The sequence below is a fragment of the Prosopis cineraria genome, unplaced genomic scaffold (assembly GCF_029017545.1).
Source record: "Prosopis cineraria cultivar Desert tree isolate PC_DT_omini unplaced genomic scaffold, ASM2901754v1 PC7, whole genome shotgun sequence".
NCBI classification, from domain to species: Eukaryota; Viridiplantae; Streptophyta; class Magnoliopsida; order Fabales; family Fabaceae; genus Prosopis; species Prosopis cineraria.
Window position 1 is genome coordinate 10,648,161 of NW_026555338.1, and position 72,089 is coordinate 10,720,249.

Genomic DNA, 72,089 nt, shown 5'->3' on the forward strand with positions numbered 1-72,089 from the left:
TAATGTGGGCTGTAATTTAATATTATCTAAGTTTATAGATGTTAAATGGAGTTAATGAAATGTGATAGGAGTGTTGGTTAGGCTAAAGATGAATTTTTGAAAGTGTGGGTACTCTATTTTAGCCAAAAGGGGTGTTTATTAGAGTTGAAAATTGATAATTAATATTTAATCTTATAGATTAATTACTGTTCGGACCTTTTTAAGCTAGTAGAGGCTAAGGGATTAGATAATTACCATGGTAATCCTTTTTATAATAAAAGAGTTGAGATAAATTGATAGTCTAATTTTTTTACTTGTTGTTTGGATGGTTGTGAGTTTGTGAAATTAGACTATTTAAAAAAAAAATTAGCAATGCATTCATATGAATGTTTATTTGAGATTTGAAAGTCTATGTGAAGTGGAATATATTTGAAGAAATGTTTTTATGCTGAAAACCTTCTCTCTCTCTCTCTCTCTCTCTCTCTCTCTCTCTCACACACACACACACAAAATCAGTTATAAATTAGAAATGCTAGTGATTCTTTTGAAACTAATTATGATATGATGTAACTATGATTGCAGTGATACATTGTATGAGCATGATTATTGTGAGATGATGGGAGTTCACCCTAGAAGGCTAGTATTGTATGAAATCTATATGGTACTAACTAGCATCTTGAAGGCCTTGGTGGTCAATCTTTTTTCTTTGAAAGTCATAGTACTATCATTGTGATAGATTAAGCATATGACACCCTGGATATTTGGAAAAGAGGGAATCTATGGTATGAGAATGGGCAAAGGCACCTTCAGCCTACTGCCTCCCATTATTAGTGAGCTGAAGCCAGTTTAGTCACATAAACTTGGTCTTGATAAAGTGTTAGCCCACAAATTTAGTCAAAGAAAATAAAGATAAAATAAGGCTGATTGTTCAATCATGCATTGTTTAATTGTGAAATATGTTTCATATGATTTTTGACAACTTGTTTTACTTGCCACTTCACATGCTCATGTACTTTCCTAACATACTTGTAAATAGCTTAGATTATTTAGTTACTGAGACATTATTTTTACCCTTGTGGTTATGATATTATAGGTGATGACTTTGCTAAGGGCAGAGGGAAGGATGATGCCAAAGAATAGAAGTGCTATTAGTAGTATAACCTCTCCTTTAGTTGTACTTGATGAATATATATATATATATATTATATTGCCAACCTTAGGACATGCATTCTTTTGGTTACACTTGTATGAAGTTTATGTTGTTATTTTATTATATTTCAACCTAGATTAATGTAAATATATGAAAATTTATGTGAGGCTAAAATATTAATGTAAGCATGCATATTAATGTGAATGTAATTATTATTAGCCATAGAGATATTAAGACAAATTTACATTTACAGCCCTTGATTAATGTTGATTCATGGCTTAATGGCCATATTGCATTTGAGTTATATGTATATTTATTTATTTGTTATATTAGGTGCATTGTGGTTCATATAAGATGATTTAAGTGGCCCTTATGCCAATGTTTTAAGACCCGGACCGACCCGAACAGTCGGACCGATCAAACCGTTGCCCGCTAAAGAAAACGGGCTGGTTCAACCAATTAACCCGGATTAGCAGTTGGCCCGGGTTGGCTCGCCTAGAACCGGATGGTTTTTAAAAACCCAGGAAAAACTCGGAACCCGGAGCGGGTTTTACAGGTCAATAGCGGGTCAAAAAAAAAGACAAAATTGGTATTTTTAAAAATAAAAAACCCTTCTCCTCACCCTGTCTCACACGATGTACGCACTCATTCTCACCACCTTCTCAAATCTCAGCCATCTGGGCTTTATTCTGGGCTCTGTCTTCACCGTTCAGCCATCTTGGACTCGCCTTCTCAACCATTTGGGTTCTATGTTCACCCTTCATTGTCTTCACCATTCAGCTTTAGCCATCTCAAACTTCATATGCTTCTTTATTCTTCATCTTCACTTCACTTTCTTCATTTTGGTTTGTGACTTCGTGTTCTTGGTTAACTCTAGTATAGGCATCCAGTTGTTGAAGACAGTCAGATGGTGTCGAGCTCGAACCCTTTCTTGATTCTTCATCTTCTTCATCGATTGCTCTCTCTCTCTCTCTCTCAGTCCTGGTGAGATTTTCTTTCTCCCTCATTTATATCTCTACCCAATTTAATGTAATCTCCATGGTTCTAAGTGGAGTAGAATAAATGCTAATAGATGAGCTTGCTTTTTATTATCTGAGTTGTTTATTGCAAAATGAAGGATTGCTAAATGGATGAAGATGAATCTATTTTTTATATTGTCTAAGAGTTGTTTATTGCAAATAGAAGTTTTATTTTTTTCAAGTGATTATGCCTAAATCCTGATGCATTTAAGAATCTAGTGTTGTATTTTTATTAGCTTGTTTCTTTTATATATATATATATAAAATTTTTTATTTAATTATTTGGTCACCGGTCCAACCACCGGTCTGACCGGTTGAACCATAAGACCCGTGACCCATTGACATTTCCGGTTCACTGTCTGGTCCGGGTTTTAAAACAGCCTTATGCTATTGGTACTTGATTTGTGGTTTTTGATACCTTTGTGCATGTTTTGAAGGGAAAATGTGACATTTTACCCCCAGGTATCCAATTTATAAACAATAATATATTTTGCTGTGAAACTGATTTCTATAGTTAAACGGCTTAATTAGCTATCTATAGACAGTTGAATCGCCCAAATTAGATGGAGAGTTATCATCATAACTCAATGTTGTCATGACAGTGCACTTTAGATGTTGGTCTTGGAGAGTTGGCATCATAGCTCGGTGCTATTATGATAGCAGGGGGCACTACAGTGCACACTACAACATGAGGGACTTTCCTCTTATGCCATCTTAGTTGTGGTGGATGACACATGCACTGCGGCAGATGAAGCAATTTGGGCAGAATGCCTAATTTGCCCTAGTTGATATCCTCTTGGTTTATAGCAAGGGACGCTGTAGCACATGGTATAGCTAGCGGATTCTCCTCCTATGCCATCTGCTACGCTAGATGACATTTGTGCTGCGATGGATGGAGCAATTTGGGCAAAATGCCTAATATGCCCTAGCTGATAACCTTTAGTTGTTTTTCCCTTGCCACGCTTCCATATCTTCTTTTATGATAATTTAAACTCTTGTTCGAGCTCAAACACAATTTCTAATGGGCTTTCCATGGATCCCAATTTTTAGCTACTTTTGAATTTAAACCTTTTCTATTATGGTAACTCAATATAAAGATTTACATAATCCTAATTATCATAATAGTGTTGTGTGAAGTGTTTTAATAATGTCAAGGCAGACATTACATGATAAGCTGCCCATTTACAGATGGAGCATCTGTCATCTCTCTTGGATGAAAATTGCTCCCATCCTTGGCCAACTTTAGACCAATTCTAGCCCAAATGACATCATCTTCAAGCTCTTGGCCCTCAATCTCATGCTCTGTCACAACTTCCTTGCCTTTTCTATGCATCTTGGCTTTTTTTTCACAAGCTATAAGGATGAATTTCTAGCCCTTTTATCATCTCTTCAGTCCTCTTTCTCTTCTTAGAAGATTCCTCACCCTTACTTCTACCTGTGTGCTTTGTTCTTGCCATTTCTAGTCATAGATGAGTTCTTAGATAATCTGGTTAGGTCTAGGACTTTTGGAGGTTTAGAGTGAATCTTAGTAGAAGATAATGGTTTAGAAGTAATAGGTAATGATTTTTTAGAGTCAAAAAGTAATTGAAATGCTCAGATAGCAAGTGGGAGTTTAGAGAGAGTATAACGGACAGATATAAGACCATTGAAAAACAAGCAAATTTTAGAGAATGTGAAGTGGGATAGATATATAAGAAGATACGCTTGAACTAGTTCCAAACCACTCTAAATGTCAATTCATGCTTAATCCCAAAATTATTCATGTCTAAAACAACACATGCATTGTTCATACAAATTAATTAAGCATTTAAAACCATACCTAAATCATGCTTGATTTGTTTTGGAGTCATGCTTGAAATGGCAATTTGATATTTGAGTTGATTTTGCCATCCATTTCATGCTTAATTCTCCTTTGTGTAACATCCCAAAATATCAACACATTTTTTCAAAATATTTTAATGAAATTTGCACAACTTAAAACAATGGGATTCCCTAAAACGCAAATGATTCGATCTAGAGCATATGGCCTAAAATTCCCTAATAGAAAGAAGCCAACAACATTCATATCGATCCAATAATTCAAACAATAAAGTTAGAGTTGAGTCCAATTCCACATGACTAAATACATAGCCCAAACAAAAATCAACAATTTAAAATGTTAGGTTCCCAGATTCTAAATAAATTTATAATATCCTAGGTCATGGCAACTAACTAAAAAAACAAAACATATGCTAAACCAAAAGACTATTGAGCACACAAGCTCAATTTTCCAATATCTTCCTTTGTACTCTACCAGAACTCTCACTTGAAAAAATTGTAAGAAGTAACAAGTGAGTTTTAACGTCTTAATAACATTTGAGAATTTTATACTAGCAAACTAATTAAAAATGTCACATCCCAAAATATGGGAGTGACCAGCACGGTATGCATCTAAACACACATCCCATAAGCCTAATTCAATAAATTTCTATTTTAAAAATAACTTTTCATTTAAATAAAGCCTTAATATTTTTGTAAAAATTTTGACATAATCTCGCTTGAGAATAGGATTTCCCTAAAGTTCTATAATACAATTTTTTTAAAGAAATATTATAACATTTAGGAGCTTAACTCCTTTCAGCAGTAGATAAAATAAAATAAAAACCTTTACATAGCCTATGTACAGCACCTATAACATTATTTATAAAAGTACAATATATAGATTAAAATTGTACATAAAAAAATAGAGATTAACCAAAATGGCATCATATCTTCAATTCAGGAGCAAAATCCCTTGAATGATTTGATAAAGATACAAGCTATCTGAGACCAAAAATATTTTCTAGTGAATAACATCCCAATCTAATGTAACAAAATAAATAAAATATGACCATTACATAAATTAAATGAAAAAAACAATTTAATGTAACAAAGTTGTAAACTCGAAATAGAAATTTTAAAGAACTTCATAACAATAACATTTAAATCTATAATAAAAAAATAGCTTTAACATTTGATATTGACAAATTAAAATAATTAATTAAATATATACATGAAAATAACAACGTTTGCTAATTGAAAACCATTAGAATGTGAAATCATCAATTAAATAAAAATTTAAATTTCTGGGGATTTATCAGAACAGTTCACAAATGTGGACATACAGTCCACGAAGGCAAATAACCAAACGCGGCTTATGCCACGAAAATAAACGTGGACACACAGTCCACGAGAGTAAGTAACCAAATGCAGTCGAAGCCACAAAACAAACGTGAGTACCATGCTCACGAATAACCATCCCTTCGTTCCACGTGCGTTGGCCATCGCACGGGACTAGCACCTCCTATAAACACCCTGCTAGCTAGGTATATCATGGTGCTCCAAGGGCTAACGAAACTACCGTTAGTAACTAGTGTTCTGTATAAAGCCCCCTTGAAATTTATTTTCAAACCAATTTCAAACATGCGAGAATATGATCACTATTACATAAAATTTTCATTTCTAATATCAAACTCATATGAATTGTTTTTCGTAGCAATTCAATAATTTCTAGAATGAAAATTTCATAATTAAAATCCAAACTTGTATTTACTAATAAACTAAAATTATCAAATCTAGTAAAGATAACTTCACAAAACTAAAGTACTTTAATTAACAATATCCAATAATCACATTTGTTGCTGTAAAAAAGATTTGTATAAAAATGTAATATTTCAATAAAAAATTTTATTAAAATATCAGTTGGGACGCTATCCACTTACCCGATAAGCTCCAAAAATAATGGATTTTCCTGCTAAGCACCTTTCAAAAGCCTTTAGCTACTCTACTGTCTAAGGAAAAAAACAAAACAACAACACTCTTTAACAATGACCCTATTTTATATATCGCCTGTTAACTCCAATCACATTTCTACTTTTCCAAATACCCTAAAAATCATTTTAAGACTTGAAATAACTATCAATAAATTCAATAATTTCCTTCCAACATTGCTGATATCACAATTTAGGCATAATAGAGTTGAAATTTTTTAATATCAAGACCTTACACATAAAAATCCTTCCAAAGCCATAGCTCCAAAGACTTGAACTAATAACATATCACTTTCATAATCAAAATTTGTACACAATACTAAGATCAATTCTCAAGATAATAGCATCCAAACTAATTATGTTTTTCAAGGAATTTAATGAAATTTTAGGAAATACACAATCAATCACTTCCTCTAACAAACATTTTAACAAACATCTTATAAGCATCAATCTTTAAGTTCCATATCTAAGCTCTCTTCTTCCAATTTCATCCTAACCAATTATTCAATAGCAACCAATTTAAACAAAAATTAATTTAACTCATAAATTCTAACCCATTTGTGTCATCATCATGCTCCAATTTAGATTTAAAAAAAGTAGAGGAAGACAATATTTATAAAGAAATTATAAATTTCACAATAATAATCATTATCATAATAAAAGTAAAACAAGTTGCATTGTTCAAATATTCTTATAAACATATGTAAATCAAATAAAAACCAATTTGACTAAGGGAAAAAAAACATCAAGTCCAACTTCCAAATTATGACTTTTGCCTTAAACAACTGAATTATATAATTCATTTTACAAAAAGAGAAATCTATGCACAGTCAAGCAAATAGCTTGTTTAGCATGACCAATTTAAAAGACAATAAGTTTCAAGTTTTCATACTTTGTAGGACTTAATTAAAACGATTAACAAGAGTGGATACAAAGTCCACAAGAGTAAATAACTAATGAACGTAAACACACAGTTCACAAAAATAAGTAACTAACAATCATGACTTAAAAACCACGAGACAAGCATTGCAGGAGGCCACAAATAACAAGCATGACAAGAGTCACGAAACAAACATGAGCATGATGCTTAAAAATATTCATCCCTCTATTCCATGTGCGTTGACCTGCGCATGAGACTAGCACCTTCTATAAGCACTTTATTAGCTAAGTGTACCATAGCGCACTAAAAACTAATAGGACTATCGTTATCAATCAGTGTTCTGATTCAATTCAATCCCACATTTTAAAATAAAACATGCATGGATCGATAAAATCAATATATCTTTCATTTTCAACATTTCTAATAGAGGAGACACTTTTAGATATTCAATTGAAAAATGAATTCAACTATTTCTATAAAATAAAATATAATGAAAATATTTTCATGTATGAGAATTGATAATAAAATTAACATTATGAACCATAAAAATAAATGAATAAATAAATGACTAAATGATTAAAGTAAAATACTTTATCATTATTCTTGCAGAATAAAAATAATTATATAAATAAAATAGAGGACACAATAATATGGCGAATCAATATGTTTATGAAAATAAATTTGCTAACGAGCTATTGGAACGCTATTCACTTACCTGATAAACTCCAAGACAACAATATATCCCCTCTATACAACTCTGAATTGCCCTTTAACTACTCTATCACCTAGACAAGAAGAACAAATAACTTTCTTTAATGGTAACTCTACCTCATATATTGTCAAGAGATATTCAACAACCCAAACTTCTTAAATTATTAATAGCCCGTTTGGTTCAAAGAATCAAAGGAAATGTAATGTAATGTTAAGGAATGAAATGTAATGTAATAAGGATTACATATGTTTGTTTAGTATGTTATATGAGGAAGGATATTTTGATATAAAATGTGGTTGTAATGGGGATTCCATAGGGTTATTGATGTAATCCTCTTTACAGTGTATAATGTAATGCCTTTTACATTATCTGGTGCCAGCCAAACAGCTGAAATCATGTAATGCATCACGATTACAGGTAATCTTCTTACACTGCATCAAACCAAACAAGCTATAAAGGTTATATTTAAATAGCTCACTAGATCCTCCCCACTACAAATGCATGACAAACTTTAAAAGAAAGATAGCTTAACCCACTTTTTTCATGTAGAAAGCAACATTGACATTAATCACTAATATACATCACCATAGCTAATCATTGAACTTAATATTATAAAATCGAAAGGAAAAACTATCATTCTTCCATTTTAGGCACTAGTAAAGGATCATTTCGGTGACCTAAGCTTCCGCGTGTGGAGATACACACACCGTGTGTCTATCTATTCAAACAATCTTAATGTTTTCAAAGTTTTCAACGCAGAACTTGAACTATTTAAACCCAAATTTCAGTCATTCATATAACAGATATATTTAATTACTCTATTCCCATCAAATTCCTCTGTCGCACATGTTAGCAAACGCTTTGTGTCACTATATTCACTTATAATACAAAGCTCCTTCATACAATAAAATATGCTTGATCTCTCCATCTGGGCTCTTCTACACATTTTGACAAATACCTCGTGGATATCAATATTCAAACTATAGCACCACACTTCTACTCTTCCAATCTCTTGTTCAACAATTCTAAAACATTTAGAAATTTATTATGCTTTCCAAAAAGGTGTACTTATCAAAAATCCATTCAGATCTCAATTTAATCTTGTTAGAAAATCAATATTTCCCTTACAAACATATAACAATTGATACATAAAAATAAACAAACTTTCAGCAACTTCCAAGATCACAAAATACACATAGACTGACATAAGAGGGGGAATGAAGGTTGAACTCACCAAGAAACAAAGAAGAAATGAAGGGGAAGAAGAGACTCTGGCGATGCAGAACAGTGAACAACAAAGAAGAGGATTGACAGCAACAACCCACAACAACTCATAAACAGAGGAGAAATGGAATCACAGTGGCGACGGTGAAACATGGAGGGATGAGGAGAAGGCCCGACTCACCCACGACGGCACACAAACACAGAATAGAGGCAAATTTGAATGCCTCTACAGCACAAAGAGAAGAGGAAAGAGTAAGGATCAATGATGAACCATAGAGGACGAATAGAAGAACGAACGAGCTAGACCTCGAACGATAGCAATGAACGCACCCACGATCATCGGCAAACGAACGAAATGGATAGGGAAGAGTAGAGGTTTGATGGAGGTCTCTCTCACATTAGTTCTAGAAAAACTGAAAATGGGAAGAAGGGAAGGAATGATGCGTGCGTTTTTGGCTGCCAGATTTCAATTTAATATAGGTGTTTTAGGGCCTTTTGGTAATGAGTATATCATATAAGAAAAAATGGTATAAGCCATGGATTGCAAAGGTTCTCTAATGGCTCCTCTCTTTATTTAATGTTCACAGAGCCGTATTTACTGTTTATAGAGCCCCAGCTTAATAAACAGTGCCAACTTCTGTCTTGGCCTGCGCGAAGGGCTTGAGAAAAACTGCCGCCTGCTCCTTCTTTGAATTTTAAAACTCCCTCCATTTTTTTTTAGGTTGTGAATAATTTCAAGTTGGTGTATATGCTTGTGATATGATGGAAAAAATAAGTCAAAGGTATGAGAGAGAGTGAAAAGAAGAGGTTATATAAAAAAAAAAAAAGAAGTTATTGCTCTATCTATTCTGTCCACTCGAAGAAGGAACCTCGGCGTCTCTCCTCTCACTGATCAAATATCTTGATTCTCTTCCTTGCTGCCTCTTCCCTGCTGCCCTTTATTCAAAAGACTCGCCTGTTGCCTCTGCAACTTGAGCTACTCCCCTCCTCATCATTGTTTTCGTTCCTTGCTCGGTTCTCTCAAAGATAGTTGATGAATCTCAGCCACCGTTGATGATTTTCCATGATCCTCACTCTTGCTTTGGCCTATCCATTTGATTGGTTTCAATTTTGATTACCTGCTCATCCTCCTCAAGAATCTGTCAAACAAATTTCATCATCAATTTAAAAGTAAGTCCCCTTTCGCTCTCTTTTCTCAGACATATGCTCATTTCAATTTTGCTTCATCTTCTGCTTTTGCTTATTGTGATTTTAGTTTGCATTTCTACTGCCTAATGAAATGTGCTCAATAGCCGTGCAAAATAGGAAATGCACGTGCTTTATTTCTTTCTTTATACGATCTAACCTACGATGCTCCAAATTGTAAAACCTCTTTGATGAAAGTGTTTTCAATAGCCATGCTTGTGTTTGTGGTGGAAAAGATGACATTGCTCTACTTTTGGTGAATCTTCCCCTTCCTTCTGCTGCATCATTAAGGAAGTGGTATGTCCAAGTTTGGTGATTTTCTTTTTTTTTTTCCTTTTTTCTTTACTTTGTCTCTTTTGTTATGATCTTGACTCTTTTTTCTGATCCTTTGTTAATTGCATTTTGGCTTCAGAAAATTTGGGTTTGGAAACTAAGAACACAGGTAAAGGTAAAAAACAAAAACAAAAAAATCTATTGGTATCAATATTTTAGAGGTTTCCTTGCAATTTATATCATTTAGTATCTCAATGCACTTATGGGCAACAACGACTGAAAATCTAAATTATGAAATAATAATATTCAATGCACTTTCTCATGAAGATGTTACTATTATGAACTGATTAAAAGAATACTGCATCTATCTTTCCTTATTCAGTTTCCATATGTGATGTAGAGGCCTTACATGAGCTCTTTAGGAAAGCAAGTAACTCAGTTATTCCAAATGGACTTATTCACAAGGTTAGTTAAGTGCTCATCAGTTTTCATTCTGCTTTCAGTAAAATAACGTGAACTTGATTTTTAATATATGTTAAATAGCTAACTTATACATATTATTTTTACCTCCAGGAAGAATTCTAGCTTGCACTCTTCAAGGATAGAAACAGAAGGAATTTGTTTGTTGATAGGGTATATCAATTTGATCCTTGCTCTAGAGTTCACGAATGATTTCCCCTGACCTTAATAAGGTTCTTGAGGACTTCAGTTTATTATTTGAAGTGGTTTATAATGTTTACTTTTATGTAGTGTTTATAAGCTAACATCTACAAGACAATGATAGCCATAATAGCTTATGTAAAAGTTAATAACTTGTCAAGATTGGCACTTGTACTGTCCCATTCTAACAGTCTAACCCATGTCTCCATGCTTGTGACTTTTTAATAGATTTTTTATATGTTCGATCTCAAGCGCAATGGGGTTATTGAGTTTGGGGAATTCGTTCGATCATTAGTGTTTTTCACCTAAGTACACTTATAGAATACAAAATAAGATGTAAGTTAATTTATTATTCTCTAATGGCTCCTCTCTTATTTACTGTTCACAAAGCTGTATTTAGTGTTCATATAGCCCTAGATTAATAAATAGTGCCGGCTTCTTGTAATGGATTTCATGCCAATGCTTATGCACTTTCCTTTATTAGTCTATTTTCAAGTTATATTTCTTATTTGATTTCATGAGTTAAGCAATTAAATTTCTGCATCAGGGTGCAATAGAAATATCAGCTTGTAACAGGTAAGATAATTTAGAAGGCTAACAATTTCTCTAGACACTAATTAATGTTAGCTCGGCTTTTGGTTTATTATTGTTAGTGCCTCTGGGGGGATATGGAGTGTGCTATGCACAGAACCTCTAACTCCATTGATAAGTCTTAAGATATTTTACCACAGTTGTGCATACGTTCATGTGACAACTATTTCTAGCTTGCAATGGAGTCTAAAATTAAATTATTTCCTCTTTCTTTTTGTTTTTAGGTGCTGGGTGTCGATGAGCTCTTTTTTGCTTCTTTCTTTGATTATATGTTCTAGACATTCAGATTGTGTCCTCATCCAAGGGGATGAGCACCAGATACGCATCTTTAAAATGGCGCTTCTTTGTGTATGAAGACACAATCATGGCTGTTTAATGCAGAGCCAGAGTGATGATGACTATTCAACACCTCCTCTACTTGCTGTCTTCCTAGCCTTATCACGACTTTTCCATCAAAACCAATGTTCCATTAGATTCTTCCTGTACTAATTATACCATTTATCCAAGCTTCATTCTCTTCTTCCAAGAATAGTCAGGAAACTTCAAGTAGGGAAAATGATTTCGTTCCATTGAAATGCAACCATCAAGCGAGAAACAAAAGTGCTCCATCATCTGTTGTAAATTATGTAAATGGTTTTGCAGTCTTACTTGTATTATGTATTATTATTGCACCTATTTGTTTGTATATGTTCCACAAGTTAATAAAATCTTGATCTTTGAGTTTATTGGCTTTGTGTTGGATATTAGTAATGTATATAGTTCGTTCAAGTTATTGTTGTCCAAACAAAGATGCTTGAGTTAACGAAATTTTGATTAATTAATCTAAAGCAATACTCGATCGAGGACAAGTTTTATACATAATTTATAGATACTATTTGGATTTCTTTCTTTCTTTCTTTTTATTTCCATTACAACTCCGCCTATATTTATAACTAGTCCCAAGACTGGGTAAAGGAGGAGAGTTGTGTTAGGCCATTAATAGTTAACGTAAAACTTTGTTGAATCTATCATAAACAAAGACAATAAACATTATAATGCTAATGCTAGGTTATTGCTCATAAGTAACACGCTGCATGGCTCAAGTATAGTGATGAGTTAGAGCCATTGCATTGATTATCGGATGTGGTGTTAAATGAGCAAGGGCTAACGCGTCATTTGGACGTGTGTGGTTAAAGAGGTTAGTCCATGAGAGCAAAATTAGATTTGGTACTTGGAATGTTAGAACATTGAATTGTAAATCTGTAAAGGTTGTAGGGGTTATGATTTAAAGGAAAATCAATATCCTATGCTTGCAAGAAACAAAATGGCGTGGAGAAGAAGCTAAGGATATTCAAGGTTTCAAACTTTAGTATACAGAAAAAGTAAGCACACACAATAGAGTAGGCATTATTATTGATAAGGAGTGGAAGAAGAATATTATAGAAGTTAGTAGAATTAGAGACATAATTATTTCCTTAAAAATGATAGTTGGATGTGAGACTGTTAATATTGTTAGCGCTTATGCTAGTGTTAAGGAATTATTTTGGAGGACTTGGAAGGGTTGATTCAACATCTATTATAGAGTGAAAAGATTTTCATTGGAAGAGACTTTAATGGGCATGTCAAGAGAGAGGTTGATTAGTATGCATGGGTGCATGGTAGTTTTGGTTTTGGAGAGCTAAATGATGAAAAACAAACTCTTCTTGATTTTTTGTTGGCGTATGATTTTAAAATTGCCAACACTTGTTTTAAGAAGAGAGATAAACATATCATCACTTACAAAAGTAGAGCCTCAAGGTTAAAGATTGATTTTCTTTTGGTTAAGAACACAGATAGAAGACTCTGTAAAAATTGCAAGGTGATTTTGGGGAATGCTGTACCGACACAACATAGGGTCCTTGTCCTTGATGTGTATATTATGAGTAAAATTCAAAAACGTTAACAAGTAATAGCACTAAAGATTAGGTGGTGACAATTAAAAGGTGAGAGGCAAGATATTTTCAAGCGAAATCTTTTGAATAAAGAAATTTAAAAATCTCAAGGAAGTGCTAACATCATGTGGGAGGATATGGCTAAAAAGATAAGAAAGGTTGCAAAAGTAGTTTTGGAAGAATCAAAAGGTTCTAGTCCAAGAGATAAGGAGTCTTGATGGTGGAATAATAGTGTACAAGACAAAATCAAATATAAGAAGAGTTGCTTTAAAGCCATATTTTTGTATAACAATGAAGAAAGTTGGAAGAGGTACTGTACGACTAAGAAGAAAATTTAAAAAAATGTGAGTAAAGTTCGTTTTAAAGCTTTTAAAGAATTTTATAAGAGCCTTAAAACGAAGGAAGGAGAATGAAATATTTATAAGATTGCTAAGAGTAAGGAAAGAAAATCTAAAGATCTAGAACATATAAGGTGTATAAAGGATGAAGAGGGAAGAATTTTAGTTACAGATGATGAAATTAAAAATAAATGGGAGACTTACTTTTTCAAACTTTTCAATGATAGAGAGGATTCGTCTAGTAACTTAGAGGATTTAGTAACTTATGAAGGAAAACAAAATTTGTTATTCTATCGAATAACACATGATAAGGAAGTCAAGGAAGTTCTTAGAAAATAACAAATGATAAAGCCAACAAACTTGATTGTATATCTATTGAAATGTAGAAATGTTTAGATGAGTGGAGGAGAAGTACATTAATTCCTATTTATAAAAATAAAGGGAATATTCAGAATTATACGAACTATAGAGAGATTAAACTCATGGGCCATACAGTGAAATTGTGGGAGAAAGTAATTCAGCATAGGTTAAGATTGGAGACAAGTATTTTTAAGAATCAGTTTGGTTTATGTCAGGTAGATTGACTACAGAGGCGATTTATCTATTAAAGGGATTAATAGAAAAGTATCGTTGTAAAGATAAAGATTTACACATGGCTTTTATTGATTTGGAAAAAGCTTATGACTGTATACCAAGAAAAGTGCTTTGAAAAGCCTTGAAAAAGAAGGGAGTATGGATTGCTTATATTAAAGTCATACAAGATATGTATGAGGGGGTAAAAACTAGTATAAGAACAACTAGTGGTCAAATAAAGGACTTTTCTATAAAGATTGGATTACATCAGGGATTATCTTTGAGTCATTATTTGTTTAACTAGATCTTAAATGTTTTGATGGAACATATTCAAGGAAAAATTCCTAAACGTATGCTCTTCGCAAATGATATAGTTTTTATAGTAGAGACTAGACAAGAGATTAATTGTAAACTTGAGTTATGGAGGAGGACATTAGAGTTGAAAGATTTTCATCTGAGTAGGAGTAAGACAGAATATTTATATTGTAAATTTGGTAAGAGACTAGTCGACAGTAATTTGGAAGTGAAATTAGAAGATCAAATTATACCTCAAGTGAAAAAGTTTTGATATTTGGAAGCCATTATTCAAAATGATGGCGAAATCAGTGGGGATATCTCACATAGGATTTAAACTAGATGGTTTAATTGGAGAAAAGCTAAAGGAGTTATTTACAACTGTATGGTGCCTAATAAACTTAAAGGAAAGTTTTATCGTACTGCTATCAGACCAACTATATTATATAGTAGTAAATGTTAGGCTTTAATAGGACAACAAGAGCATAAAATTGGAGTAGCAGAGATGAGAATGTTATGATGGATTTGCGGACATACACGTAAAGATAAAATTCGAAATGAGTATGTATGCGAAAAAGTGAGGGTAGCACCTATTAAGGAAGAAATGATAGCAAATCATTTGAGATGATTTAGGCATATACAAAGAAGACAACAGGAGGTACCAGTGAGGAGCATAATATATAACTTTAGGCCCTGTTAAAAGGGGTAGAGGAAGGCCTAAGAGAACACTCTTGGAAGTTGTTGAACACAATCTCTTAATTAATAATATTCCTAAAAGTTTGATAAATGATAGAGTATAATGGCGTGTTGCAATCCATGTAGGCGACCCCACCTAGTGAGATAAAAGCTTGTTGTTGTTGTTGTTTTTATTTCCATTACACATGATGTTGACATGATAAAAAGTTCATAGTTGTTTAGACATCTTTGAATGCCTTTTTAATTGTGTAAGATACAGTGGTTCTTACATTTATATTGTGGGAGAGTATAGCCTATTTGATTTATTGTTTTCTATTCTACACTTTCTGAGTTACTTTATGCGTGCTGGTTATGAAAATCAAGGTGCTGATCTGTGAAACTTTTCTTTTTGTCAGGATATGCATTATGCAGGGTTTTATAGAGTATGAACCATTGGTTTTTTCTTTTATCTTTTTACTTTTTCCACCTTTCTCGGTTGTATGATTTTTAGTGTATTGGTTTTTGCATTTTTTTAATCTTCAATGTGCTGTTCGGATTTCAAGCATCTCTTCACTTTATGTATCACATTGCTTTTGGGACTACTACAAGTGAGCTTAACCTTTTTCCAGCATTCTTTTTTTCTTGTCTGTCACAGAACATACATTCAATATTTTTTCAGTTGCAGTAAACTCATCACATCTTCCATATACTATCTTTTTAAATCATGGGAGTAGGATGGTACCATATCTTTATCAACATTTCTTGTGGGATATGTGACAGCTGTACACATGTTTCATTCACTTCTTGGATATCTTATGCATTTTTTAAGTTTAGCTTTTCTGTTACAACAATCATTATATGTTGACGTGTTGGTGTTTAATAGTAGGGATTTTCTGTTACAGCACTCATTCCCTTTCATTTTAAATGTAAGTCAAGTCTCATTAGGAGTTGGATCAAAGTCAACTTTCCTTAAGAGAATCATGTATATATCAATTTTGTAGTTGGTATGATATGTACATGCACTTTTTATTTTTTTTAATGGTTTAGGTAAGATAGGCAAACTAACCACGTGGCTTCGGAAATTCATGCGCCTTTTGGTTGTCACTTTTGTCTTTTATTAACTTTTTGTTTTATGCTATTAATCGAATCTAAGTTGTAAAATTTTTATTGTTTTGTCAGGAGATCTTTCCTTCTTTTTCTATTTACTGTTTCTTTATCAGTTTTGCACCACCTTTTCACATTTTGCTGCTGTTACCATACTTTAGCAGCAACTATGGAATTGTATGGTTTATGATGATTTTTGATCTGTCGTATAGTATATCTTTATTTTTCATTTTCCATCTCTTTATTAGATTTGCACCAGCTTTGCATTTTTTTCTGTTGTTGCCCTACTTTAATAGCAATTATGGTCTTGTAGAAGTTATGAAAATTTTTTGTTCTGTCATTTAGTAAAGCTGAAGTCATGGTGTTGTAGTTCTTAAGGTGTATCATTTGTTAAGTTTTCACTGCATAACAGGTATAGGTCATCAGACATCAGTTCCTTTTTCTTTCGCTGCACTGATTGATTTTTTGTTTTAGCAAAATAGTTTAGGTGCTTTTAATAGTGCCTTTTGTCTTAGATCATGTCAAGTACATTGATGTCGTCCTACAAGTTCCTTAAATGAATTATCTAATTACTTAGTCTAATGACTGCTCATATTACTTATATGCTATGCAATTAATGTCAAATAGTGGAAAAAATCAGGTGAAAGAGGAATAACTATACCAGAGATATCATAGAGCTGTTCAATTCATTTTATGAGTATTAGTTAAACTTTTTAGTGCTGCTGCTCAAATTTATTCATTTAATCTTAGGGATGATTGTTGAACTCTCAATTTAATATTATTATCTGAACTAATTAAAATTATAGGTTTTTTTTTGCAGGAAAATGTTATATATTCATTTTATCGAGGATTATATACACCATCATCGCATGTTGTAGGTATTGGAGTTGTACTATTTTTACCTTTTGATTTATGTTTTATTTCGTTGAGTAATTGTGCTTATCAATAAATTTTTATTTGTTTCTTAGCCATGTCTATATTTTGGACACCAATAAATGATGTTATGCTATTATTTTTTTGTAGGATAGCTTCTACTTTTTTATAAGAAGACTCATAGTATCATCATGATATGTTTTAGGTATCAAAGGTTGAGTGATATCTTATAAAGTCATCTCGCTGAGTTTTATGCGTTAGTTTGCTTTTCAAGAAATATATCATGACTTCTTGCTGAAAGATTTTGCACCATGGTGTTGGTATTGAAGCTCTTCTGTATTTTTGTTAAATTTTACCTCGAGTTTTCAAATTTAGTAAGCTTCTCGAGAAATATTTCACTGTTTTTCAGCCATGTCTATATTTTGCTGATATGCTTCTGATGCGATGCCATTGATTTTTCGGAGGATATCTTCTGATATTGTTTGCAAGTAAAGTCATAGTATCGTCATACGGTATGTTTTAGATTTAAGAGGGAAGGTGTTATCCGATGGTGTGATCTTGCTGAGTTGTATGCCTTGGTTAGCTTCTCGAAAAATATATCATGCTATTAATGCTTAACGATTTTGCTGGATGGTTGTGATATTGTAGCTGACTCTACCCTCTTCCTTCATCTCTGGGATGCATGGATCTCATGTTTACAATGGCATACTAATATTAAAAAAATAGGTGAAAAATGAATTAGGGTAACTTTATTATTTACCATGGTGAAATGGAAGAAAATTTAGATGAAAATGGTTTGAAAATTAAATTAAATAAAGCTAAAGGTAACGGGAAATTAAGAGAGAGAGAGTGAGTAGATTCAAAGTGTGATACAATGTGTGTAAGACCATATAAGATTGTACTTTTACCCCAAAACTCAAGTGCTTTGTCAAACAAATGTGAGACACAAGATTAAAGTTCAAAGCATATGGATAATAGTTTACATTTTCAAATAAAATTAACTTCTAAATATGTGGCACAACGCAAATTAAATAATAAAAACCAATTTTGACATCATAAAAGAGGTTAGGGGTATACTATATAGCCTAAAAATTGTAAGTCCACACATGCACAAAAATAACCTAGTCCAAGTGTAAGAAAATAAGTTTACCCAAAGTTTTAACTTTCCAAAACAGTCAACTTATGAAGTTAATTACTTTCAATCTAAAAAGAGTTTGAGAAATATAATTAGACCATTGTGCATCTGAACTAAAAATGTAGCTTGAATAATTTTCTAAAACATTTTCTCAAAAGTCCAATTTTATGACCAAAATACCTCTAATGCACAGAATCATATATTTAGGAGATTTTTCACAATTAATGCAATAAGTGTGCAATTTGGGTAAATATAACATGATTTTTGGTCAATAATAATAAGGAAAAGTGTATAATAAATGTGACTTATTAGCATTCCAGTTACCTAACTTCCTTTCCTTAATCCCTATAAACTTTGTCAGAGGAAACTCTTTCACCTATGGAATCAAATCTTTAATTCACATAGACTGTCCCCAAACAAAAAAGATAATCTAGACTTCTGGTTTAGATGAGTGTGGTATTCTTACCACAACTACTAAACCCTACATCACTCTTGAAATAGCCCAACCCTTGATTGGTAGTTGAATCAACCAAGGTTATACTCACGTCCATGTTGGAGTTGTTCTCCTTATCCTAACATTTCATGGGAGAAAAGCTATAGTAGCCATAGTTGAGGTTGCTTTGTTAGCTACCACTTTTAAGTCATATGGCAATGCCTTAATTGGTACCATTTTGACTATGCTAAACTAAGAAAGTGTGGTTCTTAATATAGCACCTGACTTTACACCTGACTTTAATGTCAAGCTTACTGATCCCATACACTGTACAAGATTCAAGGTTTAGGCCATGTTTGGTATGCAAGAATCATTCAAAAAGAATCAGAAATGGAAATGGAATCCTGAGGAAGACAAGTTTGGTACATTTGAATTGTGATTCTTGGGAATCCAGATTCAAGGAAATTTTCCTGAATTGGATTCCATCATAATGAAGATGGAATCGGTCAGATTCCATGGAATTAATCTTTTTCAAACCACCATGCCCTCTAGCTTATCTCTGCCCTTTTTTTCTTGTTTTGTTCGCTCTAAAATCTTCCTCTACTAACATCGATGTCGTCTACCCCAGAAACGATGGAGTTTCTTCAAACAGTAATAAGTATTCTAGTTCTGACATTGAGAAATTGAGCAGCCGCTCCCAATCTAGCGTATCGAATCCAAAGTAATCCTCGTTTGGCATGTCGAACCTAAAGTAATCCTCCTTCTCTCGATTCGCCTTCACGCTCCTAAAATACATCTTCCACTTTAGCCGCCTTTACCTTGCTTTCTTTCTCTAATTCTCATGCCCTCTGCAGCTTGGTCTCTTCACTGCAATTGCTTTTAAATTGCAGAACTGACATGGGAGATGGTAGATGGTGTGATTTGTTATCAGAATCATAGTCGGATTCGGACACTTCTGACTTCACCACCACATTTATTTTCATCTTCACCGCCACCTCTACTTCATCGGGCTTTTCTCTTGGCGAAGGGGTCATGAAGTTTGTTAACGCGTTTGGTCTACGTATCTTAATCACTGCATTATCATAAACCATAACCTTGAAGCACCCAACTCTAGTGATAAAGGCGAAGGTAACTTGCAGGGACTTACAGTCGTGGACAAGGCCCAAGTAGTTGAGGCAGGTGTCATCGTCTATCATGGCAACGTTCACCCAAGTCTGGGCATCTCTCGTCTACATGCGGGATGTGGAATTGTAAAGGTACTTGAGCTCATGGAGGCTCTTGGGCACCGGCTACCGCCCACGACGTCTCTCCCCCCCTCTCTCTCCATGGCATCTCTCTCCATACAGCTGAACTGTCAAGGTCGTGGGTAGTGGGAGGAGAGGTGTGGTGGGACTTTTTTCTAGCAAGGGGTATTTTGGTATTTTTATTATTTTAAATACATATAATTATTAAAATTATATCAGATTCCATACTTATACCAAACAAACTTTTATAACCCAATTCAATTCCAATTCTGACTCCGATTCCAATTCTAATTTCATTAAAAACTCTTCCATCATATCAAACGAGGCCTTAGATCCAAATCTATAGAGTTGAACAACAATCTAATGCTATTATGGCTACCTTACATCACCAAATGATCTTTATACTTCAAAATCATTCATTTAACCTTAACTTTCCTAATACAATTGGAGATACTTTATGTATGGTTGCAAATAATCCAGGAGATGCATCAATCCTCTAAATCCCAAGGTAGTTACCTACTAAGCAGTTAGCTTATATGATGCTACTAGAATGGATCAACAATTATGAAAAATAGGTCAACAGTGTCCAAAAGGATATTCATACTACAGAACCTCTTACGCTTTATAAGCTACAGGATGGTACTATAAAATCTATTTTTAGGAAACCTAAAACTCAGAATTTAAATCAAATATCGAAAAGAACATTATCTATCTCCCCAACCTTTGTTGGAGACAAAAACGATCCTCTTATTGAGTAGTTTACTGTAGATTCCAAACCTGTCTATATCTCACACATCAATAGTCACTTTATCTGTGATTGTGCCCCAGAAATCTATGATCCCAATAGTTGTGACTGTTATCTTTAAAATGATTCCGATGAAGATGATCATAGTTCCAAAAGAAGGACTAGAAAGCTAAAGTATCCTAAATCCCCATGTAGAAATAAATACCATCCAAAGGATGATGATGATGAACATGGCCTTAAACAAGCCACAATGAGAAACTGGGTAGGATTTTCAAATCCTCCCACAAAAAGAAGCACTCTCTTTGAACCCCTTAAAGAACTCGACCATGAACATCTTCTTTCACTAGAGAAACCAAAATCAATCCTTTCACAACATCCAGAATTGATTATCCTAATAATCCCACTTGCATAAGTACAAGCTTTACCTTATATAGCTATGATGAGACCTTATAAGGAAGAATTTAATCCTCTTGAAAGAAAGAAAAATGAAAGGATAAAGGTAATTAGCAAACTTTTATCCCACAAATAGAAGTAACTCCTTAGGGCACCCTTAAGCTTGTCACACTAGCAGAAGAAGTTCTCAACTGGCAGTCATAAAATGCTGTCAGCCAAAACTAAATCCTCTACAAGATAGATTCAGAGCTTGATCATCTAGCTATAATAAGAAGAAACTTGTCTTTATAGGTTAATCAAATTAATGACTAAATAAAGAATCTATATCAAAGGCTTTATAAACAAGAACAAAAGTTGGATGCAGAACTTTGCAGGTTTATTGAACAAGGCTATACTGGACCAGAGTACTTCAAGAAAGAAAGATTTTTGAAGTGAAAAACAATTACAATAGATAGAAGCAGATTTAGCCCAAGATCAATCCAAGACTACCTATGAGTCCTATCCAACCTACCCCACCTTGACTAGACAATTCCTAACTTATACGTCCATACACTTGATTTATCCTAGTGAGACTAATTACAATCAAGTATTCAAAATGAATTATCCTATCCTCAGAAAAGCCCAGAAACAACTAGTCCAAAAACCAAAAGTACTTGTACCATACTCTGAAAATTCACTAGTTTATCAAAAGCCTTAAGATTATCAAGCCGTCCTATTTTTCACTAACATCCCAAAAAAACCTTTGACCATTAGAACACCTCTTTCTTTAACACTGAAATCCAAGCCACCATCAACAACTGAAAAACTCAAAGGGATTGAAGATCCCTCAAATCTTCTAGGCACTATTACTTCCATTAGAAATGTCGTATTTGATCAGGTCTTCTCTAAACAAGAAGATATAGATTATGAGACTTTAATTGAAATCTCTATAAAAAACACAGACTCTAAAGAAGATCAGCATGGTTGACTTGTCAAAGATTACAATGGTACAGCCTCCTCCTCAGAGACCTCCTCCATAATTACAAACTCAAAATAAAGCTCATACTAAAACTATTGTTAAAGATCCTCCTGATGATGAGTTAGGATCATGGAAGGAATACCAGCAGAACCAGTCATTCATGCTTTTAGCTCCAAACATACTTCTGGTCCCTGGTTTACTTTTGATGACTTACCTTTACATAGGTAGAGAGAAAGACTTCAAGAATTTAATGCTTGGATTGACTTGCAAATAATTAGGCCAGATGAGATGATGAGAGAAGTGCTCTTAGAGTTTCTTTCAAGGATAACTAGACATTTGAGAGAATAGTTCCAAAATTTAAGTGAATATGACAAAATTTGAGCATCTCGAGTTGATGCTTTTACATTCCTTAGTACAATTCGCAAATAATTTATTGGAGACTTTAACCTTATGGATAGAAGAAGCAAACAAAGTTTTTTGAAATGAATTGTTGTTCACTTGACCAAAAAGATCTCCAAAAAAATTTCAAGTGGATGTTTGAGAAATATTATATGTTGAATGGTGCCAATGATGTCAATCTCAAATGTACATTCATTGCTTCTCTACCAGCGAAACTCTAGCTAGAATTACATAGAGTAATCAATGCATTAAGGAGAGATATGTCACATATCTCTCTTAGAGAAATCTACTAGTTAGCTCTGTCCACTTTAGATAAACTTTATGAATAGTAACAATTTTTAAAGTCCGTGTTGAATGAAAAGCCAAAATTACAGCCTTCCTATAAGAAGCCTAATTTAAAGTTTAAATGCAAAGAATCTAATCTTCACTCTTGTAAAAAAAAAAACTCGTTTTCACAAGTACAAGCATAAAGCTTTCAAACCAAAAAGGCACTCCCTGAGATTTTTCAAAAGAAGGACCTCCAGATTAAAGAAATCATGCCATTGTTTCATATGTGAACAGAAAGGGCATTTTGCAAAATAAAATGTCCCAACAAATCTAAGAAAGACATGAAGCTATTACAATCTCTTAAGGTTCTCCATCACACAAGGATGGAGATACTCATTATCTCATTCCTATTTCTAGTCATAGCTCAAATGATGGGCAATATCCTCACCCATATCCACCTCTCTCTACTATTAGGCCCAGCCCAATCTAAAGCCTTACTCCATCCCCTTTAAACCCAGTACCAACAAGCCTTATAAACCTTAATCAGCCATCTTATTCATCACAAGTCCCACAACCTAATGTAAACATCTAGATCCTCTCCTCCAAATATGATGTCCTTGTCTTTATCATTGCTTTCATAGACAACATATCCTGTAGAACTATCATAAAATCCTATATTCTCCCACGAGAAGAATAGGTCTCCCATAATGAGTATTTTGTTATAGCTGATGATAAACTCTTCAAAATAGATCTTATTACTAAAAGAAAAATTGGTATAATATTTTTTCCTAGTTTTGCATACTAGACAAAAGTTCTTGGAAGCCATCTCCCTGCCAAAGATATTTTTGTTGGCTTTGATGTGTACCGAGAAACTAAAGATCTGAAGATACTATCTAGGGGTATTCAGTTCAAACAATTTTTAAAGAATACATTGGTATCCTAAGTATTATGGAGATTTAAAAGGCTCCCTCAAGTTATGAACTTATTAGAGATCAACTCCTTGAATTTTACTGTGAAAGTCAAGATCAATTTTAACATCCATTTCCTTTATGAAAAAACAAAAGGTTCTTTATTAAACTCCCCTTCAAAAAGAATGAAGATGTCAATTCAACAAAAGCATCCCATCTTGGGATGAATTTAGAAGACCTTGCTTTTGCTAGAAAAGAATGTACAACTTTACTTAAACAAGGCCTTATTAAGCCTATAAAGTCATATTGGGCTTGTCAAGTTTTTTATATGGAGAAAATATTTGAAAAACAAAGAGGAAAAAAAAGTTGGTAATTGATTATAAACCTCTTAATGTTTTTCTTCAAGATGATAAGTTCCCTTCGCCTAAGATCACCACCCAATTAGTACATCTAAAGCGGGCAAAGATATTTTTAAAATTTGATCTTAAAGTATGATTTTAGCAGCTTGGAATAGATCCTATAGATATACACAAGATGGCCTTTTTGCATTCCAAATACCCAGCATCAATGGACACTTATGCCCTTTAGGCTTAAAAATGCCTTATCAGGTCATGATCAAGATCTTCAAGCCTATCATCAATAGTGCACTAATCTATATTGATGATATCCTTTTGTTTTCAAAAATAGAACAAGAGCATAAAGACCTTCTTACCTAGTTTTATAAAATTATTCAATAATATGGGATTATGCCCTCAACTCGAAAAGGTTGTATCAACACAACCTAAATAAAGTTTGTAGGAATGCTCATATAAGATAGACAATACCAACCCAGTTCTCACATTGCTAAGGAATTACTAAATTTTCTTGATGAAAACTTATTCAAGACTCAAGTTCAATAGTTTTTGGGTATAGTTAATAATATCAAAGATTTTATTCCTCATGTATCTCATTACACTAGCCAGTTATCCAAACTCTTGAGGAAAAATCCACCATTATAGGGTCTTAGTCAGATAAAAGCTATCCAACACCTAAAGCAAATTTGCTAGCATCCTCCTCTATTAAGGATTACTAATAAAGGACAATGTATTCTACAGATTGATGCAAGTGATGATTATTAGGGAGTTTTACTTATTGAAGAAGTAGATGGAAAAAGATACTATTATGGTCATGCTAGTGGAGAATTCAAATTAAACCTTCTAAAAAGCATTATTAGATAGCCTATAAAGAAGTCCTGGTTGTGAAACATGACATTGAAAAATTTAGTTTTCATCTCAGCCCCTACCACTTTGTGATAGAAATGGACAACATGTCATTTCTAAGGATCTTGGATCAAAACGAGAAGATCCTCCCAAAAGCTTAACTCCTTCAATAAAAAGATTAGTTTGCCCATCATAAATTCATATTTTAATACTAAGGGAGACCATAATACCATTGCAGATTACATCACCAGACCTTAAAAGAAAATCAATCTCATCATCCCTTCACAAATCAACCTTTCTTCATTTTAAACATCATGCCTAGCAACTTAGTTTTCCCACCTAGCCATAATCTAATCTATGTCTCTGAAGTCTAAAAATTAGCTAGAAGAAGTTTGTTCTACTGGCTTCACATCCTCCTTGTTATTCCTTTTATTAGAAGACATATTCTAGATGAACTTATATGGTACATTTGGTCTTTATCCTTTCTTTATATTTGTGTCATAGCCCTTCCTCCATTAGAGATGTTTCATTAGCTCATGAAGACTCAAACCTTTTTGAGACTCCTTGAATAGTTCGCACCTATTTTTAGATGACGTAAGGAACTTTCTCGAGTAGTAGGAAAAAAAATGCTATGGAAAGTCCCACTACAGGAACAAAGAGCTTATTCCTTCTTTGTTGTTTATCATCCTTATCACCTTGACAATAAAGGAAAGCTCTATATAGCCAACCAAGCATGCCTATGGAAGACCGCCACCAACTAGATATCACATGAGAATTCCATTTTCATTGAATTAAAAGAATTTTTATGTGAAATGAATAATTATCTAGTTTCAACTCCTAATCTTAAGTGTACGTCTCTCGTTCCGATCCCTCACCGGTCCATCCTTCCAAGTGACCCAGCTCCAATTGTCCAATATGTTGGATAGGGAGGCACAGCAGAAGATTAACAATTTTAAAGTCCCTATCCTGATATGGACCGAACAAATTCATTTAAGTTAAGGTAGGTAGAAGAGTTACTTTTTAATTCTTCAAACTTAACACGTGTTCTCTTCAAGAGTTTGGATCTTAGGAGTTGACAACATAGATCTGCTCCCTCTACCGGTATCTACATGAACAGCTCTCTAACTCGAACAGCTTGCTAGCACTCCCAACTTTTGTTCTTCTTTAAATGTTAGTTTTTCTTTCTATAGGGTATTTTGTGGCTCTCAGAGTGTTTTTGCCATCAAAACTTTTCTAATGCTCACCTTCTTCATAAAGGACATCCCTATCTATATATAGTATATAGATCAGTGTTTTTGTCTTCCACTTAAAAAGCCCACAAAAATTTAATTAAATTTATCTCATAAATTTAACCCATGATATCATATCTAATTCAAATTTATCTTATAAATTTAAATTATAAAACTGTCATGATATTCTCTCATATCATGTTAGTTATTAAATTTAATCTATCATATAAAATTAAATTTAAAGCTAACACAATATAATATAATATCATATCATATCATATAATATATATCACATATACATATTATATTATATTATATATACACAGACGAATATATATATATATATATACATATATATATATATATAATATTTAATTTTATATATCAAATACACACACATATGAATATATATATTTTTTGAAATATATATATAATTATATTTTGAATTTTATATTTCATATAAATATATAAATTTTTATCAAATAAATATTTATATATATATATAATTCATTCACCCTATATTATATTTATTGAATCTAGACATATTTCAGATTCAATGAACTTGAACATTATAGCTCGAGTTAAGCTATTCTTGTGTACAACCCTGTAGGCCCATATGAAGTTAGCAATAGGCTAATTACTCTATTAGCCTATAAGTCACAAGTGGATTCTAGCAAGACATTACAACTACCTAATTCATATGGAGATCGATGATCTGATGTAACCTATCATGCAACTGTATCATATTTCTTTGTCATGTAATATTTCGGTCAAGTGTGAGACATGGAATTGTCATTCTCCTTTACCTAACCATTACTTTCTCGATCTCTGAGTGGAATGATTGTAGTAATAAAAAAACCTTTTTCATTATAATATAGCCATACATTTTCTCAGTCTTGCTCATCAAGGGGCCTAATAATATCTCTTACTTAATTTGAGGGACGAATTTTATCTTGACCACTCATATTCCTCTACATGAATATCACTAAACTCAATCATATTCCTTTTTCATAGTTAAACTATTCTAAGGTGTCCAAAATCGATGCTAAATGTGTTGTTGGATAGGGAGGCGCAGTGGAAGATTAAAATTTTAAAATCCTTATCCTAATATAGACTAAACGAACTCATTTAAGTCAAGGTGAATAGAAGAGTTACCTTTTGATTCTTCAAACTTGATGCATGTTCTCTTCAAGAGTTTTGAATCTTAAGAGCTGATAATGTAGATCTGCTTCCTCTATCGGTATCCACACGAATAGCTCTCTAATTCGAACAACGTGCTAGCGCTCCCAGCGTCCGTTCTTCTTTAAACATTAGTTTTTTTTTCTTTAGGGTGTTTCGTGGCTCTCAAAGCGTTTAGCCATCAAAACTTTTATATATATATATATATATCTCTCTCTCTCTTGCATATCCTCTTATATATATTATATATAGATTAGGGTTTTTGCCTTCTTCTTGAAGAGCCAACCAAAATTTAAATTAAATTTATCTCATAGATAAAATCTATAATATCATATCTAATTTAAACTTAGCTTATAAATTCAAACTATAAAACTGATATGATATTCTTTCATATCATGTTAGTTATTAAATTTAATCTATCATATCAAATTAAATTTAAAACTAACACAATACAATACAATATATAATATATAATATATAATATATATATATATATATCACATATACATATTATATTATATATACACAAATATGTATACATATATTATATATATTTAATTTTATATATCATATACATATACAAACATATATATATATATATATCAGACATATATATATATATATATATCAGATACACACACACATATGAATATATATATAATTACATTTTGAATTTTATATTTCATATAAAGATATATATAAATATTTATCAAATAAATATTCAAATATATATATATAATATTTATTTACCCTATATTACATTTATTGAATCTAGACATATTCCAGATTCAATGAACTTGGACATTATATCTCAAGTTGAGCTGTTCTTGTGTGTGACCCTGTAGGTCCATAGAAAGTTGGCAGTAGGCTAATTATGCTATTAGCCCACAAGTCACAAGTGGCTTCTAGCAAGACATTACAACTACCCAATTCACATGAAAATTAATGATCTTATGTAACCTATCATGCAACCGTATCACATGCCTTTTGTCACGCAATATTTCGGTCAAGTGTGAGACATGGAATTGTCATTCTCCTTTACCTGACCATTACTTTTTTTATCTCTAAGTGTACTGACTGTAGCAATGGAAAAACCTTTTCCATTATAATATAGCCATATATTTTCTCCATCTTACTCATCGAGGCACCCAGTAATCTCTCACTTAATGTGAGAGATAAATTTCATCTTGACCACTTATATTCTTTTGAATGAATATCACTAAATTCAATCATAGCTTTTATGATCACCCAGTCAAAGGTGACTTTTGACTAGGTCAAAGTTTAGTGGTCATCATGTAGGAATCCATGATGATCTCAAGTCAAAGGGCTTAGTGATATAGTTATATATGAGATAAGCTTATGATTTATACTATGTAACTTTCTCATAGTGGGTCGGTCCAGCACCTTATACTCTTTTAAGTGTCTATGATTTTGATTTGTATCTTTATAATTAATCAAAGTCATACTTGTCTTGTTTCATCTATGATCCCTTATGGATGACCGATCAGGAACTTTTAGGATAATCACTATAGTTTGTCCAAGGATATAGTTATCATAGTGAACAAGCAATTAATATGATGACAAAAGAAAAATTCATTAAATAATAATGTGCATAGTATAATGATTGGTCCTAGGGCATAATTTTCAACACAATATTATTTCCTGAATGGCTTATAAGTTTTACTGTATAAATAAGATATTCCACCTGAATGAAATCCTATAACGACGCATCTTCATCCACTCCTCTTGTTTTCCCACCAAACAACTAAGACCCACATTAGATAGAATCACAGACCTACCAACTATTTCTAGAACTAAAGGACAATTCAACCCCTGAACCCACTCAAGATATGGATCATGACATTGATGAAGATAAGATTCTCTTTGATATCTTTGCCACTAAATGGCGCCAAAAAGAAGAAAAAAGTTAGATCAACATATCATATGACCAAGAGTGTATTCAAAAGAGTATGAAATAATCTACTTTAAGTTAAATCACATCTTATTTTATTAATTTCATCTTATTGTAAACTTTGTCAAAAGCTACTTTTGACTTTTGAACAAAGTAGTTAGCTTTTAGTCATGTCATCCATCTTCACTTTTAGTTTAAGTAAAGTATGTTTAAAGTAAGTGCCCATGTGATAATCATCCATCTTTTTGTAACCATGGAAGTCTTGTCCTAATCCTCCTCATTGTGTCTATATAAGGAAGTTTCAGTCATGTAGTAAGGCTAAACTCATTTGAGAAACAAAAACCTGTATGTTATCCAATTATATCTCTCCAAAACTCTTTCTCTATCCTAAAAGCTTGATTCTTTAATATCTTATCTCTATCATACTAAGATTAAAATATGCTTTGCACTTGCCTCTTTGAGGAACTTGTGCATTAGAAAGAATTCGACTGACAATCTCTGTGTGTGAGTTCATGTCACTATGCTTAAAGATTTATAGGTTGAAGATCCTAAAATGACCCAGGTTTGCCTAGAAGAAGCATTGAGAGGCCTTACTTGGATCAATACATCCTATATCACTAAGACACAATGATCTTTGAGACTACGCACATATGAGTATTGCACTCGTGGTGCCTTTTTGGTCTAGAAGCTTTACACTTGTATTAGTGAAAATGAGTCATAAAGCAGTAGTTAGCGCAACTTGTTTCGATCTAATTTGTTCAATTAAGATATTGATTGTAGTTTTTTTTTTTCTATTTTTGAAAAAAAAATTCTTATTTTAGTTATTTTTTCTATAATAATTTTAAAAATAAATTTCTTTAATTTAAAATATTTTAAAAAGTAATCAATATTTATCTCGAGGAAAAAAATTTCTTCTACTATCTAATTTTTCTGGGTCATCTGTAACTCATAGAAAATAAATATTTTTTTTTAATAAGAAAAATATTAGGTGGGTTAAACTACAATAATTCAGGGACCTAACATTCTTCTATGGTGTGATCCTCACTAACAAAATCCTGACACTGACTCAACCAATTTTTGTTGACAAAAGTTAAAAATTATTCCATATTATATTTATTTAAAAAATATAAATATTCCAGTTAATTCACTGTAAAAAATGGAAAGAGTGACCTTTTCTAAATTTTAATATTTTATTAACGATCTTTTGCTTATTTACAACTCGAGGATTTTCAGTAGCAGCCCTATGATGAGCATGACGAGCGTGTGGAGCACAAGGCCATCATTTGGAACAACTATTCATTCCCATCTGTCCCTTATTCTCTTGGTTCTTGTTCTGCTCTCTCTGCAAGCCTTCGTGCTCCTTTGAGACCTTGATAGTTAAGCTCTTGCTTATTGGAAATCTCGTTCAGTTTTTAATGAATTGTAAACAAGAATTGTAATGGCTCATATTATAATAATAAAGCTAGACCAAATAATAAGATTAATTTATTATATTTTTATTAATTGTTGAGAAAAGAATAATCACATGCATTGGTGGTTCAATGAAATTTCTATTAGTGCTTATTATAAGGTCTTGTGTTCGAGCCCTCATTATGTACTAAGGAAGAATTTTTTTAATTTTTGCCACTGTGTTACGAAATTACCACTCTGTCCCTAAAAAAATAATAATAAAATAAAATTAAAATTCAGAAATTTAAAGAAAAGAGTGATCAGAAATGCCACACATGTTCTGCAGATTTTTCTCACCTTTCTCGGTCATTTTGAGCTCCAGATTGAGTTAGAGAGAGAGCACCGCCTAAAACTCTCACCCTCTATCCATTAATCTCTGCCTTCATCCTCCTTAGCGTCGCTAGTGACTCTGAGAATTTACTGTCGTTGTCTTCCTTATCTCCATCTTCTCCAACTTCTCCAGAATTTGTCAAGACAGAGAGGTTTAACTGATTCTTCAATCTACCTCCGTTTTCCCCTGTCTTGTCGCCATTTTCTTCTCCGTTCACAGAGATCACCAGCGCTAGTATCTGTAGTTATTTCGTCCACCACTACTCTGTCAAGTTGGTGCCTTCTTCGTCTTCCCTTCATGCTTGCCGAGGACTTGCTGCTGTTAGGTTCCAAATCGTGAGTTTGTTTTCAATTTTTGCTGTTGATTCTTTCCCGATTTGGCTTCAGATTAATTATGTTTATTTTCCATTCTCTGTTTGTGTTACAGCGTTGGTGTTAGACATTTCCTTCTCCTTCTCTGCCCCTGTCGTTGCTGTTTGAGGTGTGAAGCTTTAAGCTCTTCTTCTTGATAATCCTTTGCGCATGAGTGTGTGATTTATAAGTTTAAGTTGTAAGTTTTTCTCTTCTACTACTGCTGTCTGTAGCTGTGTAGGCAAGGAGAAGTTGAATTAAAGCCGAAAATTTGTATTGAAAACAGAATGATGTGAATGGGACAGAGTTTTTGACTTAAATTGTCTTCTTCTAAATTGGTTGATGTTAGAGAGAACAGCTGGAATGTTTGTTTTGTTTGTTTCTTTTTTATCACGAGAGAGAGAGAGAGAGAGAGAGAGAGAGAGAGAGAGAGAGAGAGAGAGAGAATGGCTGGAATGAGATTTGGATAAAAGAGACTAGACCTATGATTTAAAAATTTGTGCCTATATAACATGTTTGAGGAAATGTTTGCAGAGGGAGTTGCTTGATTTTGAATTTTCATAAATTCAATAAATGTCTTGGGAGACATAATTGACTTTGATGCTGTTATTTTGTGAATTGAACTTGTCATTGTGTTGAAATTGGCTTGTGAAACTTGTTGTGAACTATTTAAATTCTTGAAAATTGTATGAGTATTGATAAATTGTTAGATAGAGATGGAGGTTAGAAAATTCACATCGAATGGTTGGAAATAATGCACTTTAGTGTTCGACTCGAAGCCCCAGAGGAAATTATATCTCAAGTGAATAGATTGGCATGTCTAAAGAAATATGGAGGAAATTAGTGATATAAATTGTAACACTTGCCCCGAGTGTTATCCAAAAATCACACAATTCAAATAAAATAAGTGTGTTAAGGAATTAATCCTAAAACCAACTTAGGAAACAAACCATTTAAATCATTAAGCAAATACACAATTGCAAATGAAACATTTAAAGCCTTTAAAAAATTTTATAGGTTCTACCTATAGCGCACGGAAGCAAGTTAGACGAAAAGAAGGGTAAAAATATGCTGTCATGACAGCATTAAATTGCTGTCATGACAGCTCTCCTGAGTCAACTTCAGGGCAGCACCGTTCTGTCTTCTGATCTTTGATCGAAGAAATTTAAAGCTCACACGTCACATTCAATGGTACTATAAGTGTACCAAATTTCAAAAAGATCCAACGGTCGGATTAAAAATTGAACATGTTATAAATTGGCACTTCCGGACCAACTTCTGGAGTGTACCATTTCATCATCCGACCTTCGATCGGAGTGATTCCAAAGCCCACATGTCAATTTTTAAGAATACTATTAGCATACCAAATTTTGAAAAGATCCAATAGACGGATTGAATTTTATGCAGGTTACAATATAACTACTGTAGCTGTCATGACAGCAATGAAATGCTGTCATGATAGCACCTCCAGACCAAATTCTGGAGTGCGCCGTTTCTCCATCCGATATTCGATCGACATGATTCAAAATCCCACACGAAGCTTATAAAAGATTTACTTGTGACCCAAATTTTAGGGAAATCCAACGGTCGGATTAAGATTTGGACACCCGGATGCAAAAGTGCAGCTTTTTGGTAAAAACCATTTTCAAAATTGTCCAAATCTCACCTAATGGTCACAAACCTGTGGGAATACTTTGGACACGTCAAATAAGACTAAAAACACCTAATAGAACATTCAAATGATGGAAAACCCCCATACATCAAAATTTGACCACTCGGGTGCCATTTCCCAAAATGGACCATAAACCCCCAAAATGCACAAATCATATAAGAGTGGTCACAAATCAATCTAAATACCATGTATTTATATAAATACATATGATAAATATTTTCACTTGGCTCAGAGCTCCTTGTGGGGCCCACGCACCCACTCTCTTTATCCAAGGTGTATGTTTTGCCCATAGCACATCATTTGCAATGCAACCACTTTGCATTTGCTTATAAAATCACATATATCAAAATAAATATCTGCTTGTAATAAAACTTGGTCTACTAAGTAAATTCATCAAAACCACACACCATAACCAAGTTTCCTAGCCACAAGTCTACAAACAGACAAAAATTCATACACAAGCACACAATCCACACATATTCACACACACATACATAATCATATCCTACTGGCACCCTAATCTTAAATATATTATAATATATTTGCTCAAAAGAAAGGGGTTGCAGTTCTTTACAAATCACAAGCAAACCCTTAGCTTTGCTCCTTTTCCCGTCCACCACTGGATCCTTCGCCTGAACCTAGAATATTGAAAAGAAAGGGGTGAGACAACCACAGTCTCAGTAACAACGAAATCTACATTGATTATTACAAAGTAAGCTATAATCAAATAAACGAATAATAAATTCAACATAGTATATAATTTAGCCATTTAAATGCATGAATGCATAACCTAGGCCGGTATGGCCTTTCATGACCAACAGAATGCCCCTGGCACTCTTTAATCACAGGTAAACCTTATACCCACTTGTACCTCCACAGGCACAAAACATAATCTGAGGCATGATCTAATCCACCGAACCGCCTATGTCCCTTCGACGTGAATCCTGAGCAGTCAAAGCTAACTCTCTTCCAGAGCCAGCCCGACTTACTCTCCATGTGAGGGCTACCTTGGCCTAGGCACTCAACCTCACACTTCATATGTCAGATTCCCTCCCCCATGAGAGGTGTCGAACACTCAATACACTAACCACTTTAGTGCACTGAGCCCACAATACGTAAGACAACACTGAGTACTGACAGTGTGCCATAAAATATCAAAAATCCACACCTTCTCATTGGTGAACTCCCACCAAGATCATGCCTTTACTTTTGTCTACCTTCCCGAGTATTGACCACTTCAACACTCTAAGGTAGTATAACATTTATAAATCTCCCTTAACGATCCTTAGCCTGTCTAAGGTACCTTATGATAGAACACATTTGTTACCCACTTTTATTTGTCAATTAGGACCATTTTATTAATGATTTATCACCTTCAAGTGCACACATTGCATTAGATTTGGAACTTTGCCTAAGTTTCTAATATCAGTGCACTAGGGGCATTTTGGTCCAAAAAATGAACTTTTGAGAAAATGTACAAGAAAAATTGACAAAGTGCATTTTATGTCCAGTTGATGAATGGTGAAATTATATTTTTAAAATTATTTTAGTTTGGGAGTAATTAAATAAAAAAGTCAACACTTTCTTAAGTGTCTTAGTTTGTCCTAGTTTTTGGTTTGCCTTTGTGTGAAAATTTTTTATATAATTTTGTGCAGCCTGAAATTGGTTAATTTAATAAATTCTCCCTTCTAATTATGAATTTAATTCTGGACATGAATTAGATTTTATTATATCATATGCTATTTAATTGAATTATGTGATTTATGTGACATAGGTGGCATGTGACTTGTGCATCAATTGGGCAATTGAGGTCAACACTCCTTGAGGACAATGGCTGATGGTTTGCACGTGAATTATGATTATTTTGAGGGATTAGATCAGCTAAAATGATGTGGATGACACATGGGAAATTAGGCACACATTGGAATCATCTACAAACCAATAGGAAGTTGCCACCTTGCAAGTGTGACAAGGCTCCCATTTACATTTTAATTTCTTTTTCCTTATTTTAATTAAGCTTCAGCTGATGGGAGACACCAAGGAGCACGCCATTTTAAGCCCAAATGGGATCCAACACATATCTCATTCATCTTCCACATTCTCTCTCTCTTGTTCATAGTGTTCTTCATTTTCTCTCTTTTGTTCTTCATTTTCCAGCACCCTAACCTCCATTTTCAGCCACCAAACCTCCACAAAACTCATACCATTCTTCTCCTCTCTTCATTTTCGTTCCATCCCTTCCATTTTCACAAGGATTGAAGCTCATTTCCATCATTCAAGAGCTATGGAGTTTGGCCTTCACAAGCAATCACTAGGGTTCTTGAAGATGAAGATTGGCTAAGTTTCTTTGTGGAATCCTAGAGAGATGAAGATGGAGGATGAGTCTTGAGCTTCAAATTGGCTAAGTTCTTTTGTTTCCTATCCTCTTCTCTTTTTACTAGATGGTTAGATTCCTTAATCTAGGGTCTAATCATCTTAGCTTATAAATTCTAATTTGAATTTGATGTTGATGTAAAGAGAGAGGATTGTTTCATTTAATTTCTTCCTTGGACAGCCATGACTGAATTTTGCCACTCTTTGTTTGGCACATAATCTTGTGTTTTTCAATTAGTGAATTTCTTGTGTTAATATTGCATAATCTTGTGGTGTTAATGCTTGTGTTGTTGAGTAGCTTGACATAATCTTGTGGTTGCTCAATTTATGTGTTTGACCATGGCTGTTGAGAGAGGATTTTGAGTGAATCACTTGGCTAATGTCTTCACCAATTGGTTAATTGAACTAGGGACTTTAATCTAAGACCTAGGGAGGTTAGCTAATTAGGTTAATTGGCTTAGGATAATTTTCTTAAGTCATGACAGCTTTAGTCAAGAGGAAAGGGAAGCTAAACTTAGCCTAATCATGAGAAGATAATGAGTCCAAAATCAACTAATCTCTAGGGTTCCATTATTGTAAAAAGGGAAGTTCATTTCACTCACTTTCACTAGCATTTTAATTACTTGCATATTAGGTAATTAGTTTAGATAATTAGCTAGATAACTAAATTCCTACAAACTTTGGTTGATTTATTTCACTAGATAACTTTCAATTAGACTTAAAACCATTCCTTGGGAGATGACCTAGGGTTGGCCCTATATTGCATTAGGGTTAGCTTTAGTGTAATTTTGAGGATAAGCGACTAATTTCCTATCAAAATTTTGGCGCCGTTGCCGGGGAATGGTTTAAGTTTAATTCTAAGGTTGTTTAGTACTTAATTTATTTTTAGTGTTCCTGAAAATTTTTTTGAAAAATTATAAAAATTTGTGTTTTGTTTAGTGTTTTTTGTGTGTTTTTGAGTGTTTTTATTCTGTTTTGAAAAAGAAAAAAAAATTAATGCAATTTTCGTTGGTTTGGTGTAGAGCTGAAAATACTCTGTTTCTAGTGTCTCTGTCTGAAATTGAAAAATTAACTGGGAATGAGTCTGAGGGAATTTGAACTTGAAATTTATTTCATTGAAAGCTCTATATCCTAGCTTCACTTTAAAATTGGTTTGGTCAATTTTGGACGTGGGAAGTGTCCTGTGGAAATTTTACAATCTAACAAGGTCCAGGGAGCCATTACAGAGGATTTCCAAAACCCTGTTTCAATTTTGAGTTAGCATATCTTCCTCTTTGTGCGTTCAAATTGATTGATTCCAGTTTCATTTTTCTTATCGCTGTCTTATCTTTGTTTCTTGTGTTTAGGATTTTCTTCAATTTTTCCATTTTCCTATTTGAAAGTTTGTTAGAAGCTCTGAAGGTCTTCTGGACGAAATCCTGTTTCTCCAGACTTGAGGACCAACTTGTGAAAAATTCTGGGAACGATTGGGCAGGATTTTTAATCTAAAATTTTATATAATTTTCCTGTATATCTCTTGTGTTTCTCATAAAAGTTTCAGGGGAATTTATCATGTGGATTTGCTGATAGAAAATTCACAAGTTCACTGTCTCCAGAGAGCCTACTGTGCGAATTCCAGAATTGCCAAAGCTTCTTGATTGAGCATTTCTAACTCTCTTTCTACTTGTTTGGTGTTATTTTTTTTCATTTTGTTGCTATTGAGTTTAATAAAAAAAATAAAAAAAAATTATTTCTCTTGCTTTTGTGTGTTTTGAATTGTTTCATGTTGATTTGCATTTTAGTTTAGCTTGTTCTTTGTTCTTAATTTTCTTGAGCTTGATTAGTGCATGACCCGAAGAAAACATACCTCTTTTGTTGAATTAGATCCAGAAATTGAAAGGACTATTTCTAGATTGAGAAGATCACAACCTATTCTTGATTCTCATTTGGTTTGTAATTCAACAATGGAAGGTATCTTAGGACATGAGCATGTGCATAATGAGGGCCATGGGAATGGGAATGAGAATTTGCATGATGATGGCCATGTTAATAATGAATTTGAAGGCTTGCATAACCCTAGAGAGGAGAGGAGCATTAGGCAATTAACTCAACCTAATTGGCATGATAATCCTTATGGCTTATATGTTCCTCCTACTAATGTTCAATTTGAAATTAAATCCTCCTTGATTAATGCATTGCCTAAATTTCATGGGTTACCAGGAGAGGATTGTCATAGGTTTTTGCATACTTTCCTATTGGTTTGTGATACTATGAAGCCTATGCATGTAAATGTTGATGATGTTCAAGCTAAGGCTTTTGTATTTTCTCTTGAAGGTTTAGCAAAGGAATGGTATTTCAACTACCCTTCTTATGTGAAAGTGAGCACATGGGCTGAGCTAAGAAGACTCTTCTTAGATAAATTCTTTCCAAATTCCAAGGTCACCAATTTGAGAAAGCAAATCTATGGGGTCCAACAAGGAGAGGATGAGAGTCTCTATGAGTATTGGACTAGATTCCAAGGCCTTTTGGCTAAATGCCCACACCATCAAATTTCTAGTGAGAATTTAGTCCAATATTTCTATGAGGGCTTGATTCCAAGAGACAAAGTTAACATTGATGCCGCTAGTGGTGGATGCTTGATTGACCTCACTTCCTTAAAGGCTTGGGAACTAATTGACAAGATGGCTTCAAGTGGTGCTCAATACTCTACAAGGGAAAAGAGAAATGTGAATATGGTAGGTTCCTCAGTTCTTAATGATTCATATGTGGACTTGCTAGCTGCCAAGATTGGGAGAATGTTGGCTCCACAAATATCTCAAGTGAGCAATGTAAGTACTTCTCAAGCACTTGTCCCTTATTCTTGTACTTTTTGTGACTCACCTATGCATGTAGAAAGCAATTGTCCTATTAAGTTTGAACAAGTAAATGCTATCTACAATGGAAAACAATCCTATGGTGGGAGGCAAGGGCAAGGAGCTTATTCTAATACTTACAACCCTTCATGGAGAGACCATCCTAATTTCTCCTATTCAAATCCAAATGTGGCTTTACAAGACAATCAACAAAGAGGATCCTATCAAAACACCTTTGGCCGTGACCCTCCACCTCATTTGTCTCAAGGTAGCTCTTCTCAAAGCTACAATCCAAGTGGTAATTCTCTTACACCTTCTTCTAATTCTTATAGTGATAGGAGGCTTGTTCCAATTGAGAGTTCTTCTAATTCGAACTCTTCTAATGATGTGAATGTGTTACGTAAGCAGTTGATTGAAATGAACTCTTTGTATAAAAACATGTATGATGGCTTAGGGAACAAGGTAGAGAGTATGGGTAACAAGTGTGAGAACATGAACTCTAAAATTGATGCCCTTACTTCTCAAATGAATATGCTTGCTAACCAATTAAGTGCAGCCAATGCTCAAGCCTCTACATTACCATCCAACACCGTTGCTAATCCTAAAGCTAATCTTAATGCTATCACATTGAGGAGTGGCAAGGAGTTGGGAGAAAGAGTACAAGAAGACAAAAGACAAGGGAAGGCCGAGAAGCCCTCTTTAAATTCTTCAATTGATGTTAATGTTTCTAGTTCTTCTTTTGCTCCTAATGATGCATCTTTTTGTAGAGATGATGAGGATGAAAACATTGAGGAGATCATATGTGAGCAACCACCATCTAAGGTGGAAAAGGGGACTATGGCCGAGTTGTTTAGTAAGGAAAAAGAGGGAGAGGCCGAGCAAAGTGAAACAAGAAAGGAGAGTTCAAGGAAGGAAGAAGGAAAGCAAAGTCAAGAGATTATGAAGAAGCTTCCTTTTCCACAAGCACAAGTGGTCCCTAAGCAAGTAAAGGGACAATTTGATCAAGAGGTATATGATTTCTTCCACAAGATTCATGTTAATGTACCCTTGATGGATGTAGTTAAGAACTTTCCTAAGTATGCCAAATTTTTGAAAGATTGTTGTACAAATAAAAGAAAATTTAGGCCTAATGCAAGGGTACAATTACCCTCATCTGTGAGTGCTATCATGAAGCCTCAACTCCCTATAAAATGTGAGGACCCCGGTTCCTTCACAATTCCATGCAAGATTGGCAACACACATTTTTCTCATGCATTGATAGACTTAGGTGCAGCCATTAATGTTATGCCTCTTTCAATTTATCATGCCTTGAGTCTTGATTGCATGCATAAGACACCTATGATATGCCAATTAGCGGATAGAAGTGTTAGAAGACCACATGGAGTAGTAGAAGACTTGTTGGTTTGTGTTAAAGGTCTATTATTTCCTGTGGATTTCTATGTGCTTGATATGTCAAAAGAAGGGAGTGGGGATGATATTTTGATTTTAGGAAGGCCATTTATGAGGACTGCCCGTACATTGATTGACATGGAAAAAGGTAGTTTGATTTTGAAATGTGGAGAGGATCATGTTATTTTTAATATATATGAAGCAATGAAACATCCTTTTGAGGATTATTCTTTGTTAGGTGTAAGTTCCATTGAGTTATTGCTTCATGATGCTTGTGAGTCTCACATGCTTGATTCTTTCTCACATGTTGATGATGATTTGTCTCTTGTTACTACTACATGTATTGATGGATGTAGTTGTCCTATTTGTTTAGAGATTGATGCATGCTTGAATGATGCAACTACTTCTTCTCATGATTTGTTTAAAATATCTCCTATGCTTGATCTTGAAATGCTTGAGAAGGGTATATCTTCTTGTGTTGTAGGTACTAAAGCCATTAAGGCCGAATCTATGAGTTTTTCTCCACTCGAGCTTGATGTTCTTAGGATTCCCAAGCTATTGGAGGAAAATTCTACACTTTCACATGTCGAGGCCGTGGCTCAAGTCCAAGCACTTGAGGACAAGTTGCAAGAAAAGGGGGAGGCTGTAAAGAAAGAAGAGGAGAAATCAAAAACAAGTGAGAAGCCTAAAAGACAAGATAGTACCATGGAATATTCCACCAAATTAGACTTGAAGAAGCTCATTCCCTCTTGTGTAGAGCCACCTACCTTGGAGTTGAAGCCTTTACCATCCAATCTCAAGTATGCATATCTCATTGAGAATGAGAAGCTTCCGGTAATAATTTCTAACTCTTTATCTCTTGAGGAAGAAAATGCATTACTTGATGTGTTGAGAAAGAACATACATGCTATTGGTTGGACTTTGGCTGACATTCCTGGTATTGACCCTATTGTGTGCACACATAAAATTTTTCTTGAGGACAATGCTAAGCCCATTAGGCAACCACAAAGGAGACTTAACCCATTGATTTTAGATGTGGTAAAGAAAGAGGTTGTTAAGCTACTTAGTGCTGGGATCATCTATCCTATAGCTGACAGTGAGTGGGTGTCTCCAACCCAAGTTGTACCTAAGAAAGGGGGGATTACTGTGGTAAAAAATGAGAAAGGAGAGCTTGTTCCAACTAGAGTTCAAAATGCTTGGAGAGTGTGCATAGACTATAGGAAGCTCAATAATGTGACTAGGAAGGACCATTTTCCTTTGCCTTTTATTGATCAAATGCTTGAGAGATTGGCTTCCAAGTCCCATTATTGCTTCCTAGATGGGTTTAGTGGGTATTTTCAGATTCCTATAGCTCCTAGTGACCAAGATAAGACTACCTTTACATGCCCCTTTGGTACATTTGCCTATAGGAGGATGCCTTTTGGTCTTTGCAATGCACCTGGTACTTTTCAAAGATGCATGATGTCCATATTTTGTGATTTTATTGAACATTGCATGGAAGTCTTTATGGATGATTTTACTGTGTATGGTGAGTCCTTTGATTCATGCTTGCATTCTTTAGATAAAGTGCTTGGTAGGTGCATTGAAAAGAAGCTTGTGCTTAACTTTGAAAAATGCCATTTCATGGTAGATAAAGGAATTGTTTTAGGCCATTTGATTTCTTCCAATGGCATAGAGGTGGATAAGGCCAAAGTAGATGTGATTGCTTCTTTGCCATATCCTGTTTGTTTGAAAGATTTGAGATCATTTTTGGGACATGCAGGCTTTTATAGGAGATTTATAAAGGGGTTTAGTGAAATTGCTTTGCCTATGTCTAAACTCTTACAAAAAGATGTTGATTTTGTTTTTGATGATGCTTGCAAAAGGAGTTTTGACACTTTGAAAAGCATGCTCATTTCCCCTCCCATTCTTAAAGCCCCAAATTGGTCTTTACCTTTTGAGTTGTCATGTGATGCTTCTAATTTTGCTGTGGGAGCTATGCTTGGTCAAAGAGAGGGCAAGTTATCATATGTGATTGCTTATGCATCTAGGACCCTAGATTCAGCTCAGGTTAATTACACCACAACTGAGAAAGAGTTGTTTGCTATTGTTTTTGCACTTGATAAATTTAGATCATATCTTCTTAACTCTAAAGTTGTTGTGTACACTGACCATGCTGCTGTGAGGTACTTGTTTAAGAAGACAGATTCTAAGCCTCGCTTGATTCGATGGGTGATCTTAATGCAAGAATTTGATGTGGAGATAAGGGATAGGAGTGGTTCTACCAATCAAGTAGCGGATCATTTGTCTAGACTACCTCATTTAAAAGCTACTATGGTAAACTCTAACCCTACTATTCCTTGTGATTCATTTCCTGATGAGGCATTGTGTGCCATTTCATCTAAGCCTCCATGGTATGCCTCTTTTGCTAACTATATTGAGTGTAGAGTCTTGCCTCCTTGTGCTTCACGTTTTGCCATTGAAAAATTGAAAAGAGAGTCTAGATTTTACATTTGGGAACCACCTTTGATGTGGAAGATTTGTAGTGATAAAGTGATTAGGAGGTGTGTTGATGATGTTGATGTGCCTTCTGTTCTTGAATTTTGTCACTCTCATGCATGTGGTGGTCATTTTAGCTCAAATAAGACAGCTAGGAAGGTTTTAGATTGTGGATTGTATTGGCCTAGCTTGTTTAAAGACTCTTATGAATTTTGTAAAGCATGCTTGAAATGTCAAAAGGTTAGTAGTTGGGGTAAGAGACATGAAATGCCTCAACAACCCATTTTATTTTGTGAGATTTTTGATGTTTGGGGCATTGACTTCATGGGTCCCTTTCCACCATCCTTTAGTTTTGAGTACATATTACTTGGTGTTGATTATGTTTCAAAGTGGATTGAAGCCATTCCTACTAGAACTTGTGATGCTAAGATTGTTTTGAAGTTTCTCAAATCTAATATTTTTTGTAGGTATGGAGTTCCTAAGGCCTTGGTAAGTGACCAAGGATCCCACTTTTGCAATAAGATGATGAAGGCTCTCTTGGCTAAATATGGGGTGCATCACAAAATCTCTACACCATATCATCCCCAAACTAATGGCCAAGCCGAAGTATCAAATAGAGAAGTCAAGAAAATCCTAACCAAGGTGGTGAACACAAATAGGAAGGATTGGTCTTTACACTTGGAGGATGCTTTGTGGGCTTATCGGACCGCTTATAAGACTCCCATTGGCATGTCTCCTTTTCGATTGGTGTATGGAAAGGCTTGCCACCTCCCTGTGGAGATAGAGCATAGGGCCTATTGGGCCATCAAGAAACTAAACTTGGATTTCCATCTTTCGGCTAAGGAGAGATTTCTTCAAATGCAAGAACTTGAGGAGCTTAGGTTGGATGCCTATGAGTCTTCTAGAATCTATAAGGAGAAAACAAGGATCCTTCATGACAAGCTAATCTTGAGGAAAAAGTTCCAAGAAGGAGATCAAGTCCTCTTGTTCCAAACAAGGTTTATTCATAAGCATGCCAAGTTGAAGTCTAAGTGGGAGGGACCATATTAGTGACCAAGGTGTTTCCCTATGGGGTTTTGCAACTCTTGAATAAAGCCACGGGTTCCACTATGCAAATCAATGGTCACCTATGCAAGCTCTACAAAGATGCCAAATCACTTCAAAAGGAGGAGGACTTCTCTCAACATGTTTTTGAACCACCATGATAAGGTTGTATCTCTCTAACCTTGAGCTTTTACCTTCCTTTAATTGATATATTTAATGATAGGTATAGTTCAAGTGTGGGGGAGATGAACCTAGTAGGAAAATTAGAGTTTATTTGCTTTATTTGACTTCTTTGTTTTGTGTTTTAGTTTGAAAAAAAAAAATATCTGCACCACACTTTTGTTATGCATTCATTATTGATCTCACCTTATTTTATCACTAGTCTATACATACATTGAGGACAATGCATGATTTAAGTGTGGGGGAGAGAAATAAACATTTTGTTTTGTTTGTTTGGTTTTAATTACCTAGCTCTTGAATGGATATTTTGATTCTTGAGATGTGGTAATTTTTAGGATTGAATAGGTGTGAAATGAACATTCTTTTACCTTGAATTAATGGATTAGAGTGGCATATTACCCATTCATGGAAGAGGCTAAACACTCATGTGTGATTAATTCCTTAGTGATGTTACCCTCTAGAATTTGTTTCACTTCTTAATTAAGACCATATATCTTGCACTTGTTTGATAGGAGATGAGAGATGGCATTCATAAAAAATAGCCAAGAGCCAAATAGCCAACCTATTATTATTTATTATCCTTTGTTAGCCACTTTGAGCCTTTGGTTTGATTCTTAAAAAAAAAAATATTCACCCTATTTTTCCCCAAGGAATGCATGTTACACTTTTATATGTCTTTTTAATATTCATTGCATGTCCTAGATCAAATGAGTGGATGCCTATTATCATTTCTCTATCCATTACTTCCATTGTTTTCAAAGAGTTAGGGGCAACCAAAAAAAAACAACAAAGATAGATTTGAAAAAAAAAAATTAGTCAAAAAGAAAAGAAATAAAGTTGCTAGAAAAAGAAAAAAAAAGAAGAAAAAAAAAAGAAAAGAAAGAAAAAAAATAAAAATAAAAATAAAAAGTTGCCTAGCTCATCCATTCCATTTGTTTTATTATTTCTTATCATTTCTTTCCATCCTCATTGTGTTAAGGTGTTCACTCAATTGAGTTAGGTTATGCTTTGCATATTAAGGGGATATATCTTGATTTAGCATTATTTTGATGCTAACCCTATTTTTTTTTATATACATGCATTTCTTAGACATCCTTTCATTACCTATATCACAACCTAATAAAGTCCATTTGATTCTTGATTGCAAGTGCTATTTAGTGATGGAGATGTAGAAGGGTTACAAATTCATAGTAGGGTTTATCCTAAGAAATTTTGAGTGAAATTTAATACCTTATACACTTTGAGTGATGAGAGCAAACACTTAACCTAGAGAGGCTTACTCTTTGACATTGATTCTTGGTAAGGGTTTGTTTGTGATGTGCATAATTCTTTCGTAATTATTGCCACATTGATTGATAATTTGTAGAAGTTCATGAGCTAGTATTTTAGTGACTTGAAACAATGTTTTTCTCTTATTTCTTTGTCTTATAGTTTCTTTTGGGACCTTTTTCACTTGATTTTGCCCGGAGTGCAAAAGCTAAGTGTGGGGGAATTGATAGAACACATTTGTTACCCACTTTTATTTGTCAATTAGGACCATTTTATTAATGATTTATCACCTTCAAGTGCACACATTGCATTAGATTTGGAACTTTGCCTAAGTTTCTAAGATCAGTGCACTAGGGGCATTTTGGTCCAAAAAATGAACTTTTGAGAAAATGTACAAGAAAAATTGACAAAGTGCATTTTATGTCCAGTTGATGAATGGTGAAATTATATTTTTAAAATTCATTTTAGTTTGGGAGTAATTAAATAAAAAAGTCAACACTTTCTTAAGTGTCTTAGTTTGTCCTAGTTTTTGGTTTGCCTTTGTGTGAAAATTTTTATATAATTTTGTGCAGCCTGAAACTTGGTTAATTTAATAAATTCTCCCTTCTAATTATGAATTTAATTCTGGACATGAATTAGATTTTATTATATCATATGCTATTTAATTGAATTATGTGATTTATGTGACATAGGTGGCATGTGACTTGTGCATCAATTGGGCAATTGAGGTCAACACTCCTTGAGGACAATGGCTGATGGTTTGCACGTGAATTATGATTATTTTGAGGGATTAGATCAGCTAAAATGATGTGGATGACACATGGGAAATTAGGCACACATTGGAATCATCTACAAACCAATAGGAAGTTGCCACCTTGCAAGTGTGACAAGGCTCCCATTTACATTTTAATTTCTTTTTCCTTATTTTAATTAAGCTTCAGCTGATGGGAGACACCAAGGAGCACGCCATTTTAAGCCTCAAATGGGATCCAACACATATCTCATTCATCTTCCACATTCTCTCTCTCTTGTTCATAGTGTTCTTCATTTTCTCTCTTTTGTTCTTCATTTTCCAGCACCCTAACCTCCATTTTCAGCCACCAAACCTCCACAAAACTCATACCATTCTTCTCCTCTCTTCATTTTCGTTCCATCCCTTCCATTTTCACAAGGATTGAAGCTCATTTCCATCATTCAAGAGCTATGGAGTTTGGCCTTCACAAGCAATCACTAGGGTTCTTGAAGATGAAGATTGGCTAAGTTTCTTTGTGGAATCCTAGAGAGATGAAGATGGAGGATGAGTCTTGAGCTTCAAATTGGCTAAGTTCTTTTGTTTCCTATCCTCTTCTCTTTTTACTAGATGGTTAGATTCCTTAATCTAGGGTCTAATCATCTTAGCTTATAAATTCTAATTTGAATTTGATGTTGATGTAAAGAGAGAGGATTGTTTCATTTAATTTCTTCCTTGGACAGCCATGACTGAATTTTGCCACTCTTTGTTTGGCACATAATCTTGTGTTTTTCAATTAGTGAATTTCTTGTGTTAATATTGCATAATCTTGTGGTGTTAATGCTTGTGTTGTTGAGTAGCTTGACATAATCTTGTGGTTGCTCAATTTATGTGTTTGACCATGGCTGTTGAGAGAGGATTTTGAGTGAATCACTTGGCTAATGTCTTCACCAATTGGTTAATTGAACTAGGGACTTTAATCTAAGACCTAGGGAGGTTAGCTAATTAGGTTAATTGGCTTAGGATAATTTTCTTAAGTCATGACAGCTTTAGTCAAGAGGAAAGGGAAGCTAAACTTAGCCTAATCATGAGAAGATAATGAGTCCAAAATCAACTAATCTCTAGGGTTCCATTATTGTAAAAAGGGAAGTTCATTTCACTCACTTTCACTAGCATTTTAATTACTTGCATATTAGGTAATTAGTTTAGATAATTAGCTAGATAACTAAATTCCTACAAACTTTGGTTGATTTATTTCACTAGATAACTTTCAATTAGACTTAAAACCATTCCTTGGGAGATGACCTAGGGTTGGCCCTATATTGCATTAGGGTTAGCTTTAGTGTAATTTTGAGGATAAGCGACTAATTTCCTATCACCTTACTTAGTTACATTTCCTTAAGTGCAACTTCTATTCCTTATAATTAAAATGCATGTAAACAAATCTCGTTTCCATAAAAACATTGTTATTAAACAATTAGAAAACATATTTGCACTATAATCAAATTAGTACCCCATAACCCCTTATAAAAACATTTAATCTTTTAAAACATGTAATGCATGATAGCTAGTAATATTTATTCAAAAATAGCTAAAACAGAGTAATAAAAAATATAAATTTCCCCTGTTACCTCAACCCTTTGGTATCAAAAGGGTTCCCCTTGTATAAAATAGGGCTCGGCTTGTTCCTTACTTCTCAATAAGTTCCACCAACAATTTCCTATAACATATAAGTGATCCACATCACTTATCATGACAAATAGCATTAATGAAGAGACTCATACCACACAACTTGGGTCAATGAGTCATAATCCACCTTAATGGTCCATATATTAAACTAAACATTCACATAGTATCACTTAACCACCAAAACCATTTATTAGCCATCATTAGGCTAATTTTCAATTTATATAATTTTTTATCAATTAAAAACCTTCACTTAGTGTCACCAACTTTCACCATTAGCCCTTAGACTGAAAACCAAACCTTAATTTAAATCTTATTGGGCTCAAATAGAAAAATTATAACTAAATCAATAAGCTTAAACCATTGAAGAGTAAAAACCCAATTTCTCAAGGTTTATTTTGTGCCCAAAACACCTCTTTTCATCTAATTATCCACTCAAAATATTAGATCACTATATAGAAACTCAAAACATGCTCCCTAGGATCCAAAGAAATAAAAGCTTACAAGAATAAAGCCTTTGGGATCAAAATCCAAAAATTTTCTCTTCCAAAAATTGAAGAAAATCAAGAGAAAGAGAAGAGAATTAAAGTAGGGAGTTTACCTATCGTGTAGCCGAACTCGTAACGGTCGCAAAGACTCCTAGATCCAAGCCTAACTCCCTCCCTTTCTCCTCTCTTCTTCCTCTCTCTCTCTCTCCGTTTGTGCATTTCTTTCCTTGTTCATTTTCTCTGCATTTCTGGTCTGTTTTGCTCTTTAAAACTGATGCTAAAACATTTTGGGGCAAATTACAAGAAAGGACCCAACATTTTTTATTATTGCACAAAAGCCCGGGTCAACTTTGGTAATTTTTTCCATAGTTAAAAATCAAATAAAACTAAACTTTTGCTTAGTAAAATTCAAACTTTGGACATCTATCAAATTATTCTAAATTTTAATTTAATTATAGATATTTTATTTTATTTTATTTTATAAATCTGAGTGTTAAAATTTCGGGATGTTACATTCTCCCCTCCTTTAAAAAGGATTTTGTCCCCAAAATCCAAGCTAATACATGAACCAAAGAGATAAACATACCTAGGGAAACAACAGTGGATATTCCTTTCTCATTTGATCCTCAGTCGCCCAGGTTGCATCTCCCGGAGCTGTCCCTTTCCAAATCACTTTTACCAACCAGATTATCTTATTTCTGAGCTGCTTATCCTTAGCATCCACAATACAATCTGGTTCAGTTCGGTAGGTTAAATTCTCTTGAATTGCAACCTCCTAAAGTTTTATCACATGCGACGGGTCTGGCTGGTACTTCTTCAGCTGTGACACATGAAACACGTTGTGTAGACCCGCTAATCAAGGCGGCAATGCCAACTGATAAGCCACCGGCCCAACTTTCTTCAAAACCTCAAATGGACCCATATATCGAGGAGATAACTTTTTAGCCTGAATTGAGCGTCCAACGCCCGTCAATGGGGAAACCTTGAGAAAGACATGATCCCCAACCTTAAAAGATAGATCTTTATGACGATTATCTGCATAACTTTTCTGTCTACTTTGCGCCGTAAGAAGCTTTTGTTGGATCAATTTGATTTTCTTTGTGGTCTCATCTACCACATCTGGTCCCATTATTGTCCTCTCACTCAACTCATACCAATAAAGAGGCGATCTGCACCGTCTTCCATACAATGCTTCATAAGGAGCCATTTGAATACTGGCATGATAATTGTTATTATAAGCAAACTCTGCCAGAGGTAAATGCTTATCCCAGCTTCCCTGAAGCTCTAGGGCACACGACCTCAACATATCGTCTAATGTCTGGATCGTCTGCTTAGTTTGTCCATCTGTTTGTGGATGATAAGACGTACTGAACTTCAGATCTGTGCCCATAGCCCTTTGCATAGCTTGCCATAAATTCGATATAAACTGAGGATCACGGTCTGAAACAATATCCCTCGGTACCCCATGTAGTCGCACAATCTCCTTAATGTAGATCTCAACATACCTATCAACCGTATAGGTGGTCTTGATCGGTAAGAAATGTACTGACTTAGTCAAACGATCTACAATTACCCAGATAGAGTCAAAACTAGCTTGGGTCCTCGGCAAACCAGATACAAAATCCATTGAAATACTCTCCCATTTCCATTTAGGAATCTCCCAAGGCTGTAATAACCCCGATGGCTTTTGGTGCTCTATCTTGACCTTCTGACAGGTCAAACACTTACTAACATACTCTGTGACATCCTTTTTCATGCCTGGCCACCACCAATGACGCTGCATGTCATGATACATCTTAGTAGCACCGGGATGAAGGGTGTAGCTACTTCGATGTGCCTCATCCAACAATTTCTTCCGAATAGACTCATTGTTAGGAATACACACCCTATCCTTAAAAACCACATACCCATCATCACTAAACCAATAGTCCATTATCTTACCATTCTCGATGTCTTGACTTATTTTTAACAAAATCGAATCTTGAAGCTGAGCATCTCGTATCTCTTTCCAAAATTCATTAGAAATAACCATAGTATTAAGACCATTCAAAGAGAACTTAGTCATACTCAAAGAAGTTTCAACCAAAGATTCCATCAATCTATGCTCCCGAACCATTAAATAGGCTACATGTAAGGTCTTGCGACTAAGAGCATTTGCTACCACATTTGCTTTCCCCGAATGATACTTAAATTTAAAATTATAATCTTTAAGAAACTCCATCCAACGTCTTTGTCTCATGTTCAGCTCTTTTTGATCCACCAGGTACTTGATACTTTTATGGTCGCTCATGACCCTGAACTCTGTTCCATAAAGATAATGATGCCAGATCTTTAACACAAAGACCATCGCAGCCAACTTGAGATCATGTGTTGGATAATTCTCCTCATGCGGTCTAAGTTGTCTAGATGCATATGCCACTGCTCTCTCATCTTGCATTAGAACACAACCAAGACCCTTATGAGAGGCATCGATATACACATCATAGGGCTTTTGAGGATTCGAAATCACCAACACTGGAGCTGTTGTTAACCTTTCTTTCAACTCAAGAAAAGCTGTCTCGTACTTATCATCCCAGATAAATGGCCTATCCTTCCTTGTGAGTCTAGTCAAAGGCATAGAAATCTGAGAGAAATCTTTGATAAAACGCCGGTAGTAACCTGCTAATCCCAGAAAACTATAGATCTCAGTTATCAATTTTAGTCTCTCCCATTGCATGATTGCTTCAACCTTATATGGATCAACTGCAATACCATTTTTCGATACGATATGTCCCAAGAACCTAACCTCTCTCATCCAAAACTCGCACTTACTGAGCTTGGCATATAGCTTATGATCTCGCAGAAACCTTAGGACAGTCCTCAAGTGTCTGGCATGCTGCTCCTCATCTTTAGAGTAGATCAGTATATTGTCAATAAAAACTACCACAAACTGATCCAAGAAAGGTCGAAAAATGCGGTTCATATAGTCCATGAAAACTGCAGGCACATTAGTCAGCCCGAATGGCATAACCAAAAACTCATAATGACCATATTGAGTCCTGAAAGCAGTCTTTGCCACATCCTTCTCACTAACCCTCAGCTGATGGTACCCTGAACGTAAATCAATCTTAGAGAAAATTGTGGCACCAACCAACTGATCTAAGAGATCATCGATGTGAGGTAGTGGGTACTTGTTCTTCACCGTAACCTTATTCAACTACCTGTAATCGATACACAATCTCAAACTACTATCCTTCTTCTTCACAAATAAGACAGGAGATCCCTAAGGAGAAACACTAGGTCTAATAAATCCCTTATCTAACAGCTCCTCAAGTTGCTTTTTCAACTCAACTAACTCTGAAGGAGCCATTCTATAGGGAGCCTTTGAAATTGGCTGAGTCCCCGGTACCAGGTCAATCTAGAATTCAACCTCACGTTCTGGAGGTAATCCTGATACATTCTCAGAAAACACCTCTGGGAACTCCCTAACAACCTCAATTTCATCCACTATACCTGTCTCAGACCCTTGGGTAGCGAGCACTACCACGTAAGCCACACAACCCTGCTCAATCAACCTTTCAACTTGCAAAGAAGAAAGAAAACAAGAATGACCAGGGTATTCCTCGATCACCTCCGATACTTCTACCAAAGTCACTGTCTTAGCCACACAATCTAAGACAGCACCATAAGCTGTCAACCAATCCATACTAATAATTAAATCAATCCCTTGCATAGGTAATTTGATCATATTCACCCAAGTCGATCGCCCATTAAAAGTCATCTTAGTCCTACACACCACACTGGATCGACCAACCAAACCAGAAGTAGAGGAAACTTCTATATCATGGGGCAACTGGTTAACAGGCATAGCCATTCTATCTAAGCGCTCGGCAGAAATAAAAGAATGTGTCGCACCACAATCAAACAAAGCTTTTAAATCGAGGCCACAAATAGAAACCATACCAGTGATTAGATTCGATGACTTCCTAGCCTCCTCCTGAGATATTGTATACACTTTACCAGGAATCACGTTCCTTCGGTCCAAGCTCTCATGTAAATCAGGGCAGTCACAGATCAAATGGCCTAACTTTCCATACTTGTAGCAAGCAAAGCAGTGACCAAAATGAACCCTACCACATCTATTGCAAGGTGACCTCGCTGTGCTTAGAATTGGGGCTTGACTGGTTTGTGAAGAACGTGCTGGAGCATTCCCAGAGAAACGAGAACCCCCAGATCTCATATTACCACCCCGATTACCTTGAAATCTTGAACCCCTATTTAAATTTCGATTACCAGAAGCAGAAGAAGACCTGATTCTAAAGGAGCCACTAGAAGAAGAACCAGAGCTAAAACCCATTCTCTTAGATACACCACCAGTAGGAGCCAACCCAAAAGAAAATCGACCTCGTGTATCCCTACTCCGGCTACTCTCTGTGTCTCGGCCTCGGCGAGTGGCAATCCTCAGACGATTGCACATCTCATCATATGTCGACTTGCCTAACAAAGATAGCTGCTGGCGGTATTCTGGCCTCATCTTTTCTAATAACCTCTTTGCTTTCCACTTACTATCATTAGAAGCCTTCAGATATGTTGAGAACTTAGACAGCTGATTGAATTTTCTCATAAAAGTCTCCTCGTCTAAGTCCCCTTACTGAAATGCATGAAACTCTGCCTCTTTCTCATCTCTGAAAGCTGGTGGAAAGTGAAAATCATAAAATCTTTCTTTAAATTCAGCCCAAGACATAGATCTTCCATCTATGGCTTAACAGAATCCCACCAATGCTTGGCTTCACCAACAAGCTGCATCGTAGCCAGATAAACCCTCTACTCAGATGTACACCTCACAACAGTAAATAATTGCTCCATCCGATCCAACCACTCCTCAGCTTTCCCATCAAGCATACTACCATCATATGTGGTCGGATTAGAGCGAGAGAATTCCTTCCAAGGTTCGGATATGTCATCCTCTCGATTATTAGCAACTGGTGCATGAGCTCCCATAGTACTAGAAGATCCCTGCCCAGCACTTAGGTCAACATGCTGATCTGGAACAGTATGACTTCTAAGATTTTGCTGTATATCCACCATAACTTCAAGCAGCCTAGCCATGACTGCATCCGTCCCCTGTGTTGTGGTGGTGGAGGTGGAGTAGAGGCGGAGGCGAAGGTGGAGGAGGTAGAGGTGGTGGTCGTTCCTCATTCCTCGATCTACCCCTTCCCCTTCGAGCCATATTAGAACTGAAAGGTTGTACGGCCACAAGCGTACGGACCTTTCTCCCCTCCTAAAGGAACAAGCCAGAGAAAGAAAAACATATTAGTCCAGGTTAGTGGTAGAAGAAAGAGCAAAAAAGTAATTTATTTAAGGTGCCAAGTAGGAAAAAGGAATCATAAACCTAAAAAATACCAAATGTAACACTTGCCCCGAGTGTTATCCAAAAATCACACAATTCAATAAAATAAGTGTGGTTAAGGAATTAATCCTAAAACCAACTTAGGAACAAACCATTTAAATCACTAAGCAAATACAATTGCAAAGAAACATTTAAAACCTTTAAAAATTTTATAGGTTCTACCTATAGCGCACGAAGCAAGTTAGACGAAAGAAAGGGTAAAAATATGCTGTCATGACAGCATTAGCCCTCCTGAGTCAACTTCAGGGAGGCACCGTTCTGTTTTTCGATCTCCGATTGAAGAAATTTTAAAGCTCACACGTCACATTCAAAGGGTAATAAGTGTACCAAATTTCAAAAAGATCCAACGGTCGGATTAAAATTAGACATGTTAAAAATTTGTCAATTTTGCTGTCATGACAGCTAAAAAGCTGTCATGACAGCACTTCCGGACCAACTTCCGGAGTGCACCATTTCATCATCTGACCTCCGATCGGAGTGATTCCAAAGCCCACATGTCACTTTTTAAGAATAATTATTAGCATACTAAATTTTGAAAAGATCCAAGACGGATTGAATTTTGTGCAGGTTACAAATAACTACTGTAGCTGTCATGACAGCAATTAAATGCTGTCATGACAGCACCTCCAGACCAAATTCTGGAGTGCGTGTTTCTCTCCATCCGATATCCGATCGACATGATTCCAAAGCCCACACGAAGCTTATAAAATTTTACTTGTGACCCAAATTTTAGAGAAATCCAACGGTCGGATTAAGATTTGGACACCCGGATGCAAAAGTGCAGCTTTTTGGTAAAAACCATTTTCAAAATTGTCCAAATCTCATCCTAATGGTCACAAACCTGTGGGAACACTTTGGACACGTCAAATAAGACTAAAAACACCTGATAGAACATTCAAATGATGAAAAACCCCCATACATCAAAATTTGACCACCCGGGTGCCATTTCCAAAATGGACCCTAAACCCCCAAAATGCACAAATCATACAAGAGTGGTCACAAATCAATCCAAATACCATGTATTTATATAAATACATATGCTAAACATTTTCACTTGGCTCAGAGCTCCTTGTGGGGCCCACGCCACTCTCTCTATCCAAGGTGTATGTTTGCCCATAGCACACCATTTGCAATGCAACCACTTTGCATTTGCTTATAAAATCACATATATATCAAAATAAAGATCTGCTTGTAATAGAAACTTGGTCTACTAAGTAAATCCATCAAAACCACACACCATAACCAAGTTTCCTAGCCACAAGTCTGCAAACAGACAAAAATTCATACACAAGCACACAATCCACACATATTCACACACACATACATAATCATATCCTACTGGCACCCTAATCTTAAATACATTACAATATATTTGCTCAAAAGAAAGGGGTTGCAGTTCTTTACAAATCACAAGCAAACCCCTAGCTTTGCTCCTTTCCCCGTCCACCACTGGATCCTTCGCCTGGACCTAGAATATTGAAAAGAAAGGGGTGAGACAACCACAGTCTCAGTAACAGCGAAATCTACATTGATTATTACAAAGTAAGCCATAATCAAATAAACGAATAATAAATTCAACATAGTATATAATTTAGCCATTTAAAATGCATGAATGCATGACCTAGGCCGGTATGGCCTTTCATGACCAACAGAATGCCCCCTGGCACTCTTTAACTCGCAGGTAAACCTTATACCTACTTGTACCTCCACAGGCACAAAACATAATCTAAGGCATGATCTAATCCACCGAACCGCCTATGCCCCTTCGACGTGAATCCTGAGCAGTCAAAGCTAACTCCCTCCCAGAGCCAGCCCGACTTACTCTCCATGTGAGGGCTACCTTGGCCTAGGCACTCAACCTCACACTTCATATGTCGATTCCCTCCCCCACTGAGAGGTGTCGAACACTCAATACACTAACCACTTTAGTGCACTGAGCCCACAATACGTAAGACAACACTGAGTACTGACAGTGTGCCATAGAATATCAAAAATCCACACCTTCTCATTGGTGAACTCCCACCGAGATCATGCCTTTTACTCTTGTCTACCTTTCCTGAGTATTGACCATTCACACTCTAAGGTAGTATAACATTTATAAATCTCCCTAAACCTTAAACGATTCCTTAGCCTATCTAAGGTACCTTACTTAGGTACACTTCCTTAAGTGCAACTTCTATTCCTTATGATTAAAATGCATGTAAACAAATCTCGTTTCCATAAAAACATTGTTATTAAACAATTAGAAAACATATTTGCACTATAATCAAATTAGTACCCCATAACCCTTATAAAGCACATTTAATCTTTTAAAACATGTAATGCATGATAGCTAGTAATATTTATTCAAAAATAGCTAAAACAGAGTAATAAAAAAATATAAATTTCCCCTGTTACCTCAACCCTTTGGTACCCAAAGGGTTTCCCTTGTACAAAATAGGGCTCGGCTTGTTCCTTACTTCACAATAAGTTCCACCAACAATTTCCTATAACATATAAGTGATCCACATCACTTATCATGACAAATAGCATTAATGAAGACTATAACTCATACCACACAACTTGGGTCAATGAGTCATAATCCACCCTAATGGTCCATATATTAAACCAAACATTCACATAGTATCACTTAACCACCAAAACCATTTCTTAGCCATCATTAGGCTAATTTTCAATTTATATAATTTTTTATCAATTAAAAACCTTCACTTAGTGTCACCAACTTTTACCATTAGCCCTTATAATGAAAACCAAACCTTAATTTAAATCTTATTGGGCTCAAATAGAAAAATTATAACTAAATCAATAAGCTTAAACCATTGAAGAGCAAAAACCCAATTTCTCAAGGTTTATTTTGTGCCCAAAACACCTCTTTTCATCCAATTATCCACTCAAAACATTAGATCACTATATAGAAACTCAAAACATGCTCCCTAGGATCCAAAGAAACAAAAGCTTACAAGAATAAAGCCTTTGGGATCAAAATCCAAAAATTTCCTCTTCCAAAAATTGAAAGAAAATCAAGAGAAAGAGAAGAGGATTGAAGTAGGGAGTTTACCTATCATGTAGCCGAGCTCGCAACGGTCGCAAAGACTCCTAGATCCAAGCCTAACTCCCTCCCTTTCTCTTCTCTTCTTCCTCTCTCTCTCTCTCTCTCTCTCTCTCCCGTTTGTGCGTTTCTTTCCTTGCTCATTTTCTCTGTGTTTCTGGTCTGTTTTGCTCTTTAAAACTGATGCTAAAACATTTTGGGGCAAATTACAAGAAAGGACCCAACATTTTTTATTATTGCACAAAAGCCCGGGTCAACTTTGGTAATTTTTCCCATAGTTAAAAATCAAAGAAAACTAAACTTTTACTTAGTAAAATTTAAACTCTGAACCTCTATCAAATTATTCTAAATTTTAATTTAATTATAGATATTTTATTTTATTTTATTTTTATAAATCTGAGTCTTAAAATTTCGGGATGTTACAAGGTCAACCCTAGGTCATCTTCCAAGGAATGGTCTTAATCTAATTAAAAGTTATCTAGTAGAATAAATCACCCAAAGTTATAGGAATTTAGTTACCTAATTATCAAAACTAATTACCTAATATGCAAGTAAATAAAATGCTAAATAAAGTGAGTAAAATGAACTTTCCTTTTCACAAGAGTGGAACCCTAGCGATTAGTTAATTTTGGACTCATTATCTTCTCATGATTATACTAAGCTTAGCTTTCCTTTCCTCTTGACTAAAGCTGTCTTGATTTAAGAAAATTATCTTAAGCCAATTAATCTAATTAGCTAATTTCTGTAGGTCTTAGATTAAAGTCCCTAGTTCAATTAACTAATTGGTGTAAAAATTAGCCAATTGATTTGCTCAAAACTCTCCCTCGAATGCCACGGCTAAGACAAGGAATCAAGTAATCACAAGTTTATGTCAAGCTACTCAACAACTAAAACAGTAACATCACAAGATTATGCAACATTAACACATGTAATTTACTAATTGAAAAATACAAGATTATGTATTTAACAAAAAGTGGCCAAATTTAGTCATGGCTGTTCAGGGAAGAAATTAAATGAAACAATCCTCTCTCTTTACATCGACATCAAATTCAAATTAGAATTTACAAGTTAAGATGATTAGACCCTAGATTAAGGAATCTAACCGTGTAGTAAAAAGAGAATAGGATAGGAAACAAAAGAACTTAGCCAATTTGAAGCTCAATACTCATCCTCCATCTTCATCTCTCTAGGATTCCACCAAAGATATTAGCCAATCTTTATCATATTTAAGAACCCTAGTGATTGCTTGTGAAAGCCAAACTCTATAGCTCTTGAATGATGGAAATGAGCTTCAATCCTTGTGAAAAGGGAAGGGTAAGGACGAAATTGAGAAGAGGAGAAGAATGGTGTGAGTTTTGTGGAGGTTTGATGGCTAAAAATAGAGGTTAGGGTGCTGGAAAATGAACAAAAGAGAGAAATGAAGAACACTATGAACAAGTGAGAGAAAATGAAGGAGATGAAGGAATAGGTGAATGAATCTGATTTGAGACTCAAAATGGCGTGCCCAAGGTGTTTCCCATCATCTGATCCTAATTAAAAAAATATGAAAAGAAAATAAAAAGGAAAAATGGGAGCCTTGTCACAATTGCAAGGTGGCAACCTCCTATTAGTTTGTAGATAATTCCAATATGTGTGTAATTTTTCATATCTCATCCACATTTTCAAGCTGATTTAATCCCTAAATAAAGGTTAATTCATATGCAAACCATCATCTTTAACCTCAAAGAGTATTGACTTCAATTGCCCAATTGATGAACAAGTCACATGCCACCTATGTCACATAAATTACATAATTCAATTAAATAGCATGTAATAAAATAAAATTTAATTAATTTCTAGAATTAATTAAAATAAAAAAATTCTAGGCTGCACAAAATTATATAAAAATTTGCACACAAACGCGAATCGAAAACTAGGTCAAACTAAGACATGTTGACTTTTTATTTAATTATTTCCAAACTAAAATGAATTTTAAAAATTTAATTTCACCACTTATCAACTGGACATAAAATAGACTTTTTAAATTTTTCTTGTACATTTTCTCAAAAGTTCATTTTTTGGACCAAAATGCCCTTAGTATACGAAACCTGGAAACTTAGGCAAAATTTTAAATCTAATGCAATGTGTGCACCTATCATTAATAAAAAGGGTCCTAATTGATAAATAAAAGTAGGTAACAAATGTGTTCTATTAGATATCCCGTATTGAACTTCAATTGAGTACCCATAGTATCATTCATCGCCTTCCGAAAGTTTAATTGAGGAAGGGATCAAGACAAATGAAAAGGGATTGAGCGTGTTTTAATATGGGTGTGGGTCCCACATCTTTTCCTTATATCTTTATATATTAATAATAATAATATTACAAACACCCAGGCCCTTTCCTGAAATGAATTTAGTGGCTGCCCTTTTTCTTTATATTTATTTAATGCATACACGCACACCAATGTCCCTTCTCCCTTTTTTTAATTTATATATATATATATATATATATCAAACACACACGCAGAGTAACTGTCCCCTTTTCTTCTTTTTTTATTTTATATAATAATAATGTTGTTATTATTATTATTATTATTATTATTTCTATTTCTAAAAAAATCACAATTCAGGATTTGGATTTTATTCTAAGTTAAATCCAATAATAATCCTCTAATTAAGATTATTTATCTCTAAGTATTCCTCTAAAATTACTTATTTATCCTTGATTAGCTTAATTAATCTTAGGTTAATTTTTGGGATGTTACATGAATGACATCCTGAAGCAGAGCATGTGAGTATAGTGAGGATTTCCCTCACTGTGCTGCATGCCACAACAGAGGATGGATGCACTGCGATATATGGTATAGAAATTTGATAAAGTGAGATGTGCCCTGCTCATGAAAACAGAAGGAGCGACACAGGAAAAAAGGATCAAGCATGGATAAGGAGCTAACATCTACTAGGCTAAGTGATTTTGGGAGAAAGGATGACATTTTTGACTTGTTACTTATCGGGTAAGTCTCAAACTATCTTAACTTCCTATTCTATCCTATTTTCTCTTAGTTTTAACTAGTGAGAAATTGAATTTGGAAGTTTTAAGGAGTTAATTTCTTACCCTATAGTCATAGAAAGGTCATCTAGGATTAAACTAGACCTTTGTAACTGGTTTAAGTTGGAACAATAGAGATTTGAAGCTTTAAGCTCAATTTGACTTAGTTTAGAGAGAGAGTAGTGAGAGAAATCTAGCTAGGTAAAGGTTAAAGCTTGTATTAAGTAGTAATTGGTTATAATACATGTGAACGAGTAAGAATAGAGGAAATGGTAATGATTAGGTGCTAAGTTGCTATAATTGACACTTTTAATCAATAGACAATTGACCTTGGTCTTGCCAATTTGGTGTAGATTCTTATGTACAATGAGTTAAATAGTGAAAGAAACTTGAATAGGGTTATGGAACATGAGTAACCATTTCTATTGGATAGAAGGGTTCAGGTACTCATATAGTTTGTTATGAAGATTAGCTATTATACTTGTGTAGAAGTAAATATGAAATTATGAATTTGTTGTTTATGAGTTTTATGCATGATTTGACATTGTAAACAATTTTAGCATGAAAATTGATTTGTGAAATGAAGCTTGAAGGGTTATTGGTTTCAATATATATATATATATATATATTTGTGTGTTTGTATGTATGTTTGCATTTATATATATATATATATATATATCTCTGTGTGTGTTATAAAACATTGAAAAGTGGTAAAATGTGTGTGAAATGCATGATCATAGGGGGTGAAAGTTCACTCAGGGTATGTATGGTTATGTATGTGTGGAGATGGGAGTGAACAAATTCATATATTCGGGCTAACATCATAGAACATTTAGTTAACATTTTGTGGGCTGGTACTATAGGTAATCCAATATAGCACTATGTTGGGATTGTTACCATAGGACATGTAGGCAGTCTTGCAACTCCCTAATGCCCATTAGGGTGCAGTTAGGAGTTAATGATACCTCTATCACAAGTGTGTGAAAAGAGAAAAACCATAATCTATAAGTGGGATAGATTAGTTTTGGCTGGATGTTTCTACCACCGAAAGTATGCTTAGGTCAATGAGTAATTGATCCAGTAGAACCCATGGTTTTGTGTCAAGAAGCTTTGGAGGATCGGTGAATAGATGATCATGTTAGTATGTGAAAATGTGTGAAAAAGGTTTATATGAGAAAATTTATGGATAAAGTTATGTTATAATAAATATATATTCTATGCTTTAGTTTTACTACTTTAGTATCCATTCGTGCTAATAGATATTCAATGAGCTATATTGGTTACTGAGTTTTTGATTTCACCCATGGTTATTTGTATTTTTCAAGTTCTAGTAGTAGTAGAGAAAAGGGAAAGGAAACAAGCTGAGTATAGACTCCTTTGAAAGGCCCATTGTAAGCTAGTGTAATGAAATTGAGTATTATAGTAGTATTGTATATAAGTTGCCATAAGAACCAACTCTTGTGCATAACTTGTGAATATGTGTGTGTATGTGTGATTTTTAATATCTAACCCATTGTGTATGTGCGTGTGTAGTGAAAATGATATTGTGGGCTAGTGAATATGTTTATACATATGTTAATATGCGTATCATGGAATTTGGCCGTGGATATGAATGAATATAAGAAAAAGGAATTTGGCCTAAATTATGCGTTATGGGAGGTTTACAAGCCAAATGTGTGTATGTGTGTTATTTTGTTTATATAATTGGTTGATTAGGTGTTCATGGTCCTTTTAGATGTCATCAAGGCCCTAAAGTTAGCCAATGACTTGTGGTTTTGATTGATGATGCTCAAGTGGCAAATTTTGGCATTAATTGGTCAAAATGCACTTAGGTGTTCAATTTTTAAATGACATATCATATTTAAATAAAACTAGTGTCATTGGTTAGATTTTGAAACAAGCTTCGTATAGGCTCTTGAACCACCCCAATCGAACATCGGATGCGAAAATGGCACACCACTGAAGTTCATATCAGAATCTGAAATTTGACAGTAGATTCTAATATGTGCATTACGGTGCATGTGTTAATAAAGGACCATATGCTGTGACACATGGCACAGAGCGTGTAGTTGTGGTCTTTGTGCCACATGCCACGGTGCATGTGGCACAAGCTGCAGCGCGTGGTCTTTGTTTTGATTTAATTTGGTTAAATTGTACATGTTTTCTAGTTGACCTTGAGGTGCTACCATAGGATGCTTCTGCTTTGTAATATTTTACAACTTGGATATATTATTAAATGATTTTAAAAATGTTTTATTTGGGATCCCAAGCTTTTAAAATAAATTATATTTATGATTAGTAGAATCAGTAGAGGGTTTTATGGTAATGTCAGTGAGGACATTATAGAAATTGTGTGGAAGTGAAATGGGATCACTAAGAGTGATAGAAGGCGGTAATTGAGTGGTAATGAACCTAGATTTAATAAGTAAGAAAGGTTAGACGGCCAAATATATCTTTACTTGACAATTAAGTATCTTGGTCAATGGGATCAATTGACTAATAGTACTAATTGTGTGTAGATTAGTGTATTTCACATGTGAGTTGAAGAAGGACACTTGAAGAGAACTTTAACGGCAATTGAAAGTTTATAGGTAACCTTTCTTATGACAGAAGGGTTGAGGTAATTAAATAACTTTCTTTCTTTGATTATTTGTTGTAACTATATGAAAGTATGCTATTTAGTGCATGAAACTATTTTAAACTGAGCATATTTTGTGGCATTGCTTGTTTGTTGCATGAAAATGAACTTTTAACCAAACAAACAAGTGAAATTGTACATTTGTGTATGTGTGTGTGTATGTGTTTGGTTATGAATATGTACTTGTGACTGATATTGAGGCATGATCATAGGGTGGGAGTTCACCTGTAGGGAGAAGTGGTGAAAGACCATATGGCATTATTCTCCTTAGTGCCTGATAGGGTGTATGTTGGAGAATTATATCTCCTTAGTACCTATTGTGATGTGGTATTGGAGATTATCTCCTTAGTGCCTACTTAGGTATGGTGTTAGAGATTTAGGGAACCTTAACATCTATAATATAGTGTTGGAGCCAATGACAACCCATTGTGTGTAATGGGAGAAACCATAATCTAGAAATGTGATAGAATACCTTTAGCCGGGTGATTCTACCACTGAAGGTGAGCTCAGGGCTAATGAGTGTGTGAATAGGTCCAAGGCTAGCCTATGATTTCAAGTTAGGGTAATTCAGAGGTTCGGATAGTATTAACCATGCCCAATACTATATTAGTGGTGAATTATGTAATAAGTTGTGAAAGTGGTCAAAGTAGAGAATTATTGTACTAAATATTGTGTTTTAAGATGAAATCTATATTATATGCTATGTTTATTATATATTATGTCATACTTGCTTATGGTTGCATATAATAGTCAGTAGTAGAGAGTTATTATGTTATTGAGATTATCTATATTATCTCATCCATGCTTACATTTTTTAGGTCAAGGTAGTGATTCAGGCAAAGAGAAAGAGTCAGGGCCAGCTTAGTGTTAATAAAGTCATGTATCTCTGAGTTTTATGTAATGAACTCAATGTAGCATGAACATTGTAAATTTAAGTTGCCATAAGAATTGCATGCATGTTTAAAGTTGTGATTTGTTATGTTTTGTTGTGAATTTGTGAATCTTAGCCTATATATGTGAATATATAGTGAAATGCTTAACAAGGCCTAAGATTTAGTTGTGAATGTGTTGTGAGTGTGAAAACATGTGAAAAGTTGTGAATTTGTGGTGAACTTGAGCAAAATATGGTTTTTATGTAAAGTAGTGAGAAATTTATGTTTGTGGAAATGAGCTATTAAATGGCCAAATTGTGATTTATGTGTATATATGCTATATAATGTGCTTGATTAGGTGTATCGGGTCCTTTTGGATATGGTTCAAGGCCTAAGATGATCTAATGAGGCAATAAGAATGATTCGAGCGCTTGGTTGTGGTAAATTTTTAGAAAAAGTAACTTTTTGTGCCTGGGTGTCCAAATTTTGATTGGACCATTGGATCATATCCAAACTTATCTCATTAGTTAATTATGAAATAAGCTTTGTGTGGGTGCTTGAATCACTTCAATCGAACATTATATGTGAAAACGACACACATCGAAAGTTTGCCCTACGAACTAGTCTTTGATAGTAGAATTTTCTATCATGTGTGCCACGGTGCATGGTGTATCACACCACAACACATGGTGCAAAGAAGAGTTGCTCGTGGCATTGTGCCACATGCTGTAATGCATATGGTGTACATGCATTGCATGACTCAGTTTTTAACCTTAATTATTGATTTTGAAAGCATGGATGGATTTTATGAATGCCTATGCTATTTTCCACTGTGCTATGCTCTCTTTTGTATTTAGTCAATTGAGAATTTCTAATGATTTTCAAAAGAGTCTTAGGCCTAAGTTTTTCAAACAAAGTATTTGAATAAAGTTTGATTTGTGAGTGGTGATTATGTTAATTCTCTTCTTATATCCCGTGGAATTAAGGGGATGGTTATAGGTTTTACTTCCAAAACAAGTTACACTAAGAAGTTGGATACCCAAATACATTTTTATCACCTTTCTCAACTTTCACAATAAAAAAGGTGTCCAAAACCCTACACAAGTGCCAAAAGTCATTCCTAATACCCAAATCATATTTACTACACCTAGCACTACTTGTACAACATACCACTAGCACATGTACACTATTATGTCACACTTTTACTCCTCAACCACTTTAATACCAAAAACAGAAGGGGAGGTTTTTCACATTGCATTTCAAAACAATATTCCAAATTATAATTAATTTCACATTTACACACTTGTACTAGTATTTTGACCCTATCAAATTTTTACAATTTAATATAGACAACATCTCAGGGCCCAAAATACAAAACAGACATCATAAACTCATATAGTGCAGTATAAACAAAAAGCCTCCTAAATTGCCAATATTAGTGTATTACATTAAATACATAAAAACATAGAGGCATACTCTAGGAATACCCAAATTCATAAACATCTAGTGTCTTCTCCCTTTCTACGCCAGAGCTAGAGCCTGTTAAATGTTAAAGAAGAGGGGTGAGTTTAGCCACTCAATAACTAAAGTAGACCTACCCTATGTAGTTATATATCAATTGAAATAACCATATGGGTATGAAATAGATTTTTTAAAAAACATGCATCAACACAAAATTCATAACTTACCATCTTCCTTTCAATTAACTCATTTTCATCTTAATGCAAGGTGTATTGTCACAAGACACTTAAACATATGATCATAACCCGATATATTAACACAATTTGCCACAACTTAATAATGTGACACATCATATAATCACATACACATGATCAACTATCCATATAATCTCCTTATTCCTTCCAACTAAAATCATGATCTATAACACCGAACAGGGCTCTGTCCATATGACTAGACTACCTAAGCTCACCAATTATGAGGTGTGACCTAGCCAAAGATCACATGACTCACTCTCAAACTATGGTTTCCCCCACTCTCAAATATTTGGGGTGTCATATACCTTAGGCTATTCTCCTCGATAAATTGGTGGAGAGGTTCTAATCCCTTGATAAACTATAGGACAGTTCCTCAACAAACTATGGAACAAGGCTATACCCTCATACACCGAAAGGCAGCCAAAAATACCATATGGATTTTATCTACTCCTCTCCCTGGGCAAATTCTCGCCTATTGATCATGCCATGTACAATGTTCACTTACTATTTACAATTGCATTATCAAAATCAACACATTAGGCTCACGACTATACGCTACCTAAGTGAGAATCAAATCTCATTTCACATTTATCACATATATTTGTGATTTTCAGCCTCAACACATTCATTCTTTATTACATAATTATCACAATTCTTATTCTAATATACACATATATTCATATTTTTAAAAATCACTTTATATTTCAAATTTACATATCCAGACAAAGCACAATTATGCATGAACATAATTTACTCAATCATCAAGATTTAGGGCATGCTTTCACATTAATAAATTTAATCATACATGAAAACACACACATTTTATATTAAAACACAATTAATAAGCAACTACCCAAAATAGGGTTCCCCCAGTTACCTCAAACCTTTGAGATCAACATTCTAGCTTCCAAGGTCTATTTCCTAAGCCAAAATGGTAACCAATTACTCAATCTACAATTAGTCAAATTCTCAACTCATCAACAATGTCAAACACACATTTTCAACTCTAACTCTTTCCATATCTAGATTATCCAATGCCCATGTTTTTTATGTTTAGGCCTACCCATTATGTAACATCTTGAATTTCTTAATCTCGTGATTAGCTATTATTCAAGGATAAAGTGGTAATTAGTGTGGGATTAGAGATTTGGATGATTATGTGATGATTTGACTTATTGGAATGTTAAATGAGTAGATATGGGTTGAAGAATAGCATTTCAGGTCGAAGCAAGTGCCGTGGTGAGAATTATTCTCATTGTGCAATGCATCGTAGCTAGTCTGCATGTGTTGCAATGCATGGACCAAGAAGTGACTTCTTAAGTCATGAAATTTTAAAAATTTTAGAAGGGAGAAATTGGTAGCACATGAAAGGGAGAAGAGAAAAGTGAAGGGTGTGCTAGGGCAAGAGATTTTAAAGCCATGGAAGGTGCTTATAATCAATAACTTAGCAAGTAAGCTACGTATAACTCTTACCCTCCATTCTACCTAAATTTCTTTGAATATGAGTTATAGAGAAATTGAATTAAGGAAATTTTAAGGGTTTAATTCTTGCCCAATAGTAATAAAAAGATTCTCGGGAGTTAAATTAGAGCTTTACAATTGGTTTAAAGCTAAACAGTGGAGCTTTAAACTTTAGACTCAAATTGGCCATAAATCAAGAGGAAATTAGGGTGGAAATCTTGTTTAACTAAAATGAGACGAGTTAAAGTGATGTAAAATGGTAATTAAGTAATAATGGACTTAGAACAGATAAATGAAAAAGAATATATAGTTAAATATAGTCATAAGTAGTAATTTTATACTTTTGGTCAAATTGAATCAATTAACTAAATCATGCCAATTGTGTTTAGATTGGCATGACGAGCATGTGAATTGAGAAAGAAAGCTTATAATGAGCTGTTGTGGTGGTTGAAATCTATGGGTAACCTTTCTAGTGATAGAAGGGTAGAGGTAACCGAATAACTTCATTTGTTTAACTATTTGTTGTAACTGTGTGTGAGCATGCTATATAGTGCATGAGCTTGTTTTGAACTAAGCATGTTTTATAGCATTCCGTGAATGTTGCATGAAAATAGCTTTTGATTAAATAAATGGGTAAGAACATGTTATTTCATACTTTACATAAATATATACTATGTATTGAGGATATATGTATAAATGAGGAACCTATGAATGGTTTGGAAAGCATGATCATAGGGTAGGAGTTCACTCATGTGAAGTGTGGTGATAAGACCATATAGCATTATTAACCTCTAGAAGTTCATATTATTTTATCACATTTTTCTTAGACTTTAATCCATTTTAGCTCAATTGTATATGTTTTTATTGCCCAAATTAGGAAAATGTGCATTTTGTTTTGGGTTTGTATTCTTGGCAATTTGATATTTTTGGCCTAATTTCATGTTATTTTGATTATAGTTTTGATTAAAAGCATTTCTGGAGCTTTGTGGATGTTTTTGGAAGCTTTTGGATGAAGAAATCAAGCACAAAATGAATGATTTTCATTAGCTGCAAAAATAGTGCAAAACTGCCAAAGTCGTCCCAAAGTCGTGACTTTCGTTCGTGACTTTCGCTGCTATCAGAAAAACGCTACTTTTCATTTATCGAAAATTAGTTGGCTAGGACTTATATATCTTGAGAGCTCAACCTATAATGCATTCTTCAGACTATTAGACACATTCAGAGCTTGGTTGTGCTAGGGTTTGGGCATTCGAAGAGTTAGGATCAAGAGATTGAAGCTTCAAAGACATTTGGAGCTCTTCTTCTTTGGTTTTTCCATTCCTCTTTCCTTTCCTATCTTGTAATCTGAAATAGGTCCACTAATTTTCTATATTTGTAGCTTGTGGATGATTATGAGTAGCTAAACCTTTTGTTCTAGGATTATTTAGAACCTTTATATGGATTAATATAATCCTAAAACTTCAAATCTAGAAAAGTTGATTAATTAAGGAATAAATTAGTTAAAAATATGATTAATTTATTTAATTATATTTTCGGGTTGCTAATTGGATTTTTGGGTCAAATTTAGCTCTAAATTAAGATAGGATGAAAGTCGGATCAAGTTGGGTGGCATTGGGGGTAACAAAATCAATATTTTGCTCGCTACATCATGAGCTGTGGCTTACGTGGTGTGCGCTGCGGTGCACGGCACAACAGACAACTTGAAATTTCGAAAATGATCAGAAAAAATCAGATTTTCTGGTGGGAAACCTAGAGCACAAAGGGGGCAACTTTGGGCACTGCTAGGGCATCATTTTAGGAGCATTTTTAAGACAAATTGAGCCTTCAAACTCTTGAGTAAGTTTCCTACCCTTCTCCTCTACCATTTCATCTCATTTTCCATGGGATTTGGAAGAGTGAGAATTGGGTCTGATTGGATTAGGCCATGAGTCAATGTTTTGATAGTTTCTATTGACTCTAAAGGTTTAATTTAGGTTTATTGATCTTGGATATGTAGTAATAGGAAGGTACTTTCTTGTTTGGTGAATTTTGAATCGAGCCCTAACTTGATCATAGGGTGTTGAAGTGTGATAAGTTGAGATATTAAGTTTTATATTGTGATAGAGTAGAAGGAGGCTTAAAGGGATTGTATGAATAAATTTTAATCTTAACAAGCCTCTTTGTTGAGAATATGAGTGAGAAGTGTGAGAATTAGGAGGTTATTATTAGCTAATAGTGCTTCTGTTAATTAAAAATTAACATATAGTACTTGTTGATGTAGATTGTGGAGTGGGCAGACTTACCTTGATATAAAAAGAGAATTAGTACCATGGGTAACCCTTTTAGTAATAAAAGGATTGAGGTAACTACATAATTTGCATTATTTATTACCTTATATAAGTTATTCTCTAGTTGCTTTTCTATGAATTGTTGAGTATACATGTATAAATTCTTTAAAGGTTAACTATTTTAGAAAATGAGTAGAGTATTGCTTTGTGACATTCTCTATTTTTGAAATAAATGGTAAGATTTTGTTATATTTGTTTGGAAAGTTATTTATGCATGGTCAAGTAGAGATATGTAGTGAAATGTGGCATATTAGAGGGTAGGAGGTCACCCTAGTAGAGATAGTGAAGATTAAGTCCATATGGTATTGCTGGCACCTCGGGATACTAAGTGCAGCATTTACTCTCTTTAGTGCCCGAAAATAGGTGCAATGTTGGAGACTTACTCTTCTTAGTACCCAAAAGGGTGTGGAGTTGGAGACTATGCTCCTTAGCATCCGTAGGATGAAGTGTTGGAGTAACGACACCCCAATTACTCGTAATAGGGGGAACCAATAGTCCAAAAGTGGTTTAGGACACCTTGGTCGGGTAGTCCTACTATGGATGGTGAGCTTGGGAGCTATACATGTAGTTTGCTTCTGTGAAATAGCTTATTGGTTCAGTCGGGAGTATTAGAGGACCAGATGGTTAGGGATTATACATGCAATTTGTGGTGATCTTATATGATGTGATTATGTTACTTATTTTCATGCTTGTTTATAACTTGGCTTGTCAATTAATAATGTAGATTATCTTAGTTACTAGATTTTTATCTCACCCCATGGTTATCATTTTACAGGTTTTACCAGTGAGACTAAGTCAGGGAGGGAATCAGGCAAGGGCTAGCATACTTGCTACATTTTCATAGTAAAGCCTAATTTCATTTTGAGTCATGTACATAAACCTATATGAATGATATTATATGTTGCCAACTAGGAATGCATATCATTGTGATTGGTTGCACTTGCTTTATACTATGTTGTTTTGTATTTTAGCCCAATATTGCATATGATGTGAATATGTGAGAATTTTTGTAGTGATGGGCTAAAATGCTAATACAAGTGCAAGGAATATTTTATCTATACGGTGACAGTGTATTTGTGGTGTATTATGTGGCAATAGAGGCCAAATAGTGTATATTGTGTTGTTTTGGTATTTTGGCCATATTTGGTGAAATAGCCATTGAGTGGCCAAATTTTGTGTTTAATATATTTTTGTATGTTTGGTTGGTCACTCAAGTGTATTTTGGTCCATTGGACTTGGTTCAAGCCTCACAATGAGTTAATGGTATAAGTTATGAGTTTTGGGTACTTGGATGGTTGAAAATTTCTTTAAAAAGCTGACTTTTGCATCTGAGTATCTAAAATTCTCCTACCATGTCAGATCATAATGAAACTTGTACCATTACTTAGCTTATTGAATAAGCTTCGTGTGGGCACTTAAATCACTCCAATCGGATACGGATGTGAAAATAGCGCGCGTTAGAAATTCATCTAGAAAAGCTGTCATGACAGCATTACTGTCATGGACACGTGCGCCGCGGCGCATTCTGCGCAAGCTACAGCACATAGTACAGCAAGGAAACTTGGCTTTCTGTACCACATGCCTTGGTGCATGGACCATGAGCCACAGTGCATAGACCAAAACACTCAAAAATGACATTTTTGGCCTTATTTTGAAGTGGTTGCTTCCCAAAACTCTTCCATGCTTCCAATACCTTTACAAATCATTAAGTTTGAACTCAAACTATCAATTTAAAGGTTTTTATGGGATCCCAATTATTTCACAATTATTTTTAAAAGATTATTAGTTTTAACCCTTATGTGGATAATGTGAGCTTAGGAGCAAGGATTGCTCCTAATTATGATTGTTATGTTGTGATTGTGTAGTGAATTTTGATAATGTCAAGGTGGACATTACAATTAACACTATGTTCCTCCTCTCTTTTTGTGATTAATTATATATATGTATTTATTTTACTCTTCCCTTAATGCTTCTAAGTGAATGGCCACCTTTTAGATATTGAGTTCACTTAATTGATGCTTGAGAGAGCTTGGTTAAGTGTAGAACTTGGGTAAAATAATGCAAGAACTTGATATTTTCATGTTGAATGGATGATTTTGCTAGTAAGATAGAGATATACTTCCTAGCCTTGTATAGCCACATTAGGGTTGGTGTTTGAAATTGAGTTTTATTAATTGTAACAAGAGATTGGGAAATCAATTTAACTAAACACTTATTCATGACTTGAGAGAGCTTGTCTAAGTATTTTTAAAACCCTAGGTTAGCACTTATTTTCATTAAAAGCATTTATGAGAGGAGGTAATTTTGGTGTTATGAAATGCAAGGGAGATAAATAATCCTAGGTCCCAATTTATGTTTGAAGTTGGTGAATCAATCACTTTTCTTTATTTTCTAGTATTATTTTCATTTGCAAAATCATTTTCACCTAATTATGTGTAGCTCAACTTGATCAACTTTGCTTAGTCTTTTGCTTGATTATTATTTTTAAACAAATTTTTAAGGGAACGATACTTTACTCATTTTATATTACTTGCTACGACCCATGCACTTGCGGAGAACAACAGGCATATTCTCCTTAGTGCCCAACGAGGTGCAGTATTAGAGAATTATACCTCCTTAGTGCCTTTCGAGGTGCAGTGTTGGAGATTTAGACTCCTTAGTGTTTGTGTGATATAGTGTTAGAGTCAACAACACCCATTTTGTGTATTGGGGGAAACTATAATCTAAAAGTGAGATAGAACATCTTTGGTTAGGTGATTCTACCATTGAAGGTGAGCTTAGGGCTAATGAGAGTATACATTAGTCTAAGCGAGCCTATGGTTTTATGTTAGGGTGATTTGGAGGTTTGATCAGAAATAATCATGCTATTTGTTGTGTATGTGGAAAAGTAGTGATTATAGAAGTAAAAGAGGTGAATTAACACATGTAGTTGTGAATTGAAATGGTATAATATGCTTTACTTTTATATAGTTGCATGTAATAGTCAATAAGAGCGATTTATTCTATTATTGAGATTTTTATCTCAACCCTATGGTTACATTTTCATAGGACAAAGCAGTGATCTCAGCATGGGAAAGGAGTCTCAGTCGATTCAGAGTTGCTAAAGTCATATAAAATCTCTGAGTTTGTGTAATGAACTGAAAAATTGTGAATATATGTAAATAAATTGCCATAGGGTTTGCATGCATGCTTTGAGTAGTGAAATAGAGAAAATGTAGTGATTTTGTGAAATCTTAGCCTAATTGTGTATATATGTAGTGAAATGAGAATCAAGGGCTAAGATTTGGTTGTAAATATTGTGATTTTTTAGTCAATCTTAGCTCATGTGTGAAGTTATGATGAAATGAGTAATTTGGTGTAAGATCGAGTTGTGATTATGTTATGAATATGGATAGATTTGATTTTAATGAGAAAAGAGCCAAGTTGTGAAAAATTATAACAAATCATGAAAAGTTGAGAGATGTGGAAATTGACCATTAAGGGGTCAAATTTCGATATATGTAAATATATGTGATACATTATGGTTAATTAGGTGTATTAAGTCCTTTTAGACTTAGTTCAAGACCATGCATGGTCTAATGAGAGAAAAGGATCGATTTGAGCACTTGGGTGCATGAAATTCTTTAAAAAGGTTACTTTTTGCACCCGAGTGTTCAAAATTTGATCAGACCATTAGATTGTTTCCAAACATATCTCATAGCTAGCTTATGAGACAAGCTTCGTGTGGGCACTTGAATCACTCCAATCGGATGTTGTATATGAAAACACCGCATACCAGAAGTTCATCATTTTTGCTGTCAAATGATAGCAAAAATTTTGGACTGGCACACTACGACGTATGATGTCACATGCCACAACACGTGACATACAAAGTCAAGCATGTGGCTCTGTGCCACATATACATCGCGTCACATGGCCTATTTTCTAACCTGATTTTATGGTTTTTATGCCATGCAATGATTGAGATGAATGCATATGATTTATTTTCACTACGTATTGCTCTAATGCATTATGGTTTTGATGACTTTACAAACGAGTCTTGAGCTCAAGCTTTTCAAACAAAGATTTTGATTACTAATTTATGTGATTAATGTGGTGATTGGGTTAAC

At 34.5% G+C, this 72,089-nt stretch overlaps 2 long non-coding RNA genes and 1 other non-coding gene across 3 annotated transcripts; 2 read left to right on the forward strand and 1 right to left on the reverse strand.

The window, feature by feature from the left end:
* Positions 1-10,174: 10,174 nt before the first annotated feature.
* LOC129315375 (uncharacterized) lies at positions 10,175-12,146 on the forward strand. Its single transcript, XR_008594469.1, has 3 exons — positions 10,175-10,675; positions 10,784-10,843; positions 11,686-12,146. It is a non-coding gene; the product is annotated as an uncharacterized LOC129315375 (long non-coding RNA).
* A 16,003-nt stretch (positions 12,147-28,149) lies between these two features.
* Positions 28,150-35,659, forward strand: LOC129315374 (uncharacterized). The gene is made up of 3 exons (XR_008594468.1): positions 28,150-31,344; positions 31,436-31,489; positions 34,806-35,659. It is a non-coding gene; the product is annotated as an uncharacterized LOC129315374 (long non-coding RNA).
* A 2,168-nt stretch (positions 35,660-37,827) lies between these two features.
* LOC129316988 (small nucleolar RNA R71) lies at positions 37,828-37,934 on the reverse strand. The gene has a single exon (XR_008594896.1). It is a non-coding gene; the product is annotated as a small nucleolar RNA R71 (small nucleolar RNA).
* Between the last annotated feature and the right edge of the window lie 34,155 nt (positions 37,935-72,089).